The sequence below is a fragment of the Magnolia sinica genome, chromosome 6, assembly GCF_029962835.1.
Source record: "Magnolia sinica isolate HGM2019 chromosome 6, MsV1, whole genome shotgun sequence".
Taxonomy (NCBI): domain Eukaryota; kingdom Viridiplantae; phylum Streptophyta; class Magnoliopsida; order Magnoliales; family Magnoliaceae; genus Magnolia; species Magnolia sinica.
In genome coordinates this window covers 57,599,241-57,671,329 of record NC_080578.1, presented here as the reverse complement: position 1 = coordinate 57,671,329, position 72,089 = coordinate 57,599,241, and the positions used below count along the sequence as shown (strand labels likewise).

Genomic DNA, 72,089 nt, shown 5'->3' with positions numbered 1-72,089 from the left:
ACTTGTTCGTCTGGAAAGTCATCACTAACAACTTCGCATTCTACTATGGGATGTGCTGCAAGAAGTCTGCCACTGCTTTTCCTTTTACTGCTTTGCTGGCTCATATGTAATGTCATATTCTGAAAGCAATAACATCCATTTGGCTAATCTTCCAGACAACATTAGTCTTGTCATCAAAAAGTTTATAGGATCCACTCTTGAAATCAAAGTTATGCCATGAGAGAGACAATAATGTCTTAATTTTTTTACCGCAAATATCAATGCCAGACACTCTTTCTCAATCGGGGAATAGTTGCATTCTGCACCCATTAGAGTTCGGCTTAAATAATAAAGAGCAATTTCTTTTCCCATCTCATTCACCTGAGCTAATAAGGCTCCTAAAGAACCCTTTGCTACAAAGATATATAAAATTAATGGCTTCCCTTTTATTGGAGCTGATAAAACCGGCGGTTGTTTTAGTAAATCTTTGATCGAGTCGAATGCATTTTGACAAGCTTGGTCTCATACAAATTCTGTGTCTTTCTTCATCAGATGGGAAAACGACTGACATCTTCCTTCTAAATTTGAAATGAAGCGACGGATGTATGGCAACTTTCCTTGCAAACTTTTCAATTCTTTGAGTGTTTTTGGTGGTTGCATATTTTGAATAACTCGAACTTTCCCTGGATCAATTTCAATGCCTCTATGCCGGACAACAAAACCAAGAAATTTACCTGAGGATACTTCAAATGCGCATTTGGCTTGATTCATCTTCAGCTGTTTCTTTCTAAGTTGGCAGAAAACTGAAGCCAAATGTTCACGGTGTTGCTGATGATTCCCTGATCTGACCACCAAGTCATCGACATAACATTCAACATGCTTGTGCATCATATCTTAGAAGATATTCTTCATCGCCCTTTGATATGTCGCCCTAGTGTTTTTGAGACCAAACGGCATAACTTTATAATAATAAATTCCCAACGACGTCCTGAACGCCATTGCTTCTTCATCTTCAGGTGCCATCCTAATCTGATTATACCCTGGATAGCCATCCGTAAAGGACATAATAGCATACTGAGTTGTACTATCAATTAGAAACTCAGCTATTGGGAGAGGAAAATCATCTTTTAGACATGCTTCATTTAGATCTCCAAAAGTCAACGCACACCCTAACTTGTCGTTTTTCTTTTTCACAGAGACAATGTTTGATATCCACTTAGGATATTTGACCTCCCTGATAAATCCCACCTTTATTAACTTATTCACTTCTTCTTCTATCAGAGGAACCAAGTCCGGATGGAATCGTCTTTACGCATGCTTAACTAGTCTTTTCTCTTTAGATATATTCAATCGGTGCATCGCTATGGAAGGTTCCAAGCCTGGCATCTCTGCGTACGTCCAAGTGAAAACGTCTCTATTCTCTTTGAGAAGCCAAACATATTCCTCAGACTCTTTTTCAGAAAGACCGTTGTTGACAAATGTGTTCCTCGACTCTTCTTCCGTACCCAGATTTACTTCTCGTAAATTATCTATTGTTGGCTGCCCCACGTCTTCTATTTGTTTTGGGGCCATTTTAGGGTGTTCAATTGTCTTGGGATTCTCTTCTGATGACTGCATGGCCGTGACTGTGTTCACTGATGATTCTGCCCCCAGTCCTTGAGACTTCCTCCTCTTTTCCTGACTCACCCTAATAGGAATTTGAATTCCTCTTCCGTGATTCAGACCGGTAGGTTCTTCATAATCAAAACCCGTGTTTTTCATAATTTTCTTACTCACCCAATTGTATTTTTCAAGATCTTGTGGCGTAAGCTTACCGTGATATACGTTACTCTCGGTTTCTTCATCGACCCTTGCTTCTTCTGCATCATAAAATTCTATTGATTCCTGATGCTTTACGCTGGCCTTAACTTGAAATCTTCCTGGAGCGATCAGAAACGGTTTATTCCTTTCAACATGCGACAACAACATTGTATAATTGGATTACAGAATTCTCAATTGCTCGTGAGATAACAAGGTTAACGGCGGCTGCCTTGGTTGTCTCAGATGTTTCGAAACAAAGTAGAATTTCTTCTTTGTTTCTGTGGTCTTGGACAATTCTGCCCTTTCTTCTTCAACCTCATTTACCGGGATGTCCCTCAGGGCTCTGCTTTCATCATTCTCTTTATCCTTTTCTACAAATCCTTTATAGTAGTTGGCATCCGTGAAGAAAGACTCGACTTCCGTATACGGCTTCGTGTCGGCCTTTACTTTATACTGCATCCCATTTTTACAATACTTAAAACATTGATGCAGGGTAGAAGGTATAATGCTATACTGATGTATCCATGGCCTTCCTAACAGTAGATTGTACGTTGTCACAGCATTTATAATGTGGCACACAACATCAGTTGTTAATGCTCCCACTTCCAGTATCACTGTAATCTTACCGAGTGCATGTTGTCAATCTTGATTAAAGTCCTATATCATCATTCCACTAGGGCGTAGGTCCGAGCGATGATACCCTAATTTTCCCAACATTGAGAGCAGTAAAAGGTTTACAGCAGACCTATTATCTATCATAATCCGCTTGACCTTCTTCCCGTGTATGTGGCCTTCTATCATCAATGGTCTATTGTGCTCTTCTTCACAGATCAAATCACCATCAGAAAAGGAGATGACTGGGAGGCAATTCTCTTGCTCCCCATGCTCTTCGCATTCTAACTCTACCAATAAGGTTTCCCTGACATTGTGATTGGACAATGCTTGAACTAAATTCTGTTAGAACTCTTCTGACAATTTGAGAGCATCATAGATGCTTAATCAAGCCAATATGCCTTTCAAATGACTTACCACATCATAGGTCACCTTTACTGCCTCGCTCTTTTCCTCTTCTTTATCAACATTGCTTTGCTTTTCAATGAATTCTTTTCTTGTGAGACCAGACTTTTGCTTTGTCAGGCTTATCATTTTCTTTCCTGATCTTAGCATGATTACTGTTACCTTTTTCGTCGTAACACTGTCTCCTTTCTCTTTCATACCCTGAATCCTTTCTCGGTTCATGGACATGTTCACAATAGCCATTGTGCCTCTTTCCTTCTCTTTTCCAATTACTACTTCTCCTCTATCCATCATTCGCTGTATTATGCACTTCAATGTATAGCAGTTTTCTGTTGGATGTCCCACCAGACGATGATAGCGACATCTTTAGGGCGTTTGGGTTCTGGTAATTCAAGCATATCGACCTTCAATAGTTGGGTCATCATTGGAATGACATATTCTTTATCGAATGCGAATCCCTCATGAGAATTGAGCATCCTGGACCTCTTCCCACCATATCTATTTCTTGATTGGTTCCATTCTTCTTTTTGTTCCAGCCTTTTTTCCTTTACATCCCTGGCGTCTTTGCTTCTTTTATCACGGTCCATATTTTCGCGTTCTCTTTCTATTCTGACAGCTTCTTCGATGACTTGCCTCACTTCATCTTGTGTCACGGTTCTCGTGGCTGGGATAGACCCTCTTGATCCCGCTCCTTGTGGTTGAGAGCCTGCAGGCTGGTTTTCTTGTTCATTCATTGGCGGAGCTACTATCTGAGCTACTTTATGTGCTAAGGTCGCCAAGGCTTCCCTAAGGTGCCTGCACTCTTCTATTAATGTCCTTTGTGTTTCTGCCATTGCATTCACATGCTTTTCTGTAGTCCGCATATCATCTTGATTTGTCCCGACCATATATACTATGGCCTCTCCACTCTTTGACGCAACTGTAACTGGAGTGGAGCGGGAATATGTTAGTGTAATAGGGCTTACGCAGAGAGGAGAGGGAGAAGTTTTGTTCGACTTCTGTACACTCCTAGTGCTATTGATCGATTGGGGTGACATACACATCGGTGAACTTTCTTGGGGTGACACGGGTATCGACGAGCTTGCCATCAATGCCTTGCCTTTCTGCACTTTCGTCCATCTGACCCGTGGAGTAATCAATGCTAAGAAGTCACGTGACGTGAACTGCGGAATCACTCGTTCAAGGTATATCACAGGAGGGGCGAGCTTAGGATTTTTCCTAGCTACATTGCGCGTTACTAGCCATCTGACTCTTAATGAAGACAGATTTGTTCTAAGGCTTCTTAAATTTCATATTTCCATCCTACAAGATGTTATGACGATCCATCCTTTATCACCTTCCAGCGGTTGAGGTGAAGCAGATACAACCCCAACTGTCATTCGAGCCATGTATTCTGAAGTTCGATCCAATATGTATTATATTGCGAATCCAGTTGGGTGAAGCGGAAGCTCACTTTCCTTGTAGAAATTGCCATTGGTTGTACTTCGTAGTTGGATTCAGAATCTTCTTGGTATGAAACACAACCGCAATTAGTATTTAGTTAACCAGATAACCTATCTTAGAGATGAAAGGAGAGGATGTTCCCACTGAGAGTCGCCATTTTGGCATCGAAAAGATGCCAAAACATAATGAAAGCTCCATAATTATCCCAATGTTAATATCAAATAAGAAAACTATTTGCCAGCAAATTTGCCATTTTATTTTGACAAGAAAGCAAATGCGTTCTATTTGGGAGATTATCTTATTTAAGTATAACAAAGAGAATGAACATGAATCAATCATCATATTATTATTGTTGAATTCATTTACATCCCTTTAATATCCCTTGATTCTAAGATAGGTAAAAAATAAAAAGTTACAATTAGCAAGTTTTATATGTCCAATCTTAAATCCGGCAGCATCTCAACATTATTTTAGCCATCTCCTAATACTTAGGAGGAATTGCTAAATTGATCAGCCGATCTTTAATAAGATAGAAATTTCGGTAGCATTCCGGCGTTATTTCGATCATCTCCCAATACTTAGGAGGAATTTCTTCTTTCCAAAGAAGAACTTGTGGAGATGAAGGCTGGACTTGAACGCTCCCTGCAATTCCCATGGTATGCTTGGCTGAATCATGAGCCTGTTGTGCGACCCGCGCAACTAATAGGCCAGTTGCGTGATTCGCGCAACTCATAAATGTGTTGCGCAATCCGCGCAACCCGAAAAGAGATGTTGCCGATCTGCACAACGGATAGACACATTGTGCAATCCACGCAACCGAGCCTTCTCTCTGCTCTCTACCTTCAATCGCTCTGCTCTGTTATCTGAAATCTTTGAACCCCTAAAATGAGAGGGGGAATGGGGTATTTATAAGTTTTTCACACATGCCAATCCTCAATTCTCGTGCCCTTGGACCTATTTCGCATGTAGTGAAGGCCATTCATCATAACGCCTGTCTTTTGTTGATTGCACAATCCGCGCAACAGTGTTTACTGGTTGCGCGACCCGCGCAAAGAACTTTCTTGGTTGTGCGATCCGTGCAATGATGCCTTTTGGTTGCGCAACTTGAGCAACGGAGCTTCATTGTTATGCGGCCCTTGCAACTGACTAAACTTTTCTTCCATCCATCACTTTCATTCTATATCCATCTTTCAATCTTGAATCTTTCTCCCCTTCATAATTTTTTATGCTCCAATAATCACAAACTATTTAATAAGTGAACAATACACAAACTAGTTTATAATGGATATGACTGTGTATGTGTGTGAGGTGTGATCTCAGATATTCAGATATGAAAATATTAAAGAAAATCATACAAATAAAAGAATAGAAATCTCAAACACAGTCATTTTTACAGTGGTTTGACTACTTGTCTACTCCACTCTCGGTAACCGTACTCAACCTTTGAGTGTACTGGATTTCACTAAGGATGTTTCACAGCGGTTCACCTCAAACCTAAGGTTTTAAATCAGGTTCACCTTCAACCTTTACAACCTACACTGAGGCTGATTATTCATGCTCTCACGAGCAAGGGTTAACACAACGCACCCACTTTTAGGCACACTGGCCAAGGATCTTCCATAAGACCCTAACTAAGGTTTCATACGGTTCACCTCTAACCTAAGGTTTTAGACAGGTTCACCTTCAACCAGATGTTTATGCTCTCCACAGATCAAGGGTCCACACAATGAACCCACTATGTAAACCCCTGCCGGAGGCCTCTTACGAGGGCTTGCAAGGGTGAGAAACACCTTAGACCCAATCCTACAGAGGAATGATCAAAGGGTCCTCTGGACTCTAGTTACTAACAGATAAGTGGATGAGTCCCATTCAGCTCGTTGATGAAGATCTCCTCCTTTGTTGATGAAGAGTCTTCTGCTTCCTTGATCCACAACTTAAAAGATGTACCAATATATGGCGACGGGTTGGGCAAGGTTATTATAGAATCCTACTCTCTAAATGTTTTCCTATTAGGAAGATAGAGCGATTCTAATCATCTATGCATTCAAGGCATCCCAGCTTAATGATTTTCCATTAAGGTGGTAACTGGAGGATCCTTGAATGTGGAAGTTCATTCCTTAATCCACTCTATTGAATATCAATGATAAGGGTGGATTGGAGGACGAACTCCCTTGAGAGAAAGGGCTTTGGTTATATGATCTAAGGTAAAACACTCAAAAGCACTCTCTTCTTTCTCTACCAGCAACAATAGACAAACTCTCTTTATATAGGCAAAACGTTCCAACGGATATAAAGCGGTCACATTTATGACAGAGTTCGATATCATCAAGTGGGGTCGATATCATCGAGCGTATACTCTTGATTGTATCGATTGGCCGCTTGATGACACAAACTCAAATGTCATACACTTTTGAAACCATTTACCAGCTGGTTGAGGGAATCAAAACATATATCGATGTCATCAGATTTTGAACTCCAATATCATCGATGAGAGGATCGATTCATTGACACTTGAAAATGAGAGAGACTTGCTATGAAATATTTCAGGTTTACAAGAATGATCAAGGGACCTTCGAGATCATCAGAATTTGAATGTCGATGATATCGATAGAGTGTCGATGCATCGATAAATCCAATGGATTTTCATTTAAGCTTGCTGGACAATTTCTGTCCCTGTTCGATTCCATCGAAACCTTACCAATATCATCGATATTTGAATATCGATTCTATCGAGTGCTCCTCGATCACAGATAAACAAACCTGAAATAATTGCTGGACAACTTAGGCGCCCACCGATAACATCGAGAGTCTTCCGATATCATCGAGATTTGAACTTCGATGGTATCGAGAACAGCTTGGATATATCGATGCACATGTGATTTTCTTAAGTAAAAATAGGGGCGCTGGAGATCTGTCTGTTGATATTATCAAGTCACCTTCGATGGACTCGAGATTCAAATATCGATGATTTCGATAGGTATATCGATACATCGATAAATCAGTCCAGATGAGTATGTGGTTGCTGGATAAATTTTGTCCTCATTTCGATGATACCGTTTAAGCATCGAGGACATCAATAGCATAGGTCGATTCTATTGAGCAGTGTATCGATGAATTCGACGAAGCAAGAAAACTAAGAGAATTTTTTGATCTTGAAACAGTTTTCTTAACTTAAAAACCTTATGATATTCTAGTTTGTTTTAAGGGTTTTATATACCTGGTGTTTTGGGACATGGGATGTGAGGCTTTAATTTACCTGAGGCGAGCTTGCAGATATCTCGGTTGAAGCAGATGCTTGAATTGATCTTCCTATGAGGCTCTGCAATCTATCTGACTCAACACTCACGCTAATTGACAAACCAGGACACTTTCAATCTCCCCCTTTGTCAATTACGTGACAAAATACCAAAACACCCTAGAACAGTATCTATATTGACATCCTAAATTGTGTGTACATGTTCTTTACATAATTTTACAATTTCTAGTGAAACAATGTACACAACTTAGTATCTGCTCCCCTTAACTGCAAACTCCCCCTATCTTGGTGCAGCTACTCCCCCTAGCACCAGCAACACCATTCAAGCAGATATAGAATTTCCTATTCGGGGTATTTGAAACATTCTCCCCCTTTTTGTCAATCATTGACAAAGATATAGCAGTTGATATTGACTGAAGCTTTGAAGTATTTGGGAGAACCACTATTTCGAGAGCATACAGATGTAGAATAAGGGTGTATAATGATCAGCAGAGTTTAATCAGACATCATTTTCTGAAACTATGTATGCATATCAGATCACATAAAGCATTGATAGAAATAGATAAAATATTCATCAGAAACATCACATGCATCCCATTTATCAGAAACAGAATACACCAGGGGATAGATACGACAAAATCATGGCCGTAAAAATAGTGAGTTATAACAGCCATATCAAAAATAAACTACCCAAGAGTTAACACGAGTTAGGTAGAAAAAGAGAGTATAACACAAAATAGACACGCTTAACAATCCAATGGTAACTGTATGTGTTCAATGTCCTTGCAGATTCTTATGCGTGAGCAATTCTACCACTTGTTGAGTTGTTTGCTAGAGAACGTCAACTTTGTCTTCAATTGTGGTGAGACGCCTTTCACAGTTGTGCAGACATTCCTCCAGTCCTGTCATCCCATTCAGTAGGTGTCGTTCTAGTTGATGGGACTGGAGGTTTGTGATAGACTCCAGGCTGACTATCGGCGTGCGATTGGACCCACTATGTGTAGGCCGAGCCAATGTTTAACCATGTTGTATGCACCTTGGCATGGGAAAGCTCTGTCTGGGGAGAGACGAAGACGGACATAGCTACTGCACCTCTTGAGCAGCATCACTGTCGAACCATGCTTCAGGATATACAACATTAGATGTGGCAGAGAGCCCCGCATGATGAGCTATTTTGCATATGAGCATCGAAAAGGACAGTTTCTCCCGATAATTGCTTTGGATGACATGAATGATTTGCTTGAGGAGAAGAGTCGACAGGCACACTTGATTTTCTTGGTATACATCATACAGCACATTGATCACAAATGGAGAGAGATGATTTCCTTTGACATCACAGGGATATAAATTAGACCCAAAAATGCTATGAAGAATTTTAAAAGTGGGTCCAAGATAGTTGATGTGAAGCAAATTTTCATCATTTGGTGGAACAGTAGTGCCTTGACATAATGCACAAGTGATTTCTCCCCATACACCGAAACCATTGAGATTCCTATTAGTCACTGGGATCCAAGTGACATCAAGATCTGGAAGGTAAGCCAAGGTGATCGGAGTGATAATCTTGGAGTAATGTGTTAATTCAACTTGAATGCTAGGGGGATCAGTACTAATGACTCGACAGTGATTGAAAAAATTGTGGATCACCCCTAGTTGATATGATCCTCCAAGATTGAGGATGTTCTGCCAACCTATTACTTCCAAAAGTAGGTCCACTCTAAAAGGTTCAATAGCACTATTGAGCACTAGACATTCAACAGTGGTGAATGGACATCATTATATTGGAATGTGTTGCCCCCTACAGGATTCTGATTGCATGTTCTTTGATTGTAAGGAGTGAAGAGACTCACCTATCCCTTTGTGCATGATTTCTCTTGTGAGAGGCAGGTAGAGACACGAAGAAACAATCAGAGAAGTGAACAGGTATGAGATGTTGAAGTCAGAAAAAGAACTTTGTTCTTATAGGAGCGCCTTCGATCATATTGATCCCGTATCGATGACATCGATATCAAGCTTATAATGAAATTGAAGACCGTGCTGACGACTATTGGGAGAATGCCAATATCTGGTGAAATTTGGTTCAATCTAACCATTGGGAAAGATCGCTGGTTATTACTTTGCATTCTCAAGATTTTTCGATTTCATCGACATTTGGATATCAATATCATCGAACTGTAAATTTTGAACACAATTTAGATATCATTGAGAATGTTATAGCCTAGCATCCCAAAACTAACATGGTTAATATATGAGGGTTGACACTTAACCATGAATGTCCCAGTGTGAAGATTTACCTATGTGGCTCATGGATACTGGGATATTTCTCACTAAGTGCATACTCCAATGGACTTTTGAAGATCATTAAACCTATTTGTATCAAGAGGTTTAGTGAGGATGTCTGCGAGTTATTTTTCTGTGGAAACATAATCTAATGTAATAATCTTGTCTTCAACAAGTTCTCGGATAAAATGATGACGGATGTCAATGTGCTTGGTTCGAGAATGCTGGATAGGATTCTTTGAAATGTTGATCGCAGTTGTGTTATCATAGAACAGACTCATTATGGGTTGAGTGATTTCGTAATCTAACAACATATGTTTCATCCAAAGGAGTTGTGCACAACAACTTCCTGCAGCAATCTATTCAGCCTCAGTAGTATATAGTGATATTGAGTTTTGTTTTTTTACTTTGCCATGAGACCAAACAATTTCCAATATAAAAACATCCTCCACTTGTTGACTTCCGATCATCCAAATTTAAAGCCCAATCTACGTCAGAGTATCCTGCAATAATGGTGGATGTTTCAAATGAGTACCATAGACTAAAGGTGGTAGTGCTTGCTACATATTTGATAATCCTTTTAACAGTCGTTAGGTGGGATTCCTTAGGATCTACCTGATATCTAGCACACACCCCCATACTAAAGGATATATCTGGATGATTGGCTGTGAGATAAAGTAGACTTCCTATCATACTTCGATAAAGATGTTGATCCACACTCTTGCCATTAGCATCCTTGGAGAGTTTGAGTGTGGTGCTCATGGGGGTATGATATGTGTGACCAGAATCGAGACCAAACCTTTTTACCAAATCATTTACGTACTTGGTTTGACAAATGAAGATTCCTTCATTTAGCTACTTAACTTGTAATCCTAGAAAAAAAATTAGTTCACCAACTATACTCATTTCAAATTCTGATTTCATGAGGTCGACAAACTTGTATGTGTCATCTTCACATGTTGAGCCGAAGACTATATCATCCACATAAATTTGTGTAATAAGCAATGAATCTCTTGTCCTTTGGGTAAACAGTGTCTTATCTACACTTCCTCTGTAGAATTCATTGTCTAAAAGAAATTTTGTCAATCATTCATACCAAGCACGTGGTGCTTGTTTGAGACCATAGAGAGCTTTGTTCAGATGATAAACATGATGGGGATTCGTAGGATCTAAAAATCCCTTCGGTTGTTCTACATAAACTTCTTCAGCAAGATCCCTATTAAGAAAGACACTTTTTTTCATCCATTTGAAATAATTTAAACTTTAATGCACATGCAATAGATATAAGAATTCCAATATATTCATGGTGAGCTACCAGAGTAAATGTCTCATCAAAATCAATTTCCTTCTATCTGTGAGTATCCTTGAGCTACAAGCCTGGCCTTGTTTCTGATCACAATTCATCGAATTTATTCTTGAACACCCATTTGGTTCCTATGACATCTGTGTTGAGTGGCCTAGAAACCAATTCTCATACCTCATTTTTCTGAAATTGTTGAAGTTTTTCTTGCATAGCATTTATCCAGTGTTCATCCTGAAGAGCTTCTACAATATTCTTGGGTTCAATCTTTGAGGTAAAGAAGAAATGGCTATAGATATTTTCTATCTGCCTTCTAGTTTTCACACACTCATTAGGGTCTCCAATAATTTGCTCTCGAGGGTGATCCTTTATGACAGGTATGTCAGATGAAGGTTGAGGTTCAATGGATGATGGAGATTTGTTATCAGATTTATCTAGTATGCATGAATCTACATCATCTTCTAATTCATTTATAGGGGTATTTTCTTCATCCAAATGATCATCAATTGCCACATTGTAAGACTCTTGAATAGTAAGGGTTCTCAGCTTGTATACTCTGTAAGCACAACTATTCATGGCATATCCCAAAAAAATACCTTCATCACTTTTAGACTCAAATTTTCCAAGGTGATCTCTGTCTCTTAAGATGTAGCATTTACTACCAAACACCCGAAAATATTTTACACTTGGTAATTTCCCATACCATAGTTCGTATGGAGTTTTGTTCAAGCTTGCTCTAAGATATACTCTATTTATGATGTAGCAGGTGGTATTAACAACTTCTGCCTAGAAACTTTTTGCCATATCTTTCCCATTTAGCATAACTGATCCCATTTCTTGTAACACCCGATTTTTTCTTTCAACAACTCCATTTTGCTGTGGGGTTTTTGGGGCTGAGAATTCATGACGAATTCCTTTCTCATTGCAATATTTTTCAAATTTTTCATTTTTAAATTCCCCACCATGATCACTTTTTATTCAATTGATGTAATGTCCTTTTTCATTTTGAAGTCATTTTGCCAAAATTACAAATTCTTTAAAGGCATCCGATTTTTCTCGAAGGAATACGACCCAAGTAAATCTGGTATAGTCATCTACTACCACTAGGAAGTATCTTTTCTTGCCATGGCTTTCCACTTTGGTTGGGCCAACCAGGTCCATATGCAGCAAATTCAAGGGTTTTGTTGTTGCTATGGTGGTTGTCTTTTTGTGGCCAACTTTTATCTATTTTCCTTTTAGACATTCTCCACAGACAATTTTCTCTTCTTTTCTAATTTTGGAAAGACCTCTAACCATATTTTTTGAACTTAGCTTAGCTAGATTTCGATAGTGAACATGTCCCAACCTTTGGTGCCATAATTTGGATTCATCCTTTACAGCCATGTTACATTTTGTGGATGACACACTCTCATTTGTACTTTCAATAATATAATAGTTATCATTAGTACGTAAGCCTTTTATGAGAGATTTTCCTGTATGATCTAAAATTCTACACGCATCTTTTGAGAAGGTGACCAGATGTTCCTTATCACAGATTTGGGAGATACTGAGGAGATTATGTTTCAAGCCTTCTACACAGAGGAGACATGTTTGATTTTGGAAGGCCTGGTACAGCTACTGTTCCTTGCCCAACTATTTTAACTGAGCTACCATCTCCAAATGTAACTGAACCTCCATCAAAGTTTGAATACTCACAAAAGTGAGTTTGATCACCAGTCATGTGTCTAAAGCATCCACTATCAAGATACCATTTTGAACTATTTCCAGCTTTCAGAGCAGTATGGATTACAAGAAAATTGTTTTGATTTGTTACATCCTCTTAAACCTTTTTTTATCATGATTCCTTCTTCAGTCAAGATCACTCTCTAGGCAGTGAAGCCCTTGAAGAGAGACCTGCTCTGATACTGATTGAAATTGCGGTAAAGACCGCTTTAGTTGTAGGAATATGTCAATATGTCCTAGAGGGGGGGAGGGTGAATAGGACTTTTAAAGTTTTTTATGGTTTATTTAAAATCCTATTGCACTAATCCTAACAACAAGCTCATATTAGGATTACTTCAAAAGTAGCTCTACTAGCTTCCAAGCCCGGTAGAGGATCCAATCACAAACTATTTAATAAGTGAACAATACGCAAATTATTTTATGATGGATATGACTATGTATGTGTGTGAGGTGTGATCTTAGATATTCAGATATAAAAATATTAAAGCAAATCACACAAAGAAAAGAATAGCAATATCAAACAAAATCATTTTTACAGTGGTTCGACTACTTGTCTACTACACTCCCGGTAATCGCACTCAACCCTTAAGTGTACCGGATTTCACTAAGGAGGTTTCACAGTGGTTCACCTCAAACCTAAGGTTTTAAATCAGGTTCACCTTCAACCTTTACAACCTACACTGAGGCTGACTATTTATGCTCTCACGAGCAAGGTCAACACAACATACCCACTTTTAAGCACACTGGTAAAGGATCTTCTATAAGACCCTAACTAAGGTTTCACACGGTTCACCTCTAACCTAAGGTTTTAGACTGGTTCACCTTTAACTGGATGTTTATGCTCTCTATAGAGCAAGGGTCCACACAACGCACACACCACGTACACTCTCGTCGGAAGCCTCTTACGAGGGCTTGCAAGGGTGAGAAACACCTTAGACCCAATCCTGCAGAGGAATGATCAAAGGGTCCTCTGGACTTTAGTTACTTATGGATAAGTGGATGAGTCCCATTCAGCTCGTTGATGAAGATCTCCTCCTTTGTTGATGAAGAGTCTTCTGCTTCCTTGATCCGCAACTCAAAAGATGTACCAATATATGGCGACAGGTTGGGTCAAGGTTATGATGGAATCCTACTCTCTAAATGTTTTCCTATTAGGAAGATAGAGCGATTCCAATCATATATGCATTCAAGGCATCCCAGCTTAATGATTTGCCATTAAGGTAGTAACTGGAGGATCCTTGAATGCGGAAGTTCATTCCTCAATCCACTCTATTGAATATCAATGATGAGGGTGGATTGAAGGATGAACTCCCTTGAGAGAGGGCTTTAGGTATATGATCTAAGGTAAAACACTCAAAAGCACTCTCTTTTTTCTCTACCAACAACAATAGACAAGCTCTTTTTATATAGGCAAAAGGTTCCAACGGATATAAAATGGTCACATTTATGACAGAGTTCGATATCATCGAGCGGGGTCGATTTCATCGAGCGTATACTCTTGATTGTATCGACTGGCTGCTCAATGACACAAACTCAAATGTCATATGCTTTTGAAACCTTTTGCCAGTTGGTCGAGGGAATCGAAACACATATCAATGTCAACTGATTTTAAACTCCGATATCATCGATGAGAGGATCGATTCATCAACACTTTAAAATGAGAGAGACTTGCTATGAAATATTTCAGGTTTACAAGAATGATCGAGGGACATTTAAGATCATCAGAATTTGAATGTAGATGATATCGATAGAGTGTCGATGCATCGATAAATCCAAAGGATTTTCATTTAAGCTTACTGGACAGTTTTTGTCCCTGTTCGATGCCATCGAAACCTTACCAATATCATCGATATTTGAATATTGATTCTATCGAGTGCTCCTCAATTGCAGATAAACAAACCTGAAATAATTGCTGGAAAACTTAGGCGCCCATGACCGATAATATTGAGAGTCTTCAGATATCATCGAGATTCGAACTTCGATGGTATCGAGAACGGCTTCGATATATCGATGCACATGTGATTTTCTTAAGTAAAAACCATGGGCGCCGAAGATTTGTCTGTCGATATTATCGAGTCACCTTTGATGGACTCGAGATTCAAATATCGATGATATCGATAGGTATATTGATACATTGATAAATCAGTCCAGATGAGTATGTGGTTGCTGGACATATTTTGTTCTCATTTCGATGATATCATTTAAGCATCGAGGACATCGACAGCACAGGTCAATTTTATTGAGCAGTGTATCGATAAAATTGACGAAGCAAGAAAACTTAGAGAATTTTCTAATCTTGAAAAAGTTTCTTAACTTAAAAACCCTATGATATTCTATTTTGTTTTAGGGGTTTTATATACCCGGTGTTTTGAGACATGGGATGTGAGGCTTTGATTTACCTGAGGCGAGCTTGCACACATCTCGGTTGAAGCAGATGCTTGAATTGATCTTCCTATGAGGCTCTGCGTCTGTCTGACTCAACACTCATGCTAATTGACAAACCAGGGCACTTTCATGTAATGCAAGACATAGTGTGTCAAATGTCATATGCTGAAGATGCATTGCAATGTGCAAATCCTAACAAGTCCACGAATACCATCAGCCTTCGTAGGCCATGTAATACAGAAACATAGTAAACCAAATGTCATATACAGAGGATGAAATGTAATATACAATGCAAAAGAAATGACAAAGCTGGAGTGTGTAGTCGGGATGATAGTATGTGGTATCGCAGTTGTGGGGTTCATCACAAGGGACTTCTATTCAAACTAGTCCCACACCTAAATTTGGATAGCTTGACTCAATGTGGTAAACTCCTGATCTCAAGTTGGTCACGCGCCTAACCAAAATCCTGGCCATTGCGAAGGTATACATAATGATTTGGTTGCGCACCACCAGCCCGAGTGGATAGTGAATGAATGAATAAATGAGTCAACTGCTGAGTACACAACTCCTGCTAGCAAGTCTGCATATGGCCGCCACAGCGCTTCCTATGTGGGACAAGGTTACACCTCGCTGTATGAACAATAGCCTGTCAGCACAGTAGCATGCCAACCACTTATAGCTCTCCTAGGCCCTTAGGCCCCGCCCACATCAGCGTCTGCCCACATGTGCCCATCCACGTGTGCAATAGTGACGGGGTGTCACAATATCGATACCGTACACTCTGGGATATCATTGGGGTCTAGTACACTCCATACCAGATTGCCGCCCCATCACGGCAATCAGGTGAGTGGAAAAGACCTCATTATCTGCCTGGACAGTAGTATGCCAGTGCCTACCAGACTCGTTGATAGCGGACCATTTACGAGCTGGTCAAACTCAACCTAGCTGAGCCCCCTTCACCCGGGCTGGTAAGGTCACACCCCCTTCACAAACGACCACGACATAGTGGGAGATGCCACCTACTGGTACTCGACACTTGGGCACTCATGTATCCACTTGCTCTAGATGTTAAAGCATCCCCTGGCCATGGGGGTTTAGGGGTTTTCACCCATGAACACTGAACATGCCTATATGCTGAGTCCCAAATATTTTCGGCGTCCCATTTGGCCATCCACAATATGCCTATGGAGGCCACAACCCTGATGTCGCTAGGATGCAAAGTGATCATGTCACCCAAAATGCGAGATGCATGAGTCATACCATCCAGTCATGTATCAAACCTGAGCGTACTATACGTTCATGTGGGGCAACTCCGTCTCACGAGTCCCCAAAACATCTTAGCCCAATGGCATATGCTATGATCAAACATTCACATAACAGGCATACAAATGATGCGTATGGGCATGTATCATGATGTAATACTAAGCATGTTCTTAGTGTGTCCTACTATACTAACTACACTAGCATGATTATCAAATGTAGCAGACAATAACCGGCCCTAATCGGTATGTCACACACAAAGAGTGGGAGCTTAATGACATGCCTCATATAACATATATCCCAAGGTGGGGTCCATTGGAAGGACGATGGATCTAACCCATTCATTGAGATAAGCTCTATACAGTGGATATACCAAATCTGATACTACATATTCTTCCATCTACGGCAAGGGGTGATGATGTACTCTCCTTTAATCAGCGGATAGCCTAAATTATATACTAATGTCAAGGATGGGCCTCACCCTTGTCCCAAAAAGTAAATGGATGGTGTGGATGATAAAAAATTGATACCCCAGTCCTAGCAACTGGGTCCAAGGATAAGATATACCTCATAGGGTGAGTCAAGTGGGTATACAACAAGACAAGTTAAGGGGATGAGTCTAAGTATACAAATGTGCTTCCTCACCCTATCTATCATGTAATAAACTGTGCTTTCCTATGGGGGCCTAATACGTACACAAGGTGGGCTTTGGTGGGGTCCATACATCTAGGACTATGTGTCCTTTCACATGGATTAGGTAGCCCGCTCGACATTTTAGTGTGCCTTGTGTGTGGTTACTAAACTTGGGCAAACACATGTATCTAGGTGGGCCGCATTTCCTATGAAGTCCCAGTATGAACACAAGGTGGGTTCCATGGTTTGCATAATCCTACAAGGTATGGTGGAAGACACCATCGTCAATGGGGGCCCATAGGTTTGGGATAACGTAACAAGGGAAGATGGGTATCACTAACATCAACGGGGATAGACCTCATGGGGTGACCCTAATGGGCATACAACAAAGGGAGTCAGGAAGATGAGCCTAAGTGCAATAAGTGGGCTTCCTCATCCACTCTATCATGCCATGAACTGGCTTCCCTATGGAGGCCCGGTACAAATAAGGTGGGCCTCAAGGCTGGGGTAATCATAGATTACGAGGTGAAAGGCACTGACATCAATGGGGCCCGACGGTTCGAGTTAGCTCAATAAGGTGAGATGGATATCACTAATAGGAGCCCAACAATTTGGGTTAACCCAACAAGGTATAAGTTTAACAATGGGCCCTAGGGAGCTTTACAATGGTAGACCTTTAACCACTATTGTTCTAAGGTGCGGTCCATTTGGGATCAGAATGGGAATCATAACGGGGCTCTTGGCCCTCCAATTATTAGAAAGTGGATAGACAGTGCATGCCCATCACTCATACATGGTGGGCCTGCATAAGGCGATGGGGCCCATGGCCTAAAACATCACAATGGGTGTAATGACCCGAAAAATTTCGTGCAAAGACCCGAGTACTACCTCAAATTCTTTAGAAGTTTAATGTGGGTTATTTAGTGCTAAACTCGATTGCTTGTGAAATTAGCATCAATCACTTTTAATTTGATCTGCAGGACTCAAAACCTGTAGAATCGTTAGCACTATGTTACCCTGAAATCTAGGATTCAACGCTAAATCCAGATGCTCTTGGGAGTACTTGGAAACTTTGTATCGGACCTGGACTGCGCGTCGAAAGTCTGGTAGCGATGATCTTAGACAATTATGATCACCTGGTTGGGCTTGACCATCACCTCAAAAATCAAGTCCAGATGATGTCCTGGGTCGATTTGTTTGAGTCCGGAGTAAAGAGTGTGAGAAAGCTGAGAAATTAAATATGAATTTATGAAATCTGAGTCATGTCGCTTGCGCACAGATGCTGAGCATTCTGACCGTTGGATTCTGACCCAATTTCACCCTCGGATCAGGGAAGATGGCCTTGGCATGCCGTAGTGCTTGTGGACCTGATCGAGTTTCGGTGATCGTTGAATTGAGATTAGTCCGCCACGGCTGATTTGTAAATTTGATCAGTACAAAAACTCAGCCTGACCTAGATCCATGGTCAGTGAGCTTAAGTCCAACCGTACGTGGAAAAAGGACCACCAGAAGTGCTCCGTTGGACCAATATAGACCTGATTTGGTTATAACCTAAGTATACCTTGGCCCTGGGGCTATTTTCATCTATTTTAGGTGTATATATAGACCTTAAAACCCTCACTCTCAATTCAATACGAATTTTCTAACCCTAGCTAAGAGAGAGAGAGAGGAAAAGAGAGAGAAAGTGAGAGAGAAGTTGGTGAATCATCTTGAGATTCTTCCTTGTTACTCGGCATCCCTAAACCATCACTTCGAAATCGTTATTCCGGCGATTATAAGTTCATTCTTGGGTAAGTCAATCAAGCCCTAGTCTATTTTAGAGCTTAGAATAGTCTAAGTGTTGATGTAGCTCATTTCTATTCATGCCTTAGGTTATCTAGTCCTCATTGACGAGGACTTATCGTCTGAATCAGATCGGTGCGCATTTTCTGGTTTAAGGTGCAGACTATATTCGTATAGGTTATGGTTTTCAAGGCTTTCAATGTTAGATAATGGTTTATTATTATTGTGGGTGTAATTTCACATGCCAAATGCGATGTTTATATTGTGTTCCAGATATATATGAGATATATTGAGATTTGTGTATTCCATGTATATGTAGAAAGTATCGTATATGTATGAAATACGAATATGTGTTTGCCATGATTATTTGTCGTGTATTTGTGCTAGTTGTATGTGTGTCAACTCACTGGCAAAAGGAATTGTCCAAATGTGTGTTATCACCAACATACGTCATGTATGTTAAAATATGTAGTTTAAGTGTTTGTAGAAATGTCTGAATGATTTAGTGTGTAATATATTATCCTATTTATGGGCGTTAAGAAGAGATTCTCAACTATCTTATCGGTGTGTATGATTTCTCACATGCAATTTACATTCTTTGTTGGTTAAATTCAAGCATTTCTTATGTGTAAATTTATGTTAAGTTGATATTCTTCAAATGCTCACATACTATATGATTAGAATTATTGTTCCATTACTGTTCTAAATTGTTAATATGAATATCTGTTATAATTGAATGTGTTTGGGACTATGAAATAGTCCAGGGAATCGGTAACAAACCTTGAGTTCATGGCTGAGGTTGTTTTCGCCACGTAGGACGTGTTTGACGAACCCGAGTTGTATTAGGGTTGTCGACAGTGGTTTGGCCACACGGAGTATTTGCGCACTCTATGTTGTTCAACTCAACGTGTGCTCGTGCTAGTCGAGTTCGTCAAGTAACCCGATTGTCCCGGTGGATGTACACCATGCATGGATGCTATTGTTTGAATCTAGGCTACCAAACTTACCAATGCAATCCCGTTAACCACTGTACCTTGATCCGCTAAGAGTCGTGAGCCAGGCATGGTGGTATGAGACACCGTGGTCGAGCTGTCGGCCTACACTGGGGTGACAAGCCTCCCCGTAGTGACCAGTGAGCACACCAGACTCGTGAGCCGATTATGGTGGTATGGGACACTATATTCGCACTGTTGGCCTACAGTGATTGGTGACGAGCCCTTTGTAGTGACTTCGAGCATACCTTGATACTGCATTAAGGCGATGAGCCTTGAGGTTGGACTAAGGTATGATAGGCATGCATTGATTGGTGACGAGCCCTTTGCAGCGACCTAGAACCATATGATCGTATAAGATTATCTAAGACTGACGACCCTAGAATGGATCACCGTTTGAGAATTGATATGAGGAAGGTACTTTAGCTTCCCAATCCTGTTGTATGAAAAGGACTAATAACAACTTGGTAATCATGTTCATGCACTGCATTACATGTGCGTTGGTGTCATTGGCACTGCGGGAGGTTGTCATGCATACCGTAAGATGAAGACGCTGAGGGAGTGCAAGCGAGGGCATGCATCATTTCTTCATACATCCTTGCATTAACAACAGTACTTAGGACGTGTTTGATTGTATTGCCTTACCATTACTGCTTGATTGATTTGATATCATGTTAACTTTTACTGTATAATTCCACTGAGTTGATCACTCACTCCCACATTCTGGGACGGTGTTTCAACACCAACCAAACTCTGTCTTAGATACAGATGATGACGCGACCCCTGAGGCAAAGCAGGAGTATGAGGATGATGATGATGCATTTTCTTTTATGCAGTTCTCAGGCGGGTTCATGTGATCTGTGTCCAGATCTATGGGGATACAGGGTTTATTTTGTAATGGTTTATTTTATTTGATACTTGCATTTTGAGACACACATGAATGTAATTATAACCTAGCAGAGTATGCATATCTCAGGGACATATACTGATATCTATACTTCTTTAAGTCTTCCGCTTGCGCCTTTCACTTATCCCTGAATTATGTTGCAGTTTGGCTTAATTTATTCCATGTTTTATGCACTCATATAGACAACATACATCCATCATTGCGTATGTTGCATAAGTGATGTTTTGGAACTCGGGAGCTGAGTGATGTTTGACCCCTGAATTTTAGGGCGTTACAAGTTGGTATCAGAGCATGATTTGGATTAAACCGGACCTGGATTATGGTCACACAACGCACGCTGTCACCACCTTAGTGTAGGAGGGTGCGAGCTGATTCTAGAATTTGTGTAGGTTTTCCTGTTGCTCCTTTCGGCAAAAGTTGACTAAAAATGATCACCGAGATCGAGTCCATACACACTCTTGATCACACACAGTGACTCAAAATCTCTTCTAAACCGTCCATTATTGGGTTTAGATGGTGTATCATCCCTTTTCCGCCATTAGAAAGCTGGTTATAGTGTATTTGTATCAGATTCTACTCCTAGTGGCCTGATGAGCGTCGAATCGGACTAAGGGCCCAATTGGGGTAATTCCACGGGGACCCAGGGGGGGACCCACATCATTTTTCAGCTTAGGGGCCAGGAGGACCTCACCCAAATGGTGAGTCATCGCCGGACTATCCAGAGATCGACAATGACCTCACCGGTTCGGCGAGCCCTCGCTGCCCAGCGAGCCAGTCCGGGCAGGCCGGCTCGGGCTGGAGCATGTGGGGTCTAGTGTGGCCCACTCATCCAGGGTTGCATGATTTTAACCCTTTATAAACCCTCCTTCCTTCACAAACCCACCCTCCAAGCTTTCCTGTTCTTGAAATTTCTCTCAAAACCCCACAAAAATCCCTCCCTAAACCCTTTCTTCTTCCATTTTCGTGCATCCCCATTCTACCCACCTCAAAACCCATCTCCATTGCTGTTTTCCACTCTTTTCTTTCCATTTGAGCACTCAAATCCTTCCTTTGAGTCTCAAATTCGTGGAAGTCTCATCATTCTTCCCATTTCCCTCTTTTCTCTCATTTTTCATGGCCCTATTTGAGCTTGTTACGGTCATATTTTTCATCTCCACCATTCTCTCTTTCATGGGGAAGAAGAGAGCGCCCGTTGATGAAGCCGGGCCTAGCCGCCCAACTCGTGCATGGAGGCCTAGAGGTGCCGCCGCGAGCACGACCGCCACTCGAGAGTTTCAGACAAAGCGGGACCTCGATCCTCAAGCTCCCTTTGGAAGAACCTTGTTGGCGGAGCTATCTCATGGAGTTTATGAAGGTCGTAAGGTCCTTTTTGAAGCTCATGTAGATCCGCGACTATTTGGCAAATTTCTCTTATTGGAGCGCTTGGAAGGGGCCGATTGGTGTCCCCTGTTCGAGGGCGAATACCACTCCAATGTGGGTACTGTCCGAGCTTTTTATGCCCACATTTGGGAACCTTCGCTAGAGCCTTTGCAGTTCAAGATCCCTTTCGGAAGAGATCGGGAGGCCAAGATCAACATCACCTTGATGTATTGACTTCTGAACGTGCCGCTTGGTGAGGTGCATGCTAGTTAGAAGAATCTGAGTAGTGCGCACGAGAGAGATCGCCACACGCGGTTCCTGTGTGGTCGTCTGGTCGAATGGGAGCCTAGCAGAAGTCTTTTAACAACCAACATGATGGATGACTTTCTCTTGCTTCAGCACATGTGCACATTCAATGTTTATCCAAGGTGGAGCAACCGCAGCGAGTGTACGCACCTGATGGTCGATTTCCTGTATCAGGTGGGGCAAGGAGAGAAGCTATGTGTGCCAACGTATATCTTGCATTAGATTATCCTTATCAGTCGTTTGAATAGGAAGACCGAATCGCTCCCATTTGGCCAACTCATCTGTAAGCTTGCACATGAGTTTGGCTACAGGCTTGGGGTAGAAAAGTCGGTGCCTGTTCGTTATATTAATTAGACGACCATTAATCAGATGACCATTGGGCCTCGTGGACGACAAGCCTCACTTGAAGAAAGTGAGGACGAGACTGAGAGCGATGAGGAAGAGAGTAATGGTGAAGGTGGAGCAGAGATAGAAGAAGAAGAAGAGCAGGATGAGGAAGAAGTGGAGGCCCAAGACACGAGTGAGAGTTCTCCTCCTGCGCCACCGGAGCAGGGCATAGATCAGGCCGCCAGGGATGCCCGTATAGCTTAGCTTGAGGAGGGTTAGGCTGTCCTATGCCAGGATATTATGGATCTTTAAGGCCTCGTGAAGCATAAGTTCAAGAAGATGTCTCGAACTCTGAAGTCTATCCTATGTTGTCTGCAAGATAAGGGTGCCCCTCCTCCATCTCCTGATTCTGATGAGTAGCTGCAGATGTAGTCATCCTTTGCTCTGTTTGTTGTTGTTATTGTGTGTAGCCGTTATAGGCGTAGTAGTTTGGAAGTTGTTTGTGTTTAAAGCTTTAGATGTGATAGCTCGCATGCTTTCTCTGTCGTGATTCATGTAATGCTGCACTTCTTGTATTGCGACAATTTTGTTAAATGAAATGCATGTTATTTTTCCTTGAGTTGTGATGTAAATGCTGTGTGGGTGGATTATGTGGATGTTGAATCTCACAGGTTGCATCCTCTATTGAATGTAGGGCATACCTCCTAAGGGTTCGAAGACTTCGGCCCGTCTCTCTTTGGGCGAGTCGCTTGCTGGGGTTTCTCGCCTAGGCGATAGCCAGACAGATCCACAGTCGGGCCCGTCTCATTTTGGATCTGGGCCAGACTCTCAGCCAGCTACTGGCCCCGCTACTGGGCCGACTCCTGTGATACCACCTATAGCTACACCAGTCACGCCTTCGGTTCCTGAGCCGAACCGTGCATCTGCGTCGACGCCTTATATATCTTCGTTTGCTCCACCTCCTAATAGGTTTGAGCAGATAATATTGTTGATGTAGCAGCAGCAGATCCAGCAGCAGCAGTAGCAGCAGCAGCAGTAGCAGCTTTTGTCTTCCATGGCTAGCATCTTTGCTCAGTCGATGGGGGCGACTCCACCTACTTCACCTATGCACCCATCTGGGAATGCTAGTGCTAGTGGCACATTTGAGCGATTCCAGTGCTTACGACCTCCCATGTTTGCGGGTTCTCATAGACCCAAGGAGGCCGAGTACTGGATTGATCGCATCTCTAAGATGCTAAGGCCGCTCCACTGTGCTGAGACTGAGCAGGTCGAGCTTGCCTCCTTCATGTTTGAGAAGGAGGCCAGTTTATGGTGGGACAGTGTTCTCCGCACAGTTGCGGAGGGCTTCGAGTGGACGTGCCAGGCATTTGAGGCACACTTCCACGAGAAGTATTTCCTGGTCACTTACCGACATGAGAAGGAGAGTGAGTTCCTTCACCTCCGTCAGGGAGGGATGTCGGTGACTGAGTATGAGAACCGATTTACTGAGCTGGGTCATTATGCTCCATTACTTATGGGTGATCAGCCGATGCAGATACGACATTTTTCTGAGGGGCTAAGGCCTGAGATTCGATCAAAGATGTGCTGTGCTAGCATATATTCTTGTGCTGAGTTGGTGAGCATGTCCCTGCGAGCTGAGCAGGATGGGGACAGGTCATCCCGTATGCGAGCACCTATGGTTCCCAGACCCCGACCTGACTTTTCGAGTATCCGAGTACATCATTTCTTGGCAAGAGGCCACGGGCAGATTCTCCTCCGAGACGTGTTACATCGCCGGCTCAGCCAATGCGTTCTGACTTACGCTATTCATACTATGGGAAGATTGGGCATTCGGATTATAATTGCTTTACGCGAAATCAGGACAGTGGATTTACTCCACCATAGAGGTTTAGTCGTCCGATGCCTCAGGTCATATCACCTCCACCCCTTTGGTCAGCACCAGCTCACCCATCCTTCAGACCTTCTGTGCCTCGCTTCAGGCCACCTCAGCGGCCCATGGTTTCTCCGCCGAATTGCCCACAGTAGGCTCGAGTTCACATGCTTATAGCTGAAGCGCCTGGGGCTGACTTGGCACCGAGATCTTTTGAGGTTACATCTCACATCCAAGGTATTCCCGTTTCTTTGTTGGTGGATACAGGGTCCACTACCTCTATTATATCGTATGCGGCAATTAAGCGCTTGAGTTTGGGCACTATTACTATGAAGGGAGTGACACTCACTACCGCTACAGGGACCTCCTGTGATATTACCAAGATTTATATGGGTTGTTTGATTGATCTAGGGAGCAGATCGATTCTTGTTGACCTTTTTATCTCACCTCTATACCATTACGATGTCATTTTGGGTATGGATTGGCTCACGAGGATGCAAGCAAAAATTGATTGTGAAGCTAGGCTGGTGACAGTCCATGGACCTGAGGGCGAGACATTTACTTTCCCTGTTCAGGTCAGTTACTCTTTCTGTTTTGGTTGTTATACTTCTCTGTTGGAGAGTATTGTTGGTTCGGTGCTTGAAAGCACGCCAGTAGTTTGGGATTTTGAAGATGTGTTCGAGTCGATTCCTGGATTACCCCCTCACGTGAGTTTGATTTTACTATCGATCTCATGCCTGGTGCGATACCTATTTCATTGCCCACCTATCGTATGCCTCCAAGTGAAATGAAGGAATTAAGGAAGCAGATAAATGGCTTGTTGAAGTTGGATTTTATTCGACCTAGTGTGTCCCCTTGGGGAGCACCTGTTCTGTTTGTCAAGAAGAAGGATGGTTCCTTGCGATTATGTATAGATTATCGCAGGTTAAATCAGGTGACTGTGAAGAACAAGTATCCCTTGTCAGGATCGATGATCTATTTGATCAGTTGAAGGGGGCACGGTATTTTTCGAAGGTTGATCTGCAGTCAGGGTATCATCAGTTGCGCGTTAAGAATAAGGACGTGCAGAAGACCGCATTCAGGACTAGCTTCGGCCATTATGAGTTCCTTGTGATGCCGTTCGGTCTTACGAACGCACCAGCCATGTTCATGGATCTGATGAACAGGGTGTTTCGGCCATTTTTGTTTCGATTCGTCATTGTCCTTATCGATGACATTTTGATATACTCTGTCAGTCGGGAAGAGCACGAGGAGCACTCAAGAGCGGTTTTGGATACTCTCGAGAAGAATTAGTTTTTTACGCAGTTCAATAAATGTGATTCTGAAAAGAGGAAGTCAAGTTCCTATGACATGTGGTGTACAAGGAAGGGATAGCTGTCGATCTCGCTAAGGTAGCCATAGTTCAGGACTAGAAGCAGCCTGGATCGGTTACTGAGGTGAGAAGCTTTCTAGGTCTAGCAGGCTACTATCGACGTTTCATACGAGACTTCTCGAAGATAGCCAGACCGTTGTCTCAGTTGACATGGAAAGACTTGAAGTTTGCTTGGAATGAAAAGGTGGAGATAGCTTTTCAAGAGCTGAAGGACAAGTTGACGTCCGCTCCTGTGCCAGTATTACTAGAGTAAGGGGTTAAGTATACGATATATACTGATGCCTCTCGCATTGGGCTAAGTTGTGTCCTTATGTAGAAGGACAGGGTGATTGCATATGCCTCGAGACAGTTGAGGAAACACGAAGAGAATTACCCTACACACGACCCGGAGTTGGCAGCTGTCATTTTCGCATTAAAGCTCTGGAGACATTACCTCTACGGAGAGGAGTTCGAGCTCTTTTGCGACCACAAGAGCCTTAAGTATATTTTCATGCAGCGTGACTTGAATATGAGGCAACGCCGATGGATGGAAACATTGAAAAACTTTAAGTTCGATGTCTCTTATCATCCGGGCAAGGCAAACCTTCTGGCAGACGCGTCGAGTCGCAAGAAGGCTATAGAGTTTGTGGCTCCGCTAATGATAGCAGAATGGGACATAATGGAGTTTGTGCGAGACTTTGAGCAGAAACTTACTGTGGAAGAGCCGTATGAGGTTATCGCACACATTCGAGTACAACCCCTCATTGATGAGAGGATCATTGTAGCTCAGGCAGATGATGAGCTATTGGCGAAGATGAGAGAGCGGGTTGGTACAGATGAGGACTCTGAGTGGAGTGTTGGTTCAAATGGGGGCCTACGATATCATGGCCGGCTATGTGTCCCAGACATTCCTGACTTGAGACGGGAGGTTCTCGAGTCAGCCCATAATTCTAAGCTTGCAATGCATCCCGGTAGCACGAAGATGTATAGAGATATGAGAAGATCTTATTGGTGCGACAACATGAAGGTTCACATTGCTGAGTTTGTATCTCGTTGTCTCATGTGCCAGCAGGTCAAGGCAGAGCATCGCCGACCTCCTGGACTACTTCAGCCCATGCCCATAGCAGAATGAAAGTGTGACTTCATCTCTATGGATTTTATTTCAGGGCTACTAAGAACGAGGAAGGGACATGACTCTATTTGGGTGATCGTCGACCGACTAACGAAATTGGGTCATTTCTTACCGATCAGAGTCACAAAATCTGCAGACGAGTTGGCTAGGTTGTACATCAAGGAGATTGTACGTCTGCAGGGAGTTTCCTTAGAGATTGTGTCTGATAGAGACATGCGATTCACATCTATCTTCTATACTCGTATCCAAGAAGCGATGGGTGTGAAATTGAAATTCAGCACCGCGTTTCATCAGCAGACAGACGGGCAAACGGAACGTGTGAATCAGGTTCTGGAAGACATGTTGCGAGCTTGTGTTTTGGATTTTAAGGACAGTTGGGATGACTGTCTCCCTTATGCAGAGTTCGCGTATAACAATAGCTTCTAGGTGAGTATCGGCATAGCTCCCTATGAGGCATTGTATGAAAGTTGACATTATTCGACGTCGACTTCTGACAGCCCAAAGCAGGCAGAAGAGTTACGCTGATACGAGGTGGCAACCACTTGAGTTTGAGGTTAGAGACCATGTATTTCTTAAGGTTTACCCTATGAAGGGAGTTCTGCGGTTTGGTAAGAAGGGAAAGCTCACGCCGAGATTTATTGGTCCATTTCAAATACTGGATCAAGTGGGAGCGGTAGCATACTGCCTTACTTTGCCCACACCACTTGCCGGAGTGCATAACGTATTTCATGTTTCTATGCTGAAGAAGTACGTTCCTGATCCTTCGCATATTATCAATTGAGAGCAGGTGCAGTTGAGCGAGGATGTCACATATGTCCTGCGACCGACACGTATCCTAGACAGGAAGGAGCAGGTATTGCGTAGCAAGGTCATCCCTCTTATGAAAGTACTGTAGACGCATCATAGTGAAGAAGAGGGTACTTGGGAGACTGAAGCTGAGGTCAGAAAGAGCTACCCTCAGATCCTTGAGGAGTGTGAGAAGGTACGAATTTCGAGGATGAAATTTTTCTTTAAGAGAGATAGATTGTAATGACCCGAAAAATTTCCTGCAAAGACCCGAGTACTACCTCAAATTCTTTAGAAGTTTAATGTGGGTTATTTAACGCTAAACTCGATTGCTTGTGAAATTAACATCAATCACTTTAAATTTGATCTGCAGGACTCAAAACCTGTAGAATCGTTAGCGCTATGTTACCCTGAAATATGGGATTCAACGCTAAATCCAGTTGCTCTCGGGAGTACTTAGAAACTTTGTATCGGACCTGGACCGTGCATCGAAAGTCCAATAGCGATGATCTTAGACAATTATGATCATCTGGTTGGGCTTGACCATCACCTCAAAAATCAAGTCCAGATGATGTCCTGGGTCGATTTGTTTGAATCCGGAGTAAAGAGTGTGAGAAAGCTGAGAAATTAAATATGAATTTAAGAAATCTGAGTCGTGTCGCTTGCGCGCCGATTCTAAGCTTTCTGACTGTTGGATTCTGACCCAATTTCACCCTCGGATCAGAGGGAAGATGGCCCTAGCATGTCGTAGTGCTTGTGGACCTGATTGAGTTTTGGTGACCGTTGAATTGAGATTGGTCCGCCACGGCTGATCTGTAAATCCGATCGGTACGAAAACTCAGCTTGACCTAGATCTATGGTCAGTGAGCTTAAGTCCGATCGCACGTGGAAAAAGGGCCACCAGAAGTGCTCCGTTGGACCAATATAGACCTGATTTGGTTTTAACCTAAGTATACCTTGGCCCTGGGGCTATTTTCATCCATTTTAGGCCTATATATAGACCTTAAAACCCTCACTCTTAATTTCATACGAATTTTCTAACCCTAGCTAAGAGAGAGAGAAAGTGAGAGAGAAGTTGGTGAATCATCTTGAGATTCTTCCTTATTACTCTGCATCCCTAAACCATCACTTCTTAATCGTTATTCCGGCGATTCTAAGTTCATTCTTGGGTAAGTCAATCAAACCCTAATATGTTTTAGAGCTTAGAATAATCTAAGTGTTGATGTAGCTCATTTCTATTCATGCCTTAGGTTATCTAGTCGTCGTTGACGAAGACTTATCGTCTGAATCAGATCGGTGCGCATTTTTTGGTTTAAGGTGCGGACTATATTTGTATAGGTTATGGTTTTCAAGGCTTTCAATGTTAGATAATGGTTTATTATTGTTTTGGGTGTAATTTCACATGCCAAATGCGATGTTTATATTGCGTTCCTGATATATATGAGATATATTGAGATTTGTGTATTCCATGTATGTGTAGAAAGTATCGTATATGTATGAAATACGAATATGTGTTTGCCATGATTAATTGTCGTGTATTTGTGCTGGTTGTATATGTGTCAACTCGTTGGCAAAAGGAATTGTCCAAATGTTTGTTATCACCAACATACATCATGTATGTTAAAATATGTAGTTTAAGTGTTTGTAGAAATGTTTGAATGATCTAGTGTGCAATATATTATCCTATTTACGGGCATTGAGAAGAGATTCTCAACTATCTTATCAGTGTGTATGATTTCTCACATGTAATTTACATTCTTTGTTGGTTAAATTCAAGCATTTCTTATGTGTAAATTTATGTTAAGTTGATATTCTTCAAATGCTCACATACTGTATGATTAGAATTGTTGTTCCATTACTGTTCTAAATTGTTAATATGAATATCTGTTATAATTGAATGTGTTTGGGACTATGAAATAGTCCAGGGAATCGGTAACAAACCTTGAGTTCGTGGCCAAGGTTGTTTTCGTCACGTAGGACGTGTTTGACGAACTCGAGTCGTATTAGGGTTGTCGGCAGTGGTTTGGCCACACGAAGTATTTGCACACTTTATGTCGTTCAACTCAACGTGCACTCGTGCTAGTCGAGTTCATCAAGTAACCCGATTGTCCCGGTGGATGTACACCATGTATGGACGCTATTGTTTGAATCTAGAGTACTAAACTTACCAATGCAATCCTGTTAACCATTGTAGCTTGATCCGCTAAGACTCATGAGTCGGGCATGGTGGTATGGGACACCGTGGTCGAGTTATCAGCCTACGTTGGGGTGACGAACCTCCCCATAGTGACCAGTGAGCACACCAGACTCGTGAGCCGATTATGGTGGTATGGGACACTATATTTGCGCTGTCGGCCTACATTGATTGGTGACGAGCCCTTTGTAGTGACATCGAGTATACCTTGATATTGCATTAGGACGACGAGCCTTAAGGTAGGACTAAGGTATGATAGGCATGCATTGATTAGTGACGAGCCCTTTGCAGCGACCTAGAACCATATGATCGTATGAGATTGTCTAGTACTGACGACCCTAGAATGGATCACCGTTTGGGAATTGATATGAGGAAGGTACTTTAGCTTCCCAATCCTGCTGTATGAAAAGGGCTAATAACAACTTGGTAATCATGTTCATGCACCGCATTGCATGTGCGTTGGCATCATTGGCACTGTGGGAGGTTGTCATGCGTACCGTAAGATGAAGACGCTGAGGGAGTACAGGCGAGGGCATGCATCATTTCTTCATACATCCTTGCATTAACAACAGTACTTAGGACGTGTTTGATTGTATTGCCTTATCATTACTGCTTGATTGATTTGATATCATGTTAAATTTTTCTGTATAGTTCCACTGAGTTGATCACTCACTCCCACATTCTGGGACGGTGTTTCAACACCAACCAGACTCTGTCTTAGATGTAGATGATTACGCGACCCCTGAGGCAAAGCAGGAGTATGAGGATGATGAGGACGCGTTTTCCTTTATGCAGTTCTTAGGCGGGTTCATGTGAGCCGTGTCCTGATCTACGGGGGTACAGGTTTTATTTTGTAATGGTTTATTTCATTTAATACTTGCATTTTGAGACACACATGAATGTAATTATAACCTGACAGAGTATGCATATCTCAGGGACATATACTGATATCTATACTTCTTTAAGTCTTCCACTTACGACTTTCACTTATCCCTAAATTATGTTGCAGTTTGGCTTAATCTATTCCATATTTTATGCACTCATACAAACAACATACATCCATCATTGCATATGTTGCATAAGTGATGTTTTGGAACTCAGGAGCTGAGTTATGCTCGACCCCCGAATTTTAGGGCGTTACAATGGGCCTCTGCATGGCCCTCATATACAATAGGTAGGCCCTGCACATATAGCAAGTGAACCCTACACATCATGGTGGGTCCCGTAGCTGCTGGACTAACGTCCAGCATCGTCCACTGATGGACGGTGTAGATAAAATACTTATACTACGGTGGGTCCCACCGTCCTAGCTGGATGGTGGAGACATCATATGTGTAGAGAGTCCCATGTCCAGATGGATGATGTGGATATACAACACATCAAGTGGGGTCCATATCAGCGTGGCCCACTCGTTTTGAATCAAGCTAATATTTGTGTTATCACTTCATATAGTCCAGGAGCCTATGCTGTTGGACGTCCATAGCTGGACAGTCTAGATGAAACACCATGGTGCACCCCATGCTATTGGATGATCTGGATAAAAAAATACATTCATCATGGTGGGCCGTGAAATAAGGAAGAGATAGAGATAGAGAGAGAGATGTGAGGTGGAGGGCTCAGCCACTATGAGCCCTCCTAGGATTACAATGCATACATCAAGATGGGTCCCAAATCATGTGGGCCTTCAAATCATAAAAATCAATGGTGAAAATCCCTTTCCCACCCACAAGATCTAGGTTTAGATGACCTTTCTATAATAGGAAGATAAACATCATGATGGGGCCCATGGAGAATTGCCCCATCATGAGATGAACATATGAATCATGGCGGGCCATTAGCCACAACTAGGGTCCAAAATAGGATCCATACAATCCATCGGTAGGCCCCACTTGGCCCATCACTAAATTTACAATCTAATCCTAGAAAACACCCACTGATTGCCAATCTTCTTCTTGGTTCCTTGGAATGTTAAGCTCCTTGGCTCAACCTTTAATGGTGAAAGATGAAGATTGAAGGGTTGGATTGAGAGTTTTGGGGTAAGAAGTGGGCCACACACTTGGCTAATCTCTCCTTGGAATGCTTGGACATTCTCTCTCCTTGGTTGCTTGGGGAATGGGTAGAGAATGAGAATGAGAGGATGGGTTGTAAGGGAGATGGGATGGAGTGATGGGTAGAGTGATGGGTGTGAGTGACATGAGAATTAACTTTGGGGAGGGCTACTTGTCTTGGGAAGAAAGAAAGCATGGGTTATGATGGGATGTGTACTTGACTTGTACTTGATTGATTGATGTGATAGGTGGGTAAAGATTCTCTCGGGATTTGCAATGCACCGTGTTTCTTCAAAATATACGTCGGCTCATAACTCTTAGCCTGGTATCGTATCGGTGTGCAAGACGAGGCATTGGAACCGCGACGATGGCACGGTCGCTAGGGTACAAGTCTCGGGTCGAGTTCACTCAGATCTAGGAGATGTGACTTAGGGTCGCACGCACAAATGTTGTGTATAGGTCACAGGTTACAGAAATTCGACGGGGAGGATCACAGGAGTCTAAGGAATTGTATGGACTAGGATACGGACCTTTCAATAAAAAAGTGGTGGTCTTGAGACCGATGTTCCCTTATTTTTAGACATATTTTCAACTTCAGTAAGGATCTCCCTCTAGGCTCTTAAGCCCATCAATAGGAATCCGCTCTGATACCAATTGAAACTGTGGCCTTTTCGCTACAAGTAAAGTTGAAAGATATGTCTAATGTTATGGAGGGGTGGTGAATATGACTTTTTAAATTTTATTTAAACTAATAATAAGCACTTGCTCCTAAATACACAAGTAAAGAATTCTAAGTGATAAGAAGTTCATAAACATAGTCTAATTAGTGAAACACACCATTTATGCATTTTGACAAACTTGTTTGCTGCAGAAATTAAACAAAGTACAGTGTTCAGCGAAACATCATAAATAATGAATTAAATCATTTACCATAATGCACACGATGTATAATGGTTCATCTGTGTGCCTATTCCACACCCGGCTGAACCACTCTCTCCTAGAGTGTGCTAGATTTCACTATTTGATGGTTTTAAATGTGGTTCACCATAAACCTTCACAACATACACAAGGTAAATGTTTTCCATCCATCGATGGCCTTCACAAGGTCTTATCAAGTCCTACATAAGTATAGTAAAATGTACTCTCCCATCAGAGACCTACACAAGGACTTGTCGAGTTTGGAAGTTCAAACTCTGAAACTCAATCCTACAGAAGGAATGGTTTTCAGACATATTGGACTCTTGGTACTTAGCTAAAAGTGAGTGAGCCTCATTAAGCACTTTGCTGAAGATCTTCTTGGATGATGAATATCTTCAGTTCCTTGTAAGGAAACTAGATGATGATGCTTTGTTGAAGATGTTGAGGTTGTTGGGTCATGGGTTTGGTGAATCTTAACTATATATTGATGGGTCTTTAAGAATTAGGTTAAGATCCTCATGGCTGAGCATTTAATGCTAGATAGCATATAGATTTGCCCATTAAAGTGGTTGTTAGAGCATCAATGAATGCTGGAGTTCATTGTTCAATACAAGCTTTGAATATTCCAATGATTGCCTTTAAGACAAGGATTGAATGATGAACTTCATGAGGAAAGAGAGCTTGAGAAGATGGGTATTAACTCTAGGTATTAACTCTTATAAAGATCTCTCAATAACTCACCAAATTGCTAAGGAACACCTTAAACAAATGTATAAACAAGATTTCCAACAGTTAAAAAAGGGAAGAAAACTCTCACCTTCGATGTCATCGAAGTGACCTTCGATGTTATCACTAAAATTAGCTTTAAAATGCAAAATATTGTTGGACAATATCTGAACTTCTTACAATGCCATCGAAGAAGTCGTTCAATGTCATTAAAGGCTGGCTCGATGCCATTGTAAAAAATCTCATTAAATGACTTGAGGTTACTGGACAATTTTGGGGTGTCAGTTCGATGCCATCGAAGGTCCCTCCGATGCTATTGAAGGTTGCTTTGATGCCATCGTAAAAATCCATATTTTCATCAATTTCTTACTAGATCGTTTGAGCACTTATTCAATGTCATTAAAGCTAAGTTCGATGTCATCAAAATTAAGTTCGATGACATCAAGCTGGTTTTGATGCCATCATAAAAATCCAGATTTTCCTTAATTTCTTGATGGACTATTTGAACATTTCTTCGATGTCATTGAAGTTAAGTTTTGATGTCATTAAAGTTAAGTTCGTTGCCATCAAACCGGCTTCGATGCCATCGTAAAAACTCAGATTTTCCTTAATTTCTTGCTAGACAATTTTGTGCTCAAGCTCGATCCCATCAAGCTGCCTTGATGGGATAAAAGGTAGTTCGATGGCACTTCGATGCCATCAAAAATGTTTGTTTTTAGAGTTTATTTTTTTAAACTCGAATATCAACTCACTTATCTTTTTAGTACACTTAAAAATAAATTTTCCTAGATAGTATTGGCCAGGTATAGGCTATGTTTGGTCAATTTTAGTATAGGGTTTGACTAGGTCTTGTGAGTTTCTTACCTTGTCTTGAATCAGATGACTTCAAACCTTTGAGTCTTCGATCTTGGTACTTCTTTGGGGCTCACTTGACTCTAAGACTCTTAATTCATGTTAATTGACAAACTAGGGCACTCGCAACCTGGACTTCAAACCTGGAATGATCCAACTCCTTCCTAAAGTTCACAGAATTGACTCATACAGCCCATATCTACATCTCATGGAATTTGATGAGACTGTACCAACTTTGCATTATAACAACATTCCTCAAGACGTCATTAGACTTAAGCTATTTTTCTTTTCTCTAAAGGAGAAAGCCAAGTCATGGCTCCATTCACCGAGACAATGCTCAATAGGTATGTGAGCTGAGATGACCCGGAGTTGAAATTGTGGTAAACCACTATAGTGAAGTACATAATTATGTCCAAGTGTCCTATAGGGGGGTAAATAGGACTTTTCTAAGCTTTAATCCTACTTTAAAATAGATACTAATAGTTAATATATAGTCAAATAGGATTAACAAAAAATCATTCACAATCAAAAGTTAGGATAGTGAAATATACAAAAGCTGCAATTCATCAAACATGTAGTATGCAAAAATTAATCATATAATGAATCAACACAACATAGACAAAAGCATGCATCACAAACACAACAACATATAGTGGTTCGACTATGTGCCTACTCTACTCTTGGTGGACACACTCAACCCATGAGTGTACTAAATTTTACTATCCAATGGTTTTAAATCATGTTAACCGTAAACCTTCACAACCTACACAAGATTCTCGAGGTGCCTACACAAGACAACCTAAGGTGCCTACACAAGTCCACCAACAATGCCAACACAAGGCAAGCACAAATACCTACCCAAGGCAATAGGTGATACACAAGGATGCTACACGTATTCTCCCGTCAGAGGCCTATGAAAGGTCTTAGTGAGTTTGTAGAACCAAACTTTGAATCCCAATCCTATACAAGGAAAGGGCCTCAACGATAATGGACTTTAGAACTTACTTGTAACTGAGTGAGCCATGTTTTAGCACATGTTGATAAAGATCTTCCTTGTGATAAAGAGTCTTCAGCCTCCTTGAACCGCAACCGCTTGTAGATACTCTAATTGAGGGTACTGAGGTTGTCGGGTTAGGGTTTGGTTCGATCTACTCTAGTTAATGATGGGTCTTTAATAGCTAGAGAAGATTCCCAAAAGCTAAGTATTCAAGGATCCCAGTATAATGATTTATTATTAAAGAGTGCTGCAGGATGATCAATGAAGGCTAGAGTTCATAGTTCAATCCAGGCTATGAATATACCAATAAATGTCTTTAAGCCGTGGATTGAATGCTTAACTCCTATGGGAAAGAGGGCCTGAGAGAAAGGGTATTAACTATAACAAGCACTGTCTCAAAGATCTCTTTATTGCTCCCTCAAAAAGCTAAGAAACAACCCCAACTGGTATATAAAGTCAAATCTCAAAGCTAAAAAAAGGGCATAAATTTGTCATTGTCGATGCCATCGAAGTTTCCTTCGATGCCATCGACTTCTTGCAGCAAGATTTTCAAATAGGTGCTAGACAAATTGTATCCGATGCCATTGAGCATCCTCCGATACCATTAAAGGGAACTTCAATGTCATTAAAAGATGGCTCGATGCCATCTAGATTTTCCTTGAAAAATACACTTTGGTTGCTTGACATTTTTAGTACTTTTTTTATGCCAATGAACAACCTTTCAATGCCATCGAAGATGTCATCGGTTGCAGTTCGATGCCATTATGATTAACTTCATTTTCCTATAAAAACTCTCTTGCTAGTTTTGTCCATATTTTGATGTCATCGATTAGACTTTCGATGCCATCGAAATTTGAATTTTGATGTCATCGAAAGGTCTTCAATGCCATCAAGAGTTATAGGATTTTCCTTGAAAGATGTTAAACAAATTGGGCCAAATTTCGATGCTTTTGAACTATCTTTGATGACATTGATAACTTACTTTGATGCCATTGAAAGAGGTTCGATTGCATCAAATACATTTAGAGTTTTTTAAAGCTTGCTAGAGACAAATGTCCATATATCGATGTCATTGAAGTGGGTTCAATGCGATTAAAGCTTAAGTTTTAATTGCATTGAACTGCCTTCGATTCCATTGAATATATCCAGGATTTTCATAGTTTAGTTGTCGAACTGCTAGGCCATTGTTTTGATGCCATCGAACAGTTATTCGATATTCACAGCCCCAAGTGCAGGGTCTCGATGTAGGAATAACTTGGTGAGAGCATAATCGAATCCATAAGGAATGTAGAACACGATCTAGAACTAATCTAAGACTAACTTGGTGGGTCTGGGTTTTTAATCCAATGAGACAAAAAAAGTTTTGAATAATAAAGATAAAAGACTAAGGATCCAGGAATCCACATATAGCAATCTCAATATCAATTTACTTGATTCAATGATAACTCGATTAGAATTGAAGTCTTATCCTATCAAATCGGATGATGGAGTAGTCAAAACAAAATCTTAACGTTTCCTTAGTTTAGTTTCCAAATATCAATCTAATTACAATCATCGCAAGGAATTCAATCATCCACCATGCCCATAGATGATGGTGAACAACAACTTTTACAGATCACACAATTCCAAAGCCAATAAGATCATATCAAAAGTTGTCACAACAGCTATTGTAATTTTAGTCACAATAAACCATAGAAAACTGGAAATATATCTTTATTTAAACTAAAACTTAATGGAAGTTCAACATATACTTGAATCAACGCAAACTAAACATCAAAATCAACTATAGGTTTCATCCCTTAGCCTTAGCTAAGAGATTAAACCTAAGAAGACTAACATCATAGAAGAAAAACAAAAGATCAACTAGAACCCGAGAAGAAATCGAAGTGGAAGAACATTGTCGGTGTTCCACCTTGGCCTTCTCTCCCTTTCCAAGACTTAGAAGATGCTTTGGAACATCCTAGGTACACCTATTTATAGTTGTGGAACTCTAACTTTCGCAATGACTTGGAGATTTTGCAAACTGAGCTTAGATTTACGCACTTTTGTTATGCTTCAGTCGCACCAAAGTCGTATCTGAAAATTTTGTGTAAAATCTGTCAAATATAGGTGGGACAGAAGTTAATTTCAGTGGGACCAAAGTTGGCTTCGATGGGACCGAATTAAGGCTGAAAATCCTAATTTCTTCTTTGACTGTTTTGTGCAAATTCGGTTGGACCGAAGTTGGCTTCGATTGGACCGAAGTCTATTTTTGAAATTATTTCAAGACTTTCTCTTTTAGACTCAGAATTTTAAAATATGATTTTTCTGGCCAATTTTTAGGATCCCTTTTCTTCATTTCATATCTTCGATTCTCTTCATTTCTCACTTGGTTTCCTTGGATCTTTGGCATGTGAATTCTTCATTAATGACTTCTAAATATCCAATTCTCATTATCTTCTTTTGAGCTCTAAATCCATCCTCTTAAGCGTATATTCATCTTTAGGTCCAAAACCGCCTTGCATGATAAAAGCATATATAATTAAATCAAATTCACTTAAATGTCAGAAAAATTAATGTGATTGAAGGGTTAAATATACAATATTTGAGTCCCAACACATGATGCCATCGAAGATGCTCGATTAGACTTCAATTGTAATTGACAGAATATGAATTTTACCAATTAATTCATTCTCCACAAACTTTAAAATAACCATAAATCTATGCTTACCAAGGGTTGTGCAAACATGCAATTTTGAACCATTTTAAGTGGGACATTTACCTGATAGGGTTTGGTTAGTGAAGTGAGGCTTAATATACCTATATACCGCACTCAAACTTCTTCAATTTGGTGAGTCTTTGGTCTTGCAATCTTCATATGGGGCTCACTTGACTCTAGGACTCAACTTACACATATATTGACAAACAAGGATACTTTCAGGAAGTTCCTTAAAAAGTTCTTCCCAGTTCAAAAAACCAATACCTTAAGGCACGCCATCATGAACTTCTCCCAAAAGGAAGACAAGACATTCTTCAAATTTTAGGAGAGATTCAAGGACCTGTTACTCCCATGCCCACACCATGGTTATGAAATTTATTGAGTTATTAGTTTTTTTCTATGATGGATTGAATTCAAATATGTGCCAATTTTTTGAGATGATGTGCAATGATGAGTTTATGATAAAGGACCCAAAGGAGGCATGTGATTACCTTAATAGGTTGGCTGAAAATGCACATTCATGGAACACCACCAACAAATTAAATAATTCCAATCCCAACCTTAAGTAAAAAGGGAGAATATACATCATCAAGGTAGAGGACAATGTAAATGCAAAGATTGCGGGCCTCACTCTAAAAGTTGAAAGTGATCTAATCCACCAATGCAGTTGTGGAAAGTGTATGTTGCATATGCGAGAGTGATGAACACCTTACAAAGGATTATCTAACAATGCCAAAATTTTAGGATGGTTACAAGCTCAAGGGAATGCCATGAATTCTTACGAATGTTCATTTAGTGTGTCGAACTCTAACACGTACAGTCCTAACTGGTATAATCATCCCAACTTTAGTTAGAGAAATAGGCCAGCTGTTATGTAAGCACTCTTAAATGACCTCCCCCTACACACTCAAAGCGCATCACAAGTGCAATCATAAAAGAGGGCCCTTAAGGAGACATTACAAGGATTTAATCAAGGGCAAACACAATTCAATCAAACCACCATGCAAGCTATAACTTATCTTAAAACATCAGTTTTGAGGATTGAATCACAGTTGATTGTTAGTGAGACTGCCCCAACCTCAGCCTAACCCAAAAGGGCAATACAAAGTGAGTGATTTAAATCCTCCTAACCCAAATGTGGAACAAGTGAAGTCCATGACCACTCTTATAAGTTGTAAGAAAATAAATAAGATGATAATGCTGAAGGCCGACACTCTTAAGGATTCGGATAATTCTGATAGTGATGATGGACCAAGCCCTACCCCACATAACAAAGAGCCAGTGCATGAACACAAGCTAGTAGATCTGTTTCCCCATCGACTAGTCTCATCAAAACACCCATAAGAGAATCATGACTTCTTGAAAGTTTTTCAACAAGTCAAAATCAGCATTCCCTTATTAGATACAATTAAATAAATTTCATCTTATGCCAAGTTTGTTAAAGACCTTTGCACATTTAAATGCAAATTAAATGTGCGAAAGAATGCCTTTTTGACAGAACAAGTGAGCATATTTATTAAGAAAAACTCTCCCCCAACTAAACTTGGGGGCAAGCATTAACCTCATACCCTACTTAGTGTGTGAACAATTGGGGCTTGGTGAATTAAAACCCACCAAGACCACCTTACAACCTGCAGACTGATCTATTCGTATAGTAAGAGGGGTAGTTGAGGATGTGTTAGTCTAAGTTAATAAGTTCTACTACCTAATAGACTTGATCATCTTAAACACACAACCAATTATAAATGCTAGCACTCAGATTTTGGTCATCCTAGGACGTCCATTCTTAGCCACTTCAAATGCGATCACCAATTGTCATAATGGAATGATGAAATTGTCCTTTAGGAACATAACATTAGAGGTGAACGTGTTCACTCTCTACAAACAACCTAGGGATGTAGATGAGGTCCATGAGGTAAACATGATTAACATGCTCGTGGAAGAGGAGAACATATTGACTACAATCTCCAACCTCTTAGAAGCTTGTATAGTTCATTTTATGGACTCTGACGATCACATTATATAAGATATAGTGAGCACCTTATTAAATTCGGAGCCGGTGCTTGAAACCAATCGGTGGAGGCCAGGCGTTGAAAAATTGACCCTTATAAACTCAAAGCCTCTACAATCTAGCATCAAGCCACTGGAGCATGACCTAAAACCATTGCCATCTGAGCTGAAGTATGTTTATTTAGATAAAGGAGATACATATCTAGTGGTGATTTCTCCTACTTAGATAATGAGTAAGAGAGCAAGCTAAATGCTACTCTTAAAAACTACATGAGTACCATATGAGGGACTATTATGGATCTCAAGGGAATTGATCAAGTATGTTTATTTAGGTAAAGGAGACACATATCTAGTGGTGATTTCTCCTACTTAGATAATGCGTAAGAAAGCAAGCTAAATGTTACTTTTAAAAACTACAAGAGTGCCATATGAGGGACTATTATGGATCTTAAGGGAATTGACCCCCTGATTTGCACTCACTAAATACACTTAGAGGAAAATGCCAAAAGATAAAGGCAACCACAATGCCGATTAAATCCTAACATGAGGGATGTGGTTAAGATGGAGGTGTTGAAACTATTGTATCATCTACCCTATATCCAATAGTTATTGGGTAAGTCTAACTCAAGTGGTGTCTAAGAAGTACAGAATTATCATCATAACTAATGCCAACAATGAACTCGTTCCAACTAGAGTTACTACTGGTTGGAGAATGTGTATTGACTACATGAAGTTGAATATCGTCATGGGGAAAGACTACTTTCCCTTACCTTTTGTTGACTAAATTTTAGAAAGATTTGCCGGGCATTCCTATTATTGCTTCTTAGATGGGTACTCAAGATATAATCGTATTGAAATAACCCTTAAAGATCTGGAGAAGACCACCTTTACATCCCCCTTTGGCACCTTTACTTAATAAAGAATGCCATTTAGGCTATGTTATGCTCTTGTGACATTCCAAAGATGCATGCTTAGTATCCTTTTAGACATGGTTGGACATTTTCTAGAAGTATTCATGGATGACTACTTTATTTTTGGAAGAATGTTTGATGAGTGCCTTAAGCACTTGAATTTGATATTGACAAGGTGTGAAGAAGAGAAGAACCTTGTCTTAAATTGGGAAAAGTTCAATTTCATGGTTCAGAAGTGGGTAAGGCCAAAATAGATCTAATTGCTAATTTGTCGGCTCTAAAAAGCATACATGACATTCTCTATTTTCTAGGTCACATAGGATTTTATAGGAGGTTCATTAAAAAACTTTAGCTAAATCTTCATACCATTGAGTAATCTTCATTAAAAGGACACTACCAGAAAAATGGGCAAAGGCTACGGATTTAATCCGTAGCCATAGATCTATGGCTACGTATTAAATCCGTAGCACGACCGTCATCGTAGGTGTCGAGCCAATAGGTCTAAAACCTATGGCTACTGATTTAATCCGTAGCTATAGCTTAAAATAGCTACGGATATAATCCATAGCAAATATTTCTATAGCAAAAATACCTACAGCTACGAATATTATTGGTAGCTAAAAGTAGTGTTTGATCCGTAGCAATATGCCATTTTATAACAGCTATGGTTAATATCCGTAGCTATTTCCCACATTAAAATTTTTTATAATCATTCATTATTCATTCAATTACCACCTGTATAATCATTCATTCATTCAATTACCACCTACATAGTCATTCATTCAATTACAATCATTCATTTATTTAATTACAATCACATGGTCTCATTTGATGGATCTGAGTCGAAAGATTCTGGAAAAGGAAATGCAAGATTCTGGTGTTGGGGATACCTATGATGATGCATATGCTACTACTGCCCAACAAAATCACATGGTCTCATTTGATGGATCTGAGTCGAAAGATCTTGCAGTAATCAATCAGTTTTTGGAGCTGGAAGATCTTTCAGTGGAAGATGAAGTTTCATGTACTAATGGTGAAGAGTTACAAGACCATTCAGCAATGGTGAACCAAGAACCATTCTCTGGCCTCATATGAGCTGCCTCAGATTGAAGCGAGGCAAGAGAAACACTTTCATTTCATACCATGGGCTTTTGACAAAGGGTTTGCTTTGTATTTTAAAAAAAAATAATCAAAATCAAAACTGTTTGTACAGGGGAAAAAGATGCAATGGCTTGGTAGATGGTTATATATCTCAAGTTCTTTTCAATTAAGTCTCACTCATCCATGATTTAGAAAAAAGAAAAAAGATATGTTGATCTGAACTGGTATTTATTCAACAAATAGCAACAACTAAAAAAAGGGGTCGAGTTCCAACTGTGGCTTATTCCATCTCTAGAAAAGGGGTGAGAGGATAAAAAATAGAGAAATGAGGTTTTAGAGGCAAAAGGAAACATGCCTCCATCAGCTTGCCAAGATCAAATTTTGGGGCTTTGAGGATCTTGACTTTTCGAAAGAAGACATTCTGCAGAGGATAGATGCTGGATGTCGCATTCTCAATCTCCCTTCCAATCACCTCAGGGATGAATTTCTGCACTAACTCCTTGAGATCACAGGACGTTGCCTAGTTAACCATGATTTCCCTCATTTTTCTGCGAATCTGACACGACCAACAACAGTATATTAATGCTACTTGTACAAGATTTGGACAAATACACATGTTTTGCAATGGTGATAATGTTAAACAGTAAAAACATATCCAATACAAACAAAAGTTTGTTAGATCTTCACCAGTCTGATTTGGCTTGACTGGGCATAACATGTTCGCTTAACCTGGTTAGGGCGCCTCTTGGTGAATATAATGCAAAACATTCTCAGGGTGTAGTTGTCTGTCGTCTTCACATCTACATGCGCCTCAATCAAGGTTTACCACTTACGGACGAGCGATCTTAATTTGTCTGTTGTAAAATCCATTCCCTAAAAAATCCCAATCTGATTAGACTCTTCTTCTCTAAAGAGCATAACAAGTGATGGTGGAAAGAACTTTTCCTACCCAGAAGTTTGTGAGGACATTCCTTCCTTGGATATCCTTTGCTTTAAGATGGATCTTCCTGTAGGACTGATCCTCATCAGCCTGAAGGTCAGCCAAGGAACACTCAAACACTCAGTGTTTGAGACCTTCAGAAGCAATCTGTCATGGGTAAGAAATAAATATGATTTAGAAGCCAGATTGCTATAGTCCAGATTCCAAACAATTAAAAAAAAACCATGGACTCAAAATACAGAAGAAAAGGTGCAACTGTCTAGATAACATGTTTGCGAGTGTCGCCCACTGCAGACAAGAATGCCCATTAAATGTAATCTATGAAAAACTATCAAACCAGAAAAAGCCTACCATGATAGTAACCCAGTTATCCTTCAGCAAATGACAACCACATTAGCTTTAGTTGGCCAAATACAGATTATGGGAAGGTAGAAACCCAGTTATCCTTCAGCTAATGACAACCACATTAGCTTTAGCTACAGGCATGGTGTGCCATAACAGCCTTTGCATAATGGTAACAGTGGCATCAGTTGCATTTTATTGGGTTGTAAGTTGCAAAGTAAAGTATAAGTGAAAACTACCAAGAATTTCATATGCCCAATCCCTCAATTCTTAAATGTTAAGGAAAGTGATTACAATTTAGTCATTATAATTTTTTTGAATGTTAAGGAAAGTAAAGCACATGAAGATCCATATATTTCAGGAGAATATTTTTACACAATGGGGACTTGCATTCAATGACAATGGAACAATGTGCCTTTTCCAAGGGAAGAGATCCCAATATATGTGTACTCAAGTGGCTTCAGGTGCATGTTTGAACTTCCAAATTCAAATGTAACTTCTAACAAAATCTAGTGAATATGAATTCAGTGTAGAGAGCAGATATAAAAGGCAATATTGGACCATTGACCTTTCTTTGAAGGCCATAAACGAGGAAAGTGGGGTTAGAATCGACATGAGTGCAAGCACAATCCAAACACAAAATGGACCAAGTCCTCTAGGCACAGCCAAATACAGTTAGAAGTTATGCAATTTAAGGCCTATACATGATGCATATAAGTATGTCAATAGATCAGGTCCTATAATCCCCATACCACAGTAACATGTTCGAGCCTTGCCGTGTCACTTGCAATAGCTGCACATCAAGAATGTCGTTCTTGCAAACATAGTTGCTTATGTGAGAATCTGCAAATACAGAAGGAAAAAAATGTTATTCCATGATTGACTTTATCTTTTCTTAATTTCCAAATAACTCCACATAAAAGAAATTAATTAGTATCAGAGTTACAGATTGGAATTCAACTCAATATTGCATCAAAATACATATTAAAGCAATTGAAAACTTACTTATTTCCAACAACTGAATGAAGGTTGACAATGATCCGCTTTTCTTCACTAGAGAATTTTCCTCTCTTGATATCAAGCCTCAGATAATTCTACAAACATATTTCAATAAAAGCTTGAATCTTATAATACGACACGAAAGAACACTACCAGGCCATCATAGGCACTTCAAATAATTCAAGCACGTGCTTGGAAATATCATCCAAAGTCGAAACAAAAGAAGAAATTATGATTAAAAAACAAGACATAATTTTCCAAATTATTAAGTCTTATGTCCTTGCCTCTTGGATCTCAACTAAGAATGAAGTTCATGTTTCATCTCATGGTTGTTATGGAGTTCTACACTAAAAAACAAGCACACAAGTACAAAAGTACAAGAGTACAAGTTCATGTTTCATCTCATGGCTGCTACGGAGTTCTACACTCCAAAACATGTGCAGAATATGTGTAAAGAAGCACACAAATACAAAAGTCTTAAGGAAATGCTAGGATCTCTAACCTTGGGAGATATTATGAAATGGTGCATCCATAGTGGAGCCCAACAGACCAATGTTCTGGATAAAAGAACTATCAGCATGATCCTCTAGGTAGATTGATTTCCTAAACTAAAGAGAGAGACACATCCGCACTCTCAAACACATAGGAGAATGCAGTTATAGCTTAATGACTGAATAAGATATTGTTAGAGCAATGGATGAGTAATGAATTGCACAAGTAATTAAATGATCACATTGTTAATAGAAGAGCATAATTTAAAATTGCTTTTCCTCAAGCTAATTCCTACAATCGCTAGTTGAAAACATGAAGGAATCATTTGAAGAACACCATGGAAATCCATCTCTTCAAGCTGACAAGAATCAGATTGTGAGAACTAGAATATCTCATTTATACCAAAACCCTACCAATATTTCAAAATCTAACAATAGGGAAAGAGCATATTCAGTTAGAATGGTGCAGGTCTGAACAAGCCAGGGAATTACACTTACAATTATCTTGATCTTGTAAGCTTCCAAGAAGGGATGTCTGCTATCCGGTAGAGGACATCAAATACCTTCTTCTGAAGACTGCAAAAGCAATGTCAGGATCATAACCAAAATTTATACACCATTTTCTAAAATTCAACCTCTAATGGATGATCATAACCAAAATTTATACACCATTTTCTGAAGACTCCAAAAACCTAGTTTCCCACATATTTGCAAGAAAAAAAAAATGATTTGTAGATAAAAGAAGGCCGCAAAAGAAATAGGAGTACTGACTTGCATATCCCGTCTTTTATCGAAATTCCTTTCAAGGAAACATAGGTCGTGCTGCTATATATACGATTCAAAACCATTCAAGATTTTCGAACTTAGTTTCCAGTATCCAAACATATACAAAGGAAAAGAATAAAAAATAAGAAAAAATATATAAAATACACAATAAAAAAATGCATTCCATTAACCTGCAAGCAACAAAATGAAATTGAAAATTACAATGGACATACATTTTGCATAACCAATAGAAATAAAGAGGTAATCTGAAATTTGAAAGTTCTCGAGACATACCTCTGAAATTCAAAATTACAACCAAGCCATGAGCTCGGCAACCTCGTTCAATATAGTCAAACCTGTTTCAAGGTTTGACTAAGACCCATTAACTTAAAAAAGCATAAATAAGACTTAATCATGATTTCCTTCTTTTTATCAATTTAAACATGAAACACACAAATAAATGCTTGGACACTACCAAGGTGTATTTTGAACATGAATTCTCAATAGACGACTCAAAAGAGAAGAAACTCATAAGCATAATACAAATCCTAAAAATGAGTATCAACCTAACAGAAATATCATGATAAGCATAGTTTCCTACTAAAGTTAACTAAATAAAGAAGTAGCAACATTAACCAACCTAATCAAGTCCTAAAAGTTAACAAGCAACCACCAGCAAAACAACACGAAACTGAGAAAAAGCACCTACAATAAACCACCTGTAACAGAACAACAAAACTATGTGCTGTCCAAATATAAGCATACTTTATGCAAAACCAAAGAAATTACATCATGTGCCTAACAGGTGGTCAAGCAGGATTATCTGATTATCAGATAGCCAAATCAAGGATAAGTAGAAAGATGGAATATTAAATAAACTTGGTTGTACACGAGAAAAAAAGAAGCTAATTGGATCCTCTTTTATGGAATATGCATATTACCTACAATAGAACCTTAATGTAGATCAACCCAAGTTTGGCCCATTTAAGTCATTGGGTCTAAAAGCAAATAGGGCCTTTGATATCAGGCCCAAGCTTGTACATTAACATTATACAAGGGCCTATAATCCTCCGCTTGAGCATCAGTATAACATTCTGCAAAACATGAGAATGGCCATGTGATTGGTGCCCATGGATTGGCTTACATTTCTCATTTATTTTTGGAAAGCATTACACGTTGCACATCTGGTGTAAATTTAGGCATAAGCAATTACAAACAAAAGAGAAGTGCAATTAGAAAAACCTCTGGCTACAATTCTACACAATAAGCAAAATTAGCATTTGCAACCAACTCCTCTGCATTCCGAGGTCATAGTCTTATAGCCACTCAAACTCTTTCAAGCTCCGAAAATAAATCAACTGTTGAAAACGTAAAGTGATTGTAATTTGAAATAATCTTAGTGATATTTTAATCAAAAGTGAAAAGAAATTTTAATCAACCACCACTTTCAGCATTAAGTGAAGGGAGGGGAGCTGAAAAAAAGACCCATATTTTCAATGAAAATTAATTTAAGCACTTAATAATCTGGATTTGCCAAACGATCTGAATAGTATAAGTGCTGAAAATAAGTTTCATAAAACAACACCCAAGTCTGGTTTGAGGGAAACAGGTTCCAGAATATCCTAGTTAGTTTTTTTTTTTTAATATGACATGTAGATTTCTTAGATTTTTCATCAGAATGTTCCATCGATTCAAAAATAAGGATGAATTAAACAGCAGTGAACACTCAATGAGTTGGAAAATCCATTCACAATATGGGCAAGGAATGGAGTCTATAGTTTCAAGGAGATGTGGACGAGATGAAGGAAACAATGGCTACATTAGAGCATAGGAGGGAAGAGGAAATCCACTATTGGGAATGAAAGCAAGATCAATTGTGGAAAAGGGAAATCTAAATTAATTTCCTTAATTCTGATGGGAGCAAGGGGTAAATAACTATGTTAAAAGAAGCTATTAGAGAACCATAAAAGGATATGGAACAAGTTCACATGATACAAAGCCCCCAAGGAAAAATGCTGCAATTTCCCACATCATCAGCCTCTCTCTCTTTTTTATGACAACAGGGTGTCTCTGTGTAATGACCCTGAAAATTTTATGCTTTTCTTTCCCTAGTAGTTGTTTTTTTTGGGGTAATTAGTGCTAATCTCGATTGCTGCTGAAATTCGCCTCAATCACTTTAAATTCGATCTGCATGACTCTAAACTTGTAGATTAGCTAGCGCTATGTTACTCTGAAATCTGAGATCCATTGCTAAATCCAGTTGTTCTGGGAAATTTTTAGAAGTTCTGGATCGGACCTGGACCGCGCGTCGATAGTCCGATAGCGATGATCTTAGGCTGTTGCGGTCACCATAATGGACTTGACCATCACCTTAAAAATCAAGTCCAGATGATGTTCTGGGTCGATTTGATTGAGTTCGGAGTGAAGAGTGTGAGAACAGTTGGATATTAATTAAGATTTTATGAAATCTGAGTCGTGTCACTTGCGCGACGATTTTAAGCAATCTGACCGTTGGATTCTGACCCAATTTCACCCTCTGATCAGGGAAGGTGGCCCAGGCATGTCCTTGTGCTTGTGGACCTGATCGAGCTTCGGTGACCTTTGAATTATGTGTGGTCCGCCACGGCTGATCTATAAAGCCGGTCGGTATGAAAACTTAGCTTGACCTAGATCCATGGTCAAAGAGCATAAGTCCAACCTTTCGTGGTAATAGGCCCACAGGAAGTGCTTCGTTGGATCGTGAGAGGCCGATTTTGGTTATACCCTAAGTATACCTTGGCCCTGGGGTTATTTTCATCAATATGAGGCCTATTTATAGTCCTTAAACCCTAGCTCCCTTTTCCATACGAATTTTCCTAACCCTATCTAAGAAAGAGAAAGGAAAAGAGAGAGAAAGTGAGAGAGAAGTTGGTGAATCATCTTAGATTCTTTCCTGTTCTTCTTCATCCTTGAACCTTCACTTTGAATCGTTATTCTGACGATTCTGAGTTCATCTTTGGGTAAGTTAACCTAACCCTAATCTGTGTTGGAGCTTAGAATATTCTTGGTGTTGTTGTATCTCATTTCTATTCTTGCCTTAGGTTATTCTGTCGCCGTTGACGAAGACATATTGTCTGAAATCAGTTCAGTGTTCTTTTCTGGCTTAAGGTGTGGACTTTAAGTGTATAGGTTATGGTTTTCAAGGCTTTCAATGCCAGTTAATGGTTTATTCTTGTTATGGATGAGATTTCACATGCCAAATGTTATGTTTGTTTTGCGTTCCTGATATGCATGTGTTATTTTGAGATTTGTGTATTCTATGTGTATGTATAAAGTACCGTATGCGTATAAAATATGAACCTATGTTTGTCATGATTATTTGTCATGTATGTATGCTAATTGTATGTGTGACAACTCTTTAGCAAAAGGAATTGTCCAAATGTATGTATTTCAACATACGTCATGTATGTTGAACTATATATTCTAAGTGTTTGTAGAAATGTCTGAATGATCTAAAGTGTAACTTATTACACTATTTGCGGGCGTTGAGAAGTGATTCTCAACACTCCTATTGATGTGTATGATTTCCTTCATGCAAGTTACATTCCTTGTTATTTAAATTCAAGTATTACTTATGCTTACATTTATGTTAAGTTGATATTTCTTCAAATGCTTGTGTACCACATGATTTGAGTTGTTGTTCCATTACTGTTCTACATTCAATACGAATATCTGTTGTAGTGTAATGTGTGTGGGACTATGCATTAGTCCAGGAAATTGGTAATCGGCCTTAAGATCGTGGCTAAGGTTGCTTTCACCATCTAGGATGTATTAAACGAACCCGAGTCGTATTAGAGTTATCGGCAGTGGTTTGGCCACGCGGAGTGTTTGCGCACTCTATGTCGCTCAACCCAACGTGCGCTCATGCTAGTCGAGTTCGTAAAGTAACCCGATTGTCCAATGTATGTTCACCATGTATGGATGCTGCTGTTTGAATCTAGGGTACCAAACTTACCAATGAAATTCTATTAACCATGGTACCTTGATCCGCTAAGACTCATGAGCCAGACATGGCAGTATAGGACACTGTTGTCTAGCTATCGGCCTATGCTGGGTGACGAGCCTCCCCGTAGTGACCAGTGAGCAACCAAACTCGTGAGCCGATTATGGTGGTATGGGACACTATATTCGCGCTGTCGGCCTACATTGATTGGTGACGAGCCCTTTGTAGTGACCTCGAGCATGCCTGGATACCGCATTAAGGTGACAAGCCTTAGTGTAGTAACAAAGGTATGATAGGCGTGCATTGATTGGTGACGAGCCCTTTGTAACGACCTAAAACCATATGATCGTACGAGATGTCTAGGACTGACGACCCTAGTATAGATCACTGTTTGTATGGTGATATGAGGAAGGTACTTTAGCTTCCCAATCCTGTTGTATGAAAAGGAGTAATAACAACTTGGTAATCATGTTCATGCACCACGTTTGCATGTGCTTTGTAGATGTGGCGTACTTTGAGGTGGTGTCATGTGTAACGTGAGATGAAGACGCTGAGGGTGTATGCGCGAGGGCATGCATCATTCTGCATACATCCTTACATTAACAAGAGTACTTAGGGCATGTTTAATTGTTCTGCTTTATCATTACTGCTTGATTGAACTGATAACATGTTAACCTGTGCTTTATTGTTCCACTGAGTTGATCACTCACTCCCACGTTCTGGGGCAGTGTTAAACACCCACCAGACTCTGTCTTAGCTGCTGATGTTGCAGATGTTGATGCGACTTCTGAGGCAGAGCGGGAGATGGATGATGATGAGGCTGCTTTCTTTTTTATGCAGTTTTCAGACGGGTTCTAGTGAGCCTCGTTCTGATGCACGGCATGCTGAAATTTTTTTTAGGAAATTAAATGATGTAATCTAATACTTGTAATTTTGATAATAACACTTGTCAGAACGACCTGGTATGTATATGTACTTCAGGGATTTACACTTGTACACATATATTTCTATAAGTCTTCTGCTTGCTTTCTTCACTCATCCCTGAATTATATTTGCTATTTGGGTTAATCTATTCCATGTTTTATGCACTAATACAGACAACATACATCTATCATTAAATATGTTTCATAAGTGATGTTTTGAAACTCGGGAGCTGAGTTATGCTCGACCCCCGAATTTCAGGGCGTTACAAGTTGGTATCAGAGCATGATCTGGATTAAACCGGACCTGGGTTATGGTCACACATTGCACGCTGTCACCACTTCAGTGTATTTGGGAGCGAGTTTATTGTAGCTTGTGTGTTTGTGTTCCGTAGCTTCTATCGGCGAAAGTTTACTGAAAATGTTCGCCGAGATCGAGTCTGTGCTCTCTCCTGATCACACACAGCGACCTGAAACCTTTCCTAGACCATCTATTAATGAGTTTAGATGGTTTATTATCCTATTTCAACCCTTAAATCTTCAAGAAATCTCTGTTTGAATCAGATTTCTGCCCAAATGGCCCGATAGGCGTCAAATCATGTAAGGGGCCGATCGGGGCATTTCCAGTGGGGCCCAGGGGGGACCCACATCATTCTAAGCATGGGGGACTAGGAGGACCTTGCCCAAATGGTGAGGCATCACCGAAAGGTCCAGAGATCGGCGATGCCATCTCCAGTTCGGCGAGCCCTCGCCGATCAGCGGGCTAGCTCGGGCTGATGTTTGTTTGGCCTAGTGTGGCCCACCCCTCCATGGTTTGTTGATTAAAACTCCTTTTAAGACCTATTTTCTTCATAATCCTCCCTCCCTAGCTCTCCTTTTCTTAAAATTCTTCTCCAAACTTCTTCAAATCTCCTCCAAATCTTCTTCTTCCTCCATTTTCGTGCAAACCCCATCACCCTATCTCAAAACTTCACCTCCCATTGTTGTTTACCTTTTCTTTCCTTCTCATTTGAGCTCTCACATTCTCTTTTGAGATCTCAAGTGTGTGGAAACTTTCCATCTTTCCTATTTCTCTCTTTCACTCATTTCTCATGGCCCTCTTTGAGTTTATCACGGCCATCTTTTCCATTTCTACCCTTCTTTCTTTGATGGGGAAGAAGTGAGCGCCCGTGGATGAAGCCGAGCCTAGCCGCCTAACCCGTGCACGGAGGTCGAGAGGTGCCGCCGCGAGCACGTCCGCCACTCGTGAATTCCAGACCAAGCGGGACCTCGATCCTCGAGTTCCCATTGGTAGAACCTTGTTGGCGGAGCTATCGCATGGAGTCTATGAAGGCCGTAGAGTCCTTTTTGAGGCTCATGTTGATCCGCGGCTGTATGGCGAGTTTCTGTTGTTGGAGCACCTGAAAGGGGCTGGTTGGTGTCCCTTGTTTGAAGGTGAGTATAGCGCGAATGCAAGTACTGTTTGAGCTTTTTATGCCAATATTTGTGATCCTTCGCTGGAGCCTCTGCAGTTCAAGATTCCTTGTGATAGTGGTCAGGAAGCTATAGTCAATGTCGCTTTGATATCCCAACACCTGAATGTGCCACTTGGTGAGGTGCATGCTAGCGAGAAGAATTTGAATAGTATGCATGAGAGGGATCATCGCACCCGATCCTTGTGTGGTCGTCTTGTCGAATGGCAGCCTAATAGGAGTCTTCTGGCTACCAACATGAAAGACGACTTCCGTTTGCTTCACCACATGTGTACGTTCAATGTATACCCAAGGTGGAGCAATCGCAGCGAGTGTACGCGCCTGATGGTAGATTTCCTGTATTAGGTGGGGCAAGAAGCGAAGTTATGTGTGCCGACATACATCCTGCACCAGATTATTCTCATCACTCGTTCGACTAGGAGGACCGAATCGCTTCATTTTGGCCACCTCATTTGCAAGCTTACACATGAGTTTGGCTATAGGCTTGGAGCAGAGAAGCCGGTTCCTGTTCGTCATATTAGCCTGACGACCCTTAAGCAGATGGAGATCGGTTCTGGTCGACAAGCCTCAGAGAGTGAGGATGAGTCAGAGAGCGATGATGAAGAGAGTTATGCTGAAAGTGGTGCTAAGATTAAGGAAGAAACAGAGCAAGACGAGGAAGAGGTTGAGGCACAGGATACGAGCGAGTGCTCTCCTCCTGTGGCACCAGAGCAGAGCGCAGACCAGACTGCCAGGGATGCCCGTCTCGCACGGCTTGAAGAAGGGCAGGTTGTTCTACGCTAGGATATTGTAGATCTTCGAGCCCTTGTGAGGCATAAGTTTAAGAAGGTGACTCGAACTTTGAAGTTTATCCTGTATTGCTTGCAAGATAAGGGTGCCCCACCTCCATCTCCTGATTTCGACGAGTAGTTGTCGGTGTAGCCGTCCTTTGCTTTGTTTGTTGTTTCTTTCTGTGTGTAGCCATTGTTGGCTTTGTAGTTAGAGTTGTTTGTAGTTGTTTGTTGTTGCTTGAAGTGTTAGATGTTGTAGTTCACATGCTTTCCTAGTCGTGATTCATGTAATGCTGCACTACTTGTATTGCGACGATTTTATTTAATGGAATGCATGTTGTTTCTCTTTGAAGTTGTCCTGTGAATGCTGTGTGGATGGATTATGTGGACGTAGAATCTGACAGGTTGCATCCTCTGTTGAATGTAGGGATGCCTCCTAAGGGTTCGAAGGCTTCGGTCCGTCTGTCTTTGGTTGAGTCGCTTGTTGGGGTTCCTCCCTTGAGCGATAGCCAGACGGATCCACAGGCGGGCCCGTCTCATGCCGGTGTTGGGCCGACACCTATGGCTCCTCCAGTCACGCCTTCGGTTCCTGAGCCGAGCCGTGCATCTTCAACTGCTCCACCGTCTAATAGGTTTGAGCAGATGATGCTATTGATGCAGCAGCAGCAGATTCAGCAGCAGCAGCAGTAGCAGCAGCAGAAGTTCCTCTCTTCCATGGCTGGCATCTTTGCTCAGTCAGTAGGGGCGACTCCACCTGCTTCACCTATGCCTCCATCTGGGAGCGCCAGTGCGAGCGGCACTTTTGAGCGATTCCAGCGCTAGCGACCTCCTACATTTGTGGGTTCTCATAGACCCGAGGAGGCTGAGTATTGGATCGACCGCATCTCTAAGATGCTGAGACCGCTGTATTGTTCAGAGGTTGAGCAGGTTGAGCTTGCCTCCTTCATGTTTGAGAAGGAGGCCAGTCTGTGGTGAGACAGTGTTCTTCGCACTGTCGAGGAAGGTTTTGTGTGGTCGTGGCAGGCGTTTGAGGCACGCTTCCATGAGAAGTATTTCCCGGTTACGTACTGACATGAGAAGGAGAGTGAGTTCCTTCGCCTCCGCCAGGGAGGGCTGTCGACGACGGAGTATGAGAACCGGTTCACTGAGCTGGGTCTGTATGTGACTTTGATTCTAGGCGATCAGCTGATGAGGATGCGGCGTTTCTCTGAGGGATTGAGACCTGAGATCCGATCGAAGATTTGCTGTGCTAGCATTTCTTCTTATGCGGAGTTGGTGAACATGTCCTTGCGAGCAGAGCAGGACGGGGACAGGTCATCCCGCATGCGAGCACCGATGGTTCCTAGGCCGCGACCGGACTTTCAGGGTGCACATTTTCTCGGCAAGAGGCCGCGAGCAGATTCTCCTCCTAGGCGTTCAGCACCGCCCGCTCAGCAGTTGAGAGCTGATCTTCGCTATTCGTATTGTGGGAAGACGGGGCATTTGGACCGTTTTTGCTTTTCGCGTATGCGGGCCAGTGGTTTTACTCCACCGCAGAGGATTAGTCGTCCGATGCCTCAGGTTATCTCTCCTCCACCTCTTCGATCAGCGTCAACTCATCCATCCTTCAGACCTGCAGTTCCTAGCTTCAGGCCACCTCAGCGGCCCATCGTTCCTCCGCCGAATCGTCAGCAGTAGGCTCGAGTTCATGCACTCTCAGCTGAAGCGCCTATGTCTGACTTGGTGCCGAGGTCCTTCGAGGTGACAGCGCACATTGAAGGTATTCCCGTTTCTATGTTGGTGGATACAGGGTTCACTACTTCTCTTATATCTTATGCGGTAGTTAGGCATTTAGGTTTGAGAATTGTTCCTATGCAAGGAGTGACGCTTAGTACCACTACGGGGATTTCCTCTACTATGAGCAAGCATTGTATGGATTGTTTGGTCGATCTTAGAAGTGGATCGATCCGTGTTGATTTCTTTGTCTCACCTCTTTATCATTACGATGTTATTATGGGTATGGATTTGCTCACGAGGATGCGAGCTGAGATTGATTGTGAAGCAAGGTCGGTGACCATCTATGGACCTGAGGGCGAGATAGTTACTTTCCTAGTTCAGGTCAGTTACCCTTTTTGTATTGATTATTATACTTCTTTATTGGAGAGTATGGCTGAATCAGCGTTAGTTAGCACGCCGATAGTTCGGGAGTTTAAAGATGTGTTTGAGTCGATTCCTGGATTACCTCCTCAGCGTGAGATTGATTTTGCTATCGACCTCATGCCTGGTGCGGTGCCCATTTCATTACCCACCTATCGTATGCCTCCGAGTGAAATGGAGGAGTTAAGGAAGCAGATAGATGGTTTGCTGAATTTGGGTTTTATTCGGCCTAGTGTGTCTCCTTGGGGAGCACCTGTTTTGTTTGTGAAGAAGAAGGATGGTTCCTTGCGATTGTGTATTGATTATCGCAAGTTGAATTTGGTAACTGTGAAGAATAAGTACCCTTTGCCTAGGATTGATGATCTGTTTGATCAATTGAAGGGGGCACGGTACTTTTCGAAGGTTGATCTGCAGTCAGGGTATCATCAGTTGCACGTCAAGGATGGAGACGTGCAGAAGACCGCTTTCAGGACTAGCTTCGGTCACTATGAGTTCCTTGTGATGTCGTTCAGTCTTACGAACGCACTGGCCATGTTCATGGATCTGATGAACAGGGTGTTTCGGCCATTCTTGTTCCGATTCGTCATTATTTTTATCGATGACATTTTGATTTATTCGGCGAGCCGGGAAGAGCACAAGGAGCACTTAAGAGCGATTTTGGATACTCTTAGGAAGAATCAGCTCTTTGCGCAGTTCAAGAAGTGTGATTTTTGGAAAGAGGAAGTCAAGTTCCTGGGACATGTGGTGTCCAAGGAAGGTATAGCTGTCGATCTTGCCAAGGTAGCTGCAGTGCAGGACTGGAAGTAGCCTGGTTCAGTTACTGAGGTAAGGAGCTTTCTGGGTCTTGCGGGCTATTATCGACGCTTCATTCAAGACTTCTCGAAGATTGCTAGACCATTGTCGCAGCTGACACGGAAGGATTTGAAGTTTACTTGGAATGAGAAGGCGGAGTTAGCTTTTCAAGAGCTGAAGGACAAGTTGACGTCTGCCCCTGTGCTAGTATTGCCAGAGCAAGGGGTTAAGTATATTATATATACTGATGCCTCTCACGTTGGCCTGGGTTGTGTCCTTATACAGAAGGACAGGGTGATTGCTTATGCTTCGTGTCAGTTGAGGAAACACGAAGAGAATTACCCTACACACGACTTGGAATTAGCAGCTGTCATTTTCGCATTAAAGCTCTGGAGACATTACCTCTATAGTGAGGAGTTCGAGCTCTTTTGTGACCACAAGAGCCTTAAGTATATTTTCACGCAGCATGATTTAAATATGAGGCAGCGTCGATAGATGGAAACATTGAAAGACTTTAAGTTCGATGTTTCTTACCATCCAGGCAAGGTGAACCTTGTGGCAGATGCATTGAATCGCAAGAAGGCTATTGAGCCTGCAGCTCCGCTGATGATAGCAGAGTGGGATATGTTGGAGTTCGTGCGAGATTTTGAACAGAAGCTTACGATGGTTGAGCCATATGAGGTTATCGCACACGTTCGTGTACAGCCCCTTATCGACGAGAGGATCGTTGCAGCTCAGGCAGATGATGAGCTTTTGGTGAAGATGAGGAACCAGGTTGGTACAGATGAGAACTCCGACTGGAGTATTAGTTCTGATGGGGGCCTACGATTTCGTGGCCGGTTATGTGTTCCTGACATCCCTGACTTGAGACGGGAGGTTCTCGAGTTAGCCCATAGTTCTAAGCTTGCGATGCATCCAGGTAGCACGAAGATGTATCAGGATATGAGGAGATATTATTGGTGGGACAATATGAAGGTCTAGATTGCTGAGTTTGTTTCTCGTTGTCTCACGTGCCAGCAGGTCAAGGCAGAGCATCGCCGACCTCCTGGGTTGTTGCAGCCCATGCCCATAGCAAAATGGAAGTGGGACTTCATCTCTATGGATTTTATCTCTGGGTTTCCGAGAACGAGGAAGGGATACGACTCTATTTGGGTGATCGTCTACCGATTAACGAAGTCGGCGCATTTCTTACCGATCAGAGTCACAAACTCTACAGACGAGTTGGCTAGGTTGTATATCAAGGAGATAGTACGTCTGCATGGAGTTCCCCTAGAGATTGTGTCTGATAGAGACACGTGTTTCACATCTATCTTCTAGACTCGTATTCAGGAAGCGATGGGTGTGAAACTGAAGTTCAGCACCTCGTTTCATCCGCAAACAGATGGCAGATGGAGCACGTGAATCAGGTCCTGGAAGATATGTTGCGAGCTTGTGTTTTGGATTTCAAGGACAGTTGGGATGATTGTCTCTAGTATGCAGAGCTCATGTATAATAACAGTTTCCAGGCGAGTATTGGCATGGCTCCCTATGAGGCGTTGTATGGTCGCCCGTGCAGAGCACCACATTATTGGGCAGAAGTTGGAGAGCGTAGTTTGCTCAGCCCAGAGTTAGTGCAGGTGACTTAAGAGAAAGTTGACATCATTCAACATCGACTTCTGACAGCCCAGAGTAGGCAGAAGAGTTATGCTGATACGAGGCGTCGACCACCTGAGTTTGAGGTTGGAGACCATGTATTTCTGAAGGTCTCTCCTATGAAGGAGTTCTGCGGTTCGGTAAGAAGGGGAAGCTGACGCCGAGATTTATTGGTCCATTTCAAGTTCTGGATCGAGTGGGAGTGGTAGCATACCACCTTGCTTTGCCCACCCCTATTGTGGGCATGCATAACATATTTCATGTTTCTATGCTAAAGAAGTACGTTCCTAATCCTTCGCATATTATCAGTTGGGAGCAGGTGCAGTTGAGTGAGGATGTCACTTTCGTACTGCGACCGACGCGTCTTCTTGACAGGAAGGAGCAGGTATTGCGTAGCAAGGTTATCCCTCTTATGAAGGTGCTATGGACGCATCATGGTATGGAAGAGGCTAGTTGGGAATCTCAAGTTGAGGTTAGAAAGAGCTACCCTCAGATCCTTGAGGAATATGAGAAGGTATGAATTTCGAGGATGAAATTTTCTTTAAGGGGGGTAGATTGTAATGACCCTAAAAATTTTGTGCTTTTCTTTCCCTAGTAGTTGTTTTTCTTTGGGGTAATTAGTGCTAATCTCGATTGCTTGTGAAATTCGCATCAATCACTTTAAATTCGATCTGCATGACTCTAAACTTGTAGATTAGCTAGCGCTATGTTACTCTGAAATCTGGGATCCATCGCTAAATCCAGTTGTTCTAGGAAATTTTTGGAAGTTCTGGATCGGACCTGGACAGCGCGTCGATAGTCCGATGGCGATGATCTTAGGCTGTTACGGTCACCATAATGGACTTAACCATCACCTCAAAAATCAAGTCCAGATGATGTTCTGGGTCGATTTGATTGAGTTCGGAGTGAAGAGTGTGAGAACAGTTGGATATTAATTAAGATTTTATGAAATCTGAGTCGTGTCGCTTGCGCGACGATTTTAAGCAATCTGACCGTTGGATTCTGACCCAATTTCACCCTCTGATCAGGGAAGGTGGCCCAGGCATGTCCTTGTGCTTGTGGACCTGATCGAGATTCAGTGACCGTTGAATTGTGTGTGGTCCACCACGGATGATCTGTAAAGTCGGTCGGTACGAAAACTCAGCTTGACCTATATCCCATGGTCAAAGAGCTTAAGTCCGACCTTTCATGGTAATAGGCCCACCGGAAGTGCTTCGTTGTATCGTGAGAGGCCGATTTTGGTTATACCCTAAGTATACCTTGGCCCTGGGGTTATTTTCATCAATATGAGGCCTATTTATAGTCCTTAAACCCTAGCTCTCTTTTCCATACGAATTTTCCTAACCCTACCTAAGAAAGAGAAAGGAAAAGAGAGAGATAGTGAGAGAGATGTTGGTGAATCATCTTAGATTCTTTCCTGTTCTTCTTCATCCTTGAACCTTCACTTTGAATCGTTATTCTGATGATTCTGAGTTCATCTTTGGGTAAGTTAACCTAACCCTAATCTGTGTTGGAGCTTAGAATAGTCTTGGTGTTGTTGTATCTCATTTCTATTCTTGCATTAGGTTATTCTGTCGCCGTTGACGAAGACATATCGTTTGAAATCAGTTCGGTATTCTTTTCTGGCTTAAGGTGTGGACTTTAAGTGTATAGGTTATGGTTTTCAAGGCTTTCAATGCCAGTTAATGGTTTATTCTTGTTATAGATGAGATTTCACATGCCAAATGTTATGTTTGTTTTGCGTTCCTGATATGCATGTGTTATTTTGAGATTTGTGTATTCTATGTGTATATATAAAGTACCGTATGCGTATAAAAATATGAACCTGTGTTTGCCATGATTATTTGTCATGTATGTATGCTAATTGTATGTGTGATAACTCCTTGGCAAAAGGAATTGTCCAAATGTATGTATTTCAACGTACGTCATGTATGTTGAACTATGTATTTTAAGTGTTTGTAGAAATGTCTGAATGATCTAAAGTGTAACTTATTACACTATTTACGGGCGTTGAGAAGTGATTCTCAACACTCCTATTGATGTGTATGATTTCCTTCATGCAAGTTACATTCCTTGTTATTTAAATTCAAGTATTACTTATGCTTACATTTATGTTAAGTTGATATTTCTTCAAATGCTTGTGTACCACATGATTTGAGTTGTTCTTCCTTTACTGGTTTACATTCAATACGAATATCTGTTATAGTGTAATGTGTGTGGGACTATGCATTAGTCCAGGAAATCGGTAACGGCCTTAAGATCGTGGCTGAGGTTGCTTTCGCCACGTAGGACGTATTAGACGAACCCGAGTCGTATTAGAGTTGTCGGCAGTGGTTTGGCCACACGGAGTGTTTGCGCACTCTATGTCGCTCAACCCAACGTGCGCCTGTGCTAGTCGAGTTCATCAAGTAACCCGATTGTTCGATGTATGTTCACCATGTATGGACGCTACTGTTTGAATCTAGGGTACCAAACTTACCAATGAAATCCTATTAACCATGGTACCTTGATCTACTAAGAGTCATGAGCCGGCATGGTGGTATGGGACACCGTGGTCGAGCTGTTGGGCTACGCTAGGGTGACGAGCCTCCCCGTGGTGACTAGTGAGTAACCAAACTCGTGAGCCGATTATGGTGGTGTGGGACACTATATTCGCGCTGTTGGCCTACATTGATTGGTGACGAGCCCTTTGTGGTGACCTCGAGCATGCCTGGATACCGCATTGAGGTGACGAGCCTTAGTGTAGTAACGAACGTATAATAGGCGTACATTGATTGGTGACGAGCCCTTTGCAACGACCTAAAACTATATGATCGTATGAGATGTCTAGGACTGACGACCCTAGTATGGATCACTGTTTGTATGGTGATATGAGGAAGGTACTTTAACTTCCCAATCCTGTTGTATGAAAAGGACTAATAATAACTTGGTAATCATGTTCATGCACCGCATTTGCATGTGCTTTGTAGACGTGGCACACTTTGAGGTGGTGTCATGCGTAACGTGAGATGAAGAGGCTGAGGGTGTACGCGTGAGGGCACGCATCATTCTGCATACATCCTTGCATTAACAAGAGTACTTAGGGCATGTTTAATTGTTCTGCTTTATCATTACTACTTGATTGAACTAATAACATGTTAACCTATGCTTTATTGTTCCACTGAGTTGATCACTCACTCCCACGTTCTGGGGCGGTGTTAAACACCCACCAGACTCTGTCTTAGCTGCTGATGTTGCAGATGTTGATGCGACTTCTGAGGCAGAGCGGGAGATGGATGATGATGAGGCTGCTTTCTTTTTTATGCAGTTTTCAGACGGGTTCTAGTGAGCCTCATTCTGATGCGCGGGATGCTGGGATTTCTTTTGGAAAATTAAATGATGTAATCTAATACTTGTAATTTTGATAATAACACTTGTCAGAACGACCTGGTATGTATATGTACTTCAGGGATTTGCACTTGTACACATATATTTCTATAAGTCTTCCGCTTGCTTTCTTCACTCATCCCTGAATTATATTTGCTATTTGGCTTAATCTATTCCATGTTTTATGCACTAATACAGACAACATACATCCATCATTAAATATGTTGCATAAGTGATGTTTTGGAACTCGGGAGCTGAGTTATGCTCGACCCCCGAATTTCAGGGCGTTACACTCTGCCCCTTTCAATGACAAACACATCACCTCTGCAACTTCAAATCCGATCCTGAAAATAAACAAAACCCACATCTGATATCTTCTCAAACCTAGATTAAAATGGAAAACGTAAATCAAATGTATGAATGTTCCCCCCTCAAACCAATCCCAAAAATCATCCAACATGATAAAAAATCGAAAACCCACATCAAATCTGCAAATCAAAACAGAGCAATTCCACACTAAATCTAACAAAATTAGCAACACCTGGTTAAGTTTCCCTACGGATCAAATAAGAGATCCAATCAATCACCAAATCTCATGAACTATTTAAACAAACATGCAAACACCCAATCAAAAATCTCCATCGAAGCATTGGAACTAGACCCGTTTGGACTGGTAACATCTTATACAATCCACATAAGCAATCAAAAGAAAACCCATCTCAGATTTCAATCAAAGAATACAAACAAAAACAAGGAAAGCAAACCTGAGGGAAAGTCTCGCTCTAAGCCCATATGCTTCCATCGTGTCAGATGATTGCCGCGGCAGTGAGAAATGGCTCTACCTATACAGAGATCTTCTTCTCCTTCTCCTTCCCCTTCTTATTCTCCTTCTTACGATGAAAGGGGGTTTTGATGATTAAGAGATGGGTTTTGGGAGGTCTGCTCGCGTAGGAGAAAAGGGTAGACTGAGATGTAGAGGCTGAGCGCATGAGGGAGAGCGGGAGATCGAGAGAGGGCAAGGGAGATGGAGAGGCTGAGTGCAAGAGAGAGATGGAGAGAGATTGAGAGATGGGTTTTGGGAACTTTACTGCATGTGGGAGAAGAGGGCGGACTGATTTTGGATTTGGGAGGGCGCGTTTAGTTTTAGGATGGGCGCATGACAGACGGCCCATAAATCATTTGGGTGTTAGGACCGTGGGGCCCACCGTGATGTATTTTATTTATCCACTCCGTTCATTAATTTTAAAATATTATTTTAAGTATTGTTGAGAAAAATGAGTCAAATCAAAGCTATAAGAAGACCACACAGCATATTAACCATAGAAATTTAATTTTTATTATTACTTGTGGTGTGGTCCACTTAGACCTTTAATCTACATAATTTTTGGGCTTATTGACTGAAATTTTATATCAAAATTTATGGGCGGCTTAGATCCAAAAAAATATATTCCAATGGGCCCCATGGAGCGCCTTAAGCAACATCAATATGTAATAAGGTTCTGGCGAAGATGTAGGTTTTAGCTACGGATCAATTATGTTTTGGCTACGGATTAAATCCGTAGTTTTATTGCTATGGATTTAATCCGTACCTAAAAAATTTCAAAGTCCGCGCCCTTTGCTCGATTTTTTGGTAGTGGGAAGTCCGAATTGAGTGGACTGATTCATAAAAAGAGGCTTTTACAAAGCTAAAGAGTATGTTAACAACCACACCAACCATGTAGCCACCTACTAGAGCAGTCATTTTGAAATCATGTGTGACGCTACTGACTATGCCATTAGAGTTGTGTTAAGATAAAAGAAATACAAGAAATTGTGTGTTATCTACTACACGAGTAAAATGTTGAATGGCGCCAAGAGAAATTACTCCACCACAGAAAAGGAACTCATTGTCGTAACCTTTACTATGGATAAATTCAGATCTTACTTGATTGGATTAAAAAACTATAATTCTCATTGACCATGCGACGCTCAAGTATCTTCTTTCAAAGAAGGATACTAATCCCCATCTTCTGTTATGCCTCAAACTCAAAAACTGGGCTTAAAAATTTTCGATCGTCGAATCTAGCACCGATAGCCTCAGTAGTACCCCATTGTAACACATGTATCCTAGCCTGTACTGTTTCGTAGGCTTCCGCAGTCCTCCTGGTCAGATTTCGGTGACTTATGTCCCATAGATAGCAGTTGCGCGCAATCTTGAGTTGTATCTCATATTACAGAGTCGGCTTGACCCGAGACTTGTACCCTACCGACCGTGCCGTCGCTGCAGTTTCGACGCACGTATTACGCGCCGAGGTGATACCCAGGCTAGGAGATGTGGGCCCATGTTCAGTTCAAGAAAAATGCCACACAGTTACAAAACCCAAAAGAGAGCTTTCAAATCAATCCCATCAATCACATCTCATGTTAAGTACACATCACCGCACACCCCATCCCCAAGCAACCCCAAAATCAACTTTCTCTTACAACCAAAGAACACCCATCACCTTTCACCCATCCCTCACCCATCACTCACCCATCTCTCTCTCTCTCTCTCTTACACCTCTTTCTCTCATCTTTCTCTCATTTCCTCCCAAACAACCCACGTCTGAGCTCCATGAGAGAGCTAGGTGTGGTCCACCTTCCTACCTCCCATCTCCACCATCCAATGATCATCTCCACCATTGAAATACATCCCTCGGAGCTCTAGGATGCGTTGACGGAAGAAGAGGTCCAAGAAGATCAAAGGTGGGTGTTCTAAAGTTGATATTGACCTTTGATGTTAGGGACTAGTGGGACCCATTTCGTGTATGTGTTGTGATCATATGAGGGAACCATAGTGGCGGGGTCCCTCCACCATCTGATCTCCCTCTTTATCTCTCTCTTTCTTTATTTTTTTATGGCCCACCTAGATGGATGTAACTATTGGGCCACATATATGTGGATCCCACCTTGATGGACGTATGGAATCCACCGTCCAGTAATGAATCATCAATCAGCCTGTGTGGATGGAAAATATAAATATCAGCTTGATCCAAAATGGGTGGGCCATTGACATGGCACCACCCTATTGTATGTGTTTCATCATATCATCCATCTGCTAGACGTGTGGGGTCCACCTTGAGGTATGTATATCCACCGTCCATCAGGGACGGTGAGATCCACCGTGATTTATATGTTTTATCTTCATTGTCCAGAGGTTTTCTGGATGGTGGGATTCCACCATAATGTAAGTGTTTTATTTATGCCGCCACCCTACTCGTGTGCTGCATCCATGCAGTGTGGGACCCACCTTGATGGTATGTAACACATCCCTATCGTTTGTCCGTTTTCTGGACAGTGGGCCATGGTAGAGATGTCAGCAATGCTTTGTGGGCATCATGATATATGTATTATATTCATGATGCCTAGCAGCGTGGCCCCACACACGTGTGGAGCCCATGCTAGTGTATGTGTTTTAGATCCATTCCGTCCATGCATGGGACGTAGGGCCCACCATGTTGTTACCGCGTGTGGCTTGCCCTGACGCATGTATTTTATATCCCAGCAGTCCATCCCTTCCACTGGAAGCTGGAGACATACAATATATATATATATATATATATTATTTAATAATATAATATTATATTATGCGGGCCCCATGTGGGACCCACCATAATGTATGCCTTCGTCCGCACCATCCACTACCTGGGACGGTGGGACCCACCTCACCTAAACTGAGGCAGATTCAAATCGCAGATGGGCCACCACGTGGACTCCAGCATGATGTATATGTTTATGCATACCGTACATTTGTACTCGACGAGGGCCCTCATCACACGTGTGACACATGTGGGTAGGTGGGACCCACCTTGATGCACTTATTCTATATCCACTACGTCCATATGCCCTGGACGGTGGAACGGATCCCACTGTAATGTATGTGCTTATGCACACCATCCATCCATTTCAGCTTATGTGGGGCCATCCCACACATGCTGTACGTGTAGGACGGGACCCACCTTGATGATGTGTTGTATATCTGCTCCGTCCACGGAAGGTGGGACCCACCTTGATGTATTTAATACATCCACACCGTCCAGATTGTGTTGTATGGTGCTGTTCAATGTTTGGACGGTGCAGATTTACATGGACAATGTTTGGAAAGTGGTGATTTACATAGACAATGTTTGGGTAGTGCTGATCATCATTAGTGGGCCACGTGCCCCATGGAATGATAGTGTACAGTGATACACATGTTACACCTACAACTATTGAAATGATTTTTGGTGTGGTCCAAGCCCACTTGAGGCCCATTGGTGCGGTCCATCCATGAGGCCCATCATGATGTATATTTGAGGCCCATATGATGGGGCCCACCTTCTTGAATCTGAGACCTATGGGCATGGCCCATCGTGATGTATTCATGGCCTATGGGTAAGGCCCATTGTGATATGTATTAGGCTTATGACGCATGACCCTTTTGATGTATTTGAGGCCCAGATACGTTGCTCATTTGATACATATGAGACCCATGAGTAGGGCTCACTTGTTGTATCTAAAGCCCATGGGTCGTATCCCATTGGGATGTATACTTGGCCCATATGTCATGGTCTATTGTCATGTATTTTCAGCCCATTTGGTAAGGCCCAATGAGATGTATTTTTCAGCCCATGTGTTGCGGCCCATTGTAATGTACATGAAGTCCTTGAGTGAGGCCCAATGTGATGCTTATGTGGCCTAGGAGTAAGCCCCATAGTGATGTGTATTAGACCCTTGCATGAGGCTACAAGCCCACTATATGTTTGGCTCTATATAGGCCACTGCTTGGGAGCAATGATGGTTAAATGGCCACATTGGTGGGCAATGATGGTTTAATGTCCACATTGTGATCTTCCCTTAGGCCTTGTTCGACCAATTGTCGAGGCTGATTCCGATTGTCATAGTCGATTTTGATTGTCGAGACTGATTTCGATTGTCGAGGCTGATTCCGATTATCGAGGCTGATTTCGATTGTCGAGGCTGATTCCATTTATCGAGGCTAATTCGGATTGTCGAGGCTGATTTCGATTGTTGAGGCTGATTCTGATTGTCAAGGCTGATTCCGATTGTCGAGGCCGATTCCGATTATCGAGGCTAATTTCGATTATCGATACCGATTCTGATTGTCGAGGCTGATTTCGATTGTATAGGCCAATTATCAAGGTCGATTCCGATTGTCGAGGCCTAATGTGATGTATATGTGGTCTGTATTTTAGGCTCATTGTGATATGTATTCAACCCGTGTTTAAGGCCTAATGTGATGTATATGAGGCCTATGTGATGAGGCCCATTGTGGTGCATTTGAGGTCCAGACGATGGAGCCCATTGTGGTGCATTTGAGGTCCAGACGATGGAGCCCATTGTGATGTATATTAGGCCCATGTGACAGGCCCATCGTGATGTATATTAAGTCTTGAGTAAGGCCCATGGTGTTGTATATTAGGCCCTTGTGTGAGGCCATGGGTCCATTATATGTTAGGCTCTATGTGGGCCATTCCTTGGGGGTAATGTTGGTTAAATGTCCACATTAAAGAGGCCGACTGTTGATGCCGATTATTGATACCGATTATGAGTATGAGACAACATAGCATCAGATATATGCCCATACGCATCATCTGCATGTTTATTATGAGATGTGATTGACCATTGCATATGTCATACTACAAATGGTTTATGGGACTCCCTGATAGGTGAAGTTATCCCACATGAGCACACAGTATGTGCAAGATTGATGCATGATTGGATTACAAGACTCATGCATTTTGCATTGTGTGACTGTGATTACTGTACGCCCTAGCAACATCAGGGCTGTGACCTCCACAGGCATGTTGTGGATGACCAAATGGGACGCCGAGAATGTTTGGTTAGAGCAGCTGGGCACTTTAGATGTCCGTGGGTGAAATTTCCTAAACCTCTGAGGTCAAGAGACGCCCCAACTTCTAGACTAAGTGGATACATGAGTGCACGAGTGTCAAATACCAGTAGGCCGCGTCTCCCACTGTGTCATGGTCGGTTGGGAGGGGGTGTGGCCTTATCCGCCTGAGTGAGGGGGCTATAAGCTAGGTTGAGTTTGACCAGCTCCCAAATGGGTCCGCTATCAATGAGCCGAGTAGGCATTGGTATACTACTGGCAGGCGGGTAGTGAGGTCTTTTCCACTCGGTGGGCAACGCGGCCGATTGGGGCGGTAGCCAACTTGGAGTGTACTAGACCCCGGTAATGATCCCAGAGATGTACAGTACTGATTCGTGGACTTATTGAGCAGGAGTTGCATACTCATTCATTCATTCATTCACTATCCACTCGGGCTGGTAGTGCGTAACTATTTGTTATGTGTACCTTCGCAATGGCTAGGATTTCGGTTGGGGCACGCGACTAACCAAAGATAAGGAGTTTACCACATTGAGTTGACTATCAGAATTAGGTATGGGACTGGTTTGGCTAGAAGTCCCTAGTGATGGACCCCATAGCTTGCGATACCACATACTATCATCCCGACTTTACACTCCAGCATGGTCATTCCATTTGCACCGCACATTGCATTACATCCACGATATATGGCATTTTGGGTTACTATGTTTCTGCATGGCCTAGATACGACTGACGGTATTCGTAAACTCATCTGAAATTAAATACTGCATTACATCCTCAACATCTAATATTTGGCTCTTTATGATTCCTCATTTGCATAGCTGATCTGTATTGCATACTTTGATATTGTATGACTCATGGACTTATCAGTATTTCGGCTTACTCTAATTCATGATCTTGTCAGTATTTTTGATATTGTATGATCATGGTATTGTACTGAGTACTTGGCAATCACCTTGTGCACACACTTACACTACCCTCTAAGCTTTTTATAAGCTTAAGCACAATAGATGCGTGCAGGTGATGTTAGGTTGCAACAGCATTGAGCTTGGAGGGTGCAGTGGTCTTTTGGAGCTTTGATTTTCAATATATGTATTTCCCTTTCAGCATTGTATTCAAATGTTTACATTTAACGTCTCAAATAATCCGTACAAAGGCTCGAATCAGGCAGAAATCCCTAAGGATCATATCCTGTATAAATTTAAGCAAAATTTAGTTAAATGCTAAACTAAATAGGTGGTGGATTTAGCTTGAACCACTATTTATACAAATGGCAAGATCCAAAACTATCAAAAGCAATGACTCAACAATAATTAATAACCTAGGAGAAATCCCAAAAGCCAGTTGCTCTCGGGAGCACATTGAAACTCTGAATTGGACCTGGACCGCACGTCAAAAGTCTGATGACCGCGAAGTCTGCCTTACTGGGCTTGATGAACCTCATGGGAATCGAGCCCAAATGTATCCAGAAATGCATAACTTGAGCCCTGAGCAAAGTGTGTGAGAAATGTGAATATCCTTAGAAAAGTTATTAAACTTAAGTGAATTGTGCCATTCGCTTGCGAGCGAAATTGAAGATTTCAGACCGTCAATTTCTGACCGAACTTCACCCATGGATCAGGGAAATTTCCCTTCACATATCTGTATACTTGTGGCCATGATCAAGTGACAACGACCGTTGATCTGACACGGGTCCTCCACGGTTGATCCGCTAATCCGATTGTACCAAAATCATAATCTGGCTTAGATCCATGGTTAGAGAACTTACCCTATGTCGTAAGTGAGAAAGAGACCTTCCTAAGGGCCCTGTTTGTCAGAAACAGGCACCCTTTGGCTGTAACCTAAGTATACCATGGCCCTGGGGCCATTTACACCAATTCTGGGCCTATATAATGCCCTTAAACCACCCCATTCCCATTTCATATGGATTTCTCTAACCCTAGGAGAGAGGAGAGAAAAGAGGAGACAAGAGTGAGGAGAAGAGAGAGAGATAGGAGATCATTGCTGGGATTCACTCCCACTACTCCACGGGATGAATCACCTCTCTTGTTTCACTACACAACCTATTTCAACTACGATTTGGGTAAGAAATCCTAACCCTAATCTTGATTTAGGGATCCAAATAGCGTAAATGATGAAATAGCTAACCTATTTCAATGTTTAGGTGCCTGTTGTTCTGTATTCGGGAACGTAGGATTCGAACCGACTTCGAAACGAGTATTCCGACGAAAGGTGCAGAATATAAACATTTAGGTTATGGTTTTCAATGCTCTCAATGCTAGCTAATGATTTATGTCTGACTTGATTGCTACCATATCATCTTAGACACGTCGATTTTAATGTGTTACACAGGTACGAACTGTGTTGTATAACTATGCATCCTATGTGTTTGTTGAAATGTTTGAATGAACATGTAAACATGATTTGTGCTTGTTATGATTATTAAGTTAGGTTTCATGACTGTTATTTACATGATGACATCCTTGTAGATGGAATTGCTAAAATATTTGTTATAACTAGCCTAGTTTATGTATTTGCTTATGTGTAGCCTAGGTGTTTGATAAATTATCTGAATGAGAAAATGTTGATGATTTGTACTTATTATAGGTATTAAGATAGTATTTTGCATTACCTTGTATGTATGTATGATTTATTTCATGTAATCATACTTGCCCCTACGCAATTTATGAATAAAATGCAAGTGTTTGTTAACATGTTCAAGGTGTTTGATAAAATGCTCAAATGAAGTATTTACTTGGATTGTTTGTCAAACGCTGAAATGATTACCACACGTATTTATTCGTTACATCTGAGTAAGATTGGGGCTACAACATAGTCCAGGCAATCAGTACAATCCCTATTCAAGTGGTCGAATTAGTTGCGTCACATCGGGAAAATTGGAAGAATCTGAGTCGCACGAGGATTGTCGGTAGTGGTTTGGCCACACAGAGTGTTTATGCACTCCATGCCGATTACATTAGCATGTGCTCATACCAATCAAACTTTCCTAACAAACCGATTGGCCTATTGTATCTTCACCATGTATGGACACCACTGCTTGAATCTAAGATACCCTCGCCAGTGTAAAAGACCATTTAAACCATGGTACCACGATCTGCTAAGACTCATGAGCCAAGCAAGGTGGTATGGGACACCATGGTCGAGTTGTCGGCCTACGCTTCGGTGACGAGCCTCCTCGTAGTGACCGGTGAGCAACCCAAACTCATGAGCTGAATACGGTGGTATGAGACACTATATTCGAGCTGTCGCCCTACGCTGAGCTGACGAGCCTCCCCATAGTGACCTCGAGTATAAACTCTCGAACTTACCTATCCACTGCTTTTCATTAAGAGTGATGTCCTACAACTTGCCTATCGTATGTGATTAACTAGGATTGATGACCCTCGATGGATCTTTCGGTTGGGTAAATGATATAAAGGGAGGTACCATAGCTTCCCAAATTTGCTGTATGAATAAGCCTAATTAAGTACTCAGTGAACTTTAGGGAGTTTTTCACGCGTGAATGGTTGATTAGTTTCTTGAGGGAGTGTCATGCAAGGGCATGCATCATTACTGCATACCATGCTTGCATTAATAAGAGTAGTTAGGGAATGATTGTTGTTCTGCTTTATCATTACTGCTTGATTGAATTGATAACATGTTAACCTTTGCCTTATAGTATCACTAAGTTGATCACTCACTTCCACTCTAGGATGGTGTTTTAAAACACCAACCAGACTCTGTTATAGATGCAAGTGATGAGGATGTATATGCAGCAGAGTTGAACTTCGCAGACGAGGAGGAAGAGTTCTCCTATGTTCAGCTCTTTGGCAAGTCTATGTAGATCTCATGTTGTTTCAATGGGATTTCAGGGATACATGGATTAGTCGGACACTTACATTTTGTCATTTTGTATATTTTGAGTTAAAACATGTATATATTCGGCCCGGTAATATACTCATACTCTGGAGGTTGTGAAACACGTACATACGCCTTATATATCTATCTCAGTCTTCCGCTTGCTTAATTACATTAACTCTGTAGTATGATATGCCGATTTAGTGTAATCCCTCTCATGTTTAATGCACTAATATGGACAACATTTAAACATCATTATCTATGCTGCATAAGTGATGCGTTTGATCTCGGGAGTTGAGCTTTGCTCGACCCTCGAAATCCGAGGCGTTACAAGTTGGTATCAAAGCATGATTTGGATTAAATTGGACATAGGTTATGGTAACATGACGCACTCTAATACACTTTGACTTAGGAAGGGGGTGATGAAATGTAAAAATGACCGTAAGATCCTAAGTTTCACCGATGGGTGAAATTGACCGTTGTAATCTAGCCCGTACGCGTCGGAGATCATGTGAAATGATCTTAATACCTTTTTTGTCATCAATTGACGGGTTTGAACAAAGATTCGTCAAGTCCCAAACTTGAAATGATCTAAAAAAGCATGAATACGGGCTTGTACGACCTAGAAAACACGTCAAACGGACATGGGGACCCAAATCCTAATTTCCCATAGGACCTAAGGGATCCCCTGCGCATGCACAACACCCCGGGAGGGGGTGGCCACCGCCGGCAGTCCAGGTATGGGGCGGCGCACCGTCCGCCTTCATAGTAGGTGCACAGCGGCGCATCGCCCACTGGCCAACCGTGTGGGGCCCTCCCACGTGTGAGACCCCTCATTTGAACCCCCTCCACTCCCCTTTTGCCATTCCACCCAATTCCTAGACCTCTAAACCCTCTAAAATCACATTTTCTGTCACACCCCAAACTCGGAGATCGGACTCACAGGAATCCCAATCACCGAATCCGGTGTCGACAGCCTCCATAATACCCCATTCTTGGCTCCCAGCACCATACACCAGATTCTAATCCTGAGATCCTACAAGGAGGATTTTCCAGTGTACATTTATCTCGTAAGAAGCATAACCATAAGTTTACCCAAATCACAAAGGCAACATCATCATCACATATCCACTAATATAATCATTTCAATACAATGCTGAAAGGGAAATACATATATCGAAAATCAAAGCTCCAGAGGTCCACTGCATGCTTCAAGCTCAACGCTTCTGCCACCTAACGCCACCTACACGCATCTATCATGCATAAGCTTATATAAAGCTTGGTGGGTGGTGAAAGTGTGTGCACAAGGTAAGTACCAAGTAAGAAATATCAGAGTAATCAGAGTAAGTGAAATACTGCAAGCCCAAAAATAATGCAATATCAAAAATACTGGTAATTTTATAAATCATACAATATCAG

At 41.5% G+C, this 72,089-nt stretch overlaps 2 long non-coding RNA genes and 1 pseudogene across 2 annotated transcripts; all 3 read right to left on the bottom strand.

Annotated features, from left to right (window-relative positions):
* Window positions 1-42,619: 42,619 nt before the first annotated feature.
* Window positions 42,620-45,014, bottom strand: LOC131249626 (small ribosomal subunit protein eS1y-like; annotated as a pseudogene).
* Window positions 45,015-45,128: 114 nt separating this feature from the next.
* Window positions 45,129-45,993, bottom strand: LOC131248780 (uncharacterized). Its single transcript, XR_009172451.1, has 3 exons — window positions 45,883-45,993; window positions 45,610-45,687; window positions 45,129-45,470 (listed from the first exon to the last, which is right to left on the bottom strand). It is a non-coding gene; the product is annotated as an uncharacterized LOC131248780 (long non-coding RNA).
* Window positions 45,994-46,201: 208 nt separating this feature from the next.
* On the bottom strand, window positions 46,202-47,107 carry LOC131248781 (uncharacterized). Its single transcript, XR_009172452.1, has 3 exons — window positions 46,666-47,107; window positions 46,517-46,581; window positions 46,202-46,232 (listed from the first exon to the last, which is right to left on the bottom strand). It is a non-coding gene; the product is annotated as an uncharacterized LOC131248781 (long non-coding RNA).
* Window positions 47,108-72,089: the final 24,982 nt, after the last annotated feature.